Source organism: Narcine bancroftii, chromosome 12 (genome assembly GCF_036971445.1).
Source record: "Narcine bancroftii isolate sNarBan1 chromosome 12, sNarBan1.hap1, whole genome shotgun sequence".
Taxonomy (NCBI): Eukaryota; Metazoa; Chordata; class Chondrichthyes; order Torpediniformes; family Narcinidae; genus Narcine; species Narcine bancroftii.
The window spans coordinates 50995346-51067434 of record NC_091480.1 but is presented as its reverse complement, the minus strand read 5'-3'; positions in this window follow the sequence as shown (position 1 = coordinate 51067434).

The following is a 72089-nucleotide window of genomic DNA, read 5'->3' as shown; positions in this document are numbered from 1 at the left end:
TGTAGGTAATTCCCACTGACCCACTCACTCTCACTGCTGTATGTCACTCCCACAGACCCAATCACACCCAGTGCTGTAGGTCAGTCCCACTGTCCCATTCACAGTCAATGCTGTAGGTCACTCCCTCTGACACAATCACAGTCACTGCTGTAGGTCACTGCCACTCACCCAATGTCAGTCACTACTGTAGGTCACTCCCACTGACCCATTCACTCTTACTGCTGTAGGTCACTCCAACTGACCCAAGCAAGGACAATGCTGTAGGTCATTCGCAGTAACCCAATCATGGTCAAAGCTGTAGGTCATTCCCACTGACCCAATCACATTCACTGTTGTAGGTCATTCCCACTGATCCACTCACTTTCACTGCTGTCGGTCACCCCCACTGACCCACTCACTGTCACTGCTGTAGGTCATTCCCACTAACCCAATCATGGTAACTGATGGAGGTCACTGCCACTCACCCAATCAGGGTTACTGCTATACGTCACTCCACTGACCCAATAACGGTCACTGCTGTATGTCATTCCCAGTGTCCCACTCACAGTCACTGCTGCATGTCACACCCACTCACTCACTAACTGTCACTGCTGTAGGTAACTACCACTGACCCAATCACGGTTACTGCTGTAAGTCACTCCCACTGCCACAATCACGGTCACAGCTGAATATTATTCCCACTGACCAAATCACGGTCACTGCTGGAGGTCACTTCCACTGCCCCAATCACAGTCACTGGTGTAGGTCATTCCTGCATACCCAATCTCAGTCACTGCTGTAGGTCTATCGCACTGACCCAATCACGGTTATTGCTGTATATCATTCCCACTGAACCAATCTCGGTCACTGCTGTACGTCATTCCCACTGACCCAATCACGGACACTGCTGGAGGTCATTCCTACATACCCAATCTAAGTCACTGCTGTAGGTCAATCGCACAGACCCAATCACGGTTAATGCTGTAAGTCACTCACACTGACCCACTCACTCTCACAGCTGTAGGTCACTCACACAGACCCAATCACAATCACTGCTGTAGGTCACTCTCACTGTCCCAATCATGGACTCTATTGCAGGCCATTCACAATAGACCCACTCACTGTCACTGCTCTAGATCACTCAATCACGGTCACGGCTTTAGTTCACTTCCACTGACCCAATAACAGTCACTGCTGTTGCTCATTCCCACTGACCCAATCACAGTCACTACTGTAGGTCACTCCCTCTGGTCAAATCACAGTAACTGCTGTAGGTCACTCCCACTGACCAAATCACAGTCACTACTGTAGTTCACTCCCACTGACCAACTCACAGTCACTGTTGTTGGTCACTCCAACTGACGCAAATACGATCACTGCTGTAGGTCATTCCCACTGTCCCACTCACAGTCACTTCTGTAGGTCATTCGCACTGACCCGATTACGATCACTGCTGTAGGTCATTCGCACTGACTTAATCACGGTCACTGCTGGCGGTCATTCCCTCTGAACCAATTTCAGTCACTGCTGTAGGTCTTTCCCACTGACACAATCACGGTTACTGCTGTAGTTTACTCCCACTGACCCACTCACTGTCAATGCTGTCGGTCACTCCCACTGACCCATTCACTGTCAATGCTGTAGGTCACTCCCACTGACCCAATTACAGTCACTGCTGTAGGTCATTCCGACTGATCCAATCACGGTCACTGCTGTAGGTCATTCCCACTGAACCAATTTCAGTGACTGCTGTAGGTCTTTCCCACTGACACAATCACGGTCACTGCTTTAGGGTACTCCCACTGACCCATTCACTGTCACTGCTTTAGGTCATTCCGACTGACCCAATCACGGTCACTGCTGTAGGTCATTCGCACTGAACCAATTTCAGTGACTGCTGTAGGTCTTTCCCACTGACACAATCACGGTTACTGCTGTAGGTCACTCCCACTGACCCACTCACTGTCACTGCTGACGGTCACTCCCACTGACCCACTCATTGTCACTGCTGTAGGTCCCTCTCACTGTCTCAATCATTGTCACTGTTGCAGGTCATTCCCACAGACCCACTCATTGTCACTGTTGTAGAGCACTCCCACTGACACAATCACGGTCACTGCTTTAGGTCACTCCCACTGAGCCAATCACAGACACTGCTGTAGGTCACTGCCACTCACACACTATCAGTCACTACTGTAGGTCACTCCCACTGACCCACTCACTCTAACTGCTGTAGGTCACTCGAACTGACCCAAGCAAGGTCACTGCTGTATTTCATTCCCACTGACCCAATTATGGTTACTGCTGTAGGTCACTCCCACTCACCTAATCATGGTTACTGCTATATGTCACCCCCACTGACTCAATCACGGTCACGGCTTTAGGTCACTCCCACTGAACCAATGGCAGTCACTGCTGTAGGTCATTCCCTCTGACCCAAATACAGTCACTGCTGTAGGTCACTCCCACTGCCCCAATCTCAGTCACTGCTGTAGGTCACTCACACTAACCCAATTACAGTCACGGCTCTAGGTCACTCCCACTGACCCAATCACAGTCACTGATGTAGTTCACTCCCACTGCCCCAATCACGGTCACTGCTGTATATCATTCCCAACTGAACCAATCTCAGTCACTGCTGTAGGCCATTCCCACTGACCCAATTACGGTCACTGCTTTTGGTTATTCCTACAGACCCAATCTCAATAACTGCTATAGGTCTATCGCACTGACCCAATCACGGTTACTGCTGTAAGTCACTCCCACTGACCCACTCACTGTCACTGCTTTAGGTCACTCCCACTGACCCACTCACTGTCACTGCTTTAGGTCACTCCCACTGACCCAATCACAGCCACTGCTGTAGGTCACTCCCGCCGAGCCAATCACACTCACTGCTGTAGGTGTCTCCCTCTGACACAAACACAGTAACTTCTGTAGTTCCTTCCCACTGACTCAATTACGGTCACTGCTGTAGGTCATTCGCACTCACCCACTCACTCTCACTGCTGTAGGTCATTCCCACTGACCCAATCACAGGCACTGCTGTAGGTCACGCCCGCTGAGCCAATCACAGTCACTGCTGTAGGTGACTCCCTCTGACACAATCACAGTAACTGCTGTAGGTCACTCTCACTGTTCCAATCATGGACAATGTTGCAGGCCATTCCCAATAGACCCACTCACTGTCACTGCTCTAGGTCACCCCCACTGACTCAATCACTGTCACGGCTTGAGGTCACTTCCACTGACGCAATCACAGTCATTGCTGTAGCTCATTCCCACTGACCCAATCACAGTAACTGCTGCAGGTCACTCTCACTGTCCCAATCATGGTCACTGTTGCAGGTCATTACCTCAGAACCACTCACTGTCACTGCTGTAGAGACCTCCCACTGACACAATCACGGCCACTGCTTTAGGTCACTCCCACTGACCCAATCACAGCCACTACTGTAGGTCGCTCCCGCTGAGCCAATCACAGTCACTGCTGTAGGTGACTCCCTCTGACACAATCACAGTAACTGCTGTAGGTCACTGTCACTGTCCCAATCATGGTCACTGTTGCAGGTCATTCCCACAGACCCACTCACTGTCACTGCTGTAGATCACTCCCACTGACTCAATCAACGTAACGGCTTGAGCTCACTCCCACTGACCCAATCACAGTCACTGTCGTTGGACACTCCCACTGACCCAATTACGGTCACTGCTGCAAGTCATTCCCACTGTCCCACTCACAGTCACTTCTGTTGGTCATTCCCACTGACTCAATTACGGTCACTGCTGTAGGTCATTCGCACTCATACACTCACTCTCACTGCTGTAGGCCACTCCCACTGACCTAATCACAGTCACTGATGTAGTTCACTCCCACTGCCCCAATCACGGTCACTGCTGTATATCATTCCCACTGAACCAATCTCAGTCACTGCTGTAGGTCATTTGCACTGACCCAGTCATGGTCAATGCTGTAGGTCATTCCCACTGACCAAATCACGGTCACTGCTGTAAGTCTTTCCCTCTGACATAATCACAGTGACTGCTGTAGGTCACTCCCACTGACACAATTACTGTAACTGCTGTAGAGCACTCCCACTGACACAATCACGGTCACTGCTTTAGGTTACTCCCACTGATACAATAACTGTCACTGCTGACGGTCACTCCCACTGACCCACTCACTGTCACTGCTGTCGGTCACTCCCACTGACCCAATAACAGTCACTGCTGCTGGTCACTCTCACTGTCCCAATCATTGTCACTGTTGCAGGTCATTCCCACAGACCCACTCATTGTTACTGTTGTAGAGCACTCCCACTGACACAATCACGGTCACTGCTTTAGGTCACTCCCACTGACCCAATCACAGACACTGCTGTACGTCACTCCCGCTGAGCCAATCACAGTCTCTGCTGTAGGTAATTCCCACTGACCCACTCACTCTCACTGCTGTATGTCACTCCCACAGACCCAATCACACCCAGTGCTGTAGGTCAGTCCCACTGTCCCATTCACAGTCAATGCTGTAGGTCACTCCCTCTGACACAATCACAGTCACTGCTGTAGGTCACTGCAACTCACCCAATGTCAGTCACTACTGTAGGTCACTCCCACTGACCCATTCACTCTTACTGCTGTAGGTCACTCCAACTGACCCAAGCAAGGACAATGCAGTAGGTCATTCGCAGTAACCCAATCATGGTCAAAGCTGTAGGTCATTCCCACTGACCCAATCACATTCACTGTTGTAGGTCATTCCCACTGATCCACTCACTTTCACTGCTGTCGGTCACCCCCACTGACCCACTCACTGTCACTGCTGTAGGTCATTCCCACTAACCCAATCATGGTAACTGATGGAGGTCACTGCCACTCACCCAATCAGGGTTACTGCTATACGTCACTCCACTGACCCAATAACGGTCACTGCTGTATGTCATTCCCAGTGTCCCACTCACAGTCACTGCTGCATGTCACACCCACTCACTCACTAACTGTCACTGCTGTAGGTAACTACCACTGACCCAATCACGGTTACTGCTGTAAGTCACTCCCACTGCCACAATCACGGTCACAGCTGAATATTATTCCCACTGACCAAATCACGGTCACTGCTGGAGGTCACTTCCACTGCCCCAATCACAGTCACTGGTGTAGGTCATTCCTGCATACCCAATCTCAGTCACTGCTGTAGGTCTATCGCACTGACCCAATCACGGTTACTGCTGTATATCATTCCCACTGAACCAATCTCGGTCACTGCTGTACGTCATTCCCACTGACCCAATCACGGACACTGCTGGAGGTCATTCCTACATACCCAATCTAAGTCACTGCTGTAGGTCAATCGCACAGACCCAATCACGGTTAATGCTGTAAGTCACTCACACTGACCCACTCACTCTCACAGCTGTAGGTCACTCACACAGACCCAATCACAATCACTGCTGTAGGTCACTCTCACTGTCCCAATCATGGACTCTATTGCAGGCCATTCACAATAGACCCACTCACTGTCACTGCTCTAGATCACTCAATCACGGTCACGGCTTTAGTTCACTTCCACTGACCCAATAACAGTCACTGCTGTTGCTCATTCCCACTGACCCAATCACAGTCACTACTGTAGGTCACTCCCTCTGGTCAAATCACAGTAACTGCTGTAGGTCACTCCCACTGACCAAATCACAGTCACTACTGTAGTTCACTCCCACTGACCAACTCACAGTCACTGTTGTTGGTCACTCCAACTGACGCAAATACGATCACTGCTGTAGGTCATTCCCACTGTCCCACTCACAGTCACTTCTGTAGGTCATTCGCACTGACCCGATTACGATCACTGCTGTAGGTCATTCGCACTGACTTAATCACGGTCACTGCTGGCGGTCATTCCCTCTGAACCAATTTCAGTCACTGCTGTAGGTCTTTCCCACTGACACAATCACGGTTACTGCTGTAGTTTACTCCCACTGACCCACTCACTGTCAATGCTGTCGGTCACTCCCACTGACCCATTCACTGTCAATGCTGTAGGTCACTCCCACTGACCCAATTACAGTCACTGCTGTAGGTCATTCCGACTGATCCAATCACGGTCACTGCTGTAGGTCATTCCCACTGAACCAATTTCAGTGACTGCTGTAGGTCTTTCCCACTGACACAATCACGGTTACTGCTGTAGGTCACTCCCACTGACCCACTCACTGTCACTGCTGACGGTTACTCCCACTGACCCATTCACTGTCACTGCTGTAGGTCACTCCCACTGACACAATCACTGTTACTGCTGTAGTTTACTCCCACTGACCCACTCACTGTCAATGCTGTCGGTTATTCCCACTGACCCATTCACTGTCACTGTTGTAGGTCACTCCCACTGACCAAATCACAGTCACTGCTGCAGGTCACTCTCACTGTCCCAATCATGGTCACTGTTGCAGGTCATTCCCTAAGAACAACTCACTGTCACTGCTGCAGAGCACTCCAACTGACACAATGACGGTCACTGCTTCAGGTCACTCCCACTGACCCAATCACGGTCACTGCTGTTGGTCACTCCCACTGCCCTAATGACGGTCACTGCTGTATATCATTCCCACTGAACCAATTTCAGTCACTGCTGTAGGTCATTCCCACTGACAGAATCACGGTTCCTGCTGTAGGTTACTCGCACTGACCCATTCACTGTCAATGCTGTCGGTCACTCCCACTGACCCACTCACTGTCACTGCTGTAGGTCACTCCCACTGACCCAATGACAGTCACTGCTGCAGGTCACTCTCACTGTCCCAATCAATGTCACTGTTGCAGGTCATTCCCTTAGAACCACTCACTGCCACTGCTGTAGAGCACTCCCACTGACACAATCACGGTCACTGCTTTAGGGTACTCCCACTGACCCATTCACTGTCACTGCTTTAGGTCATTCCGACTGACCCAATCACGGTCACTGCTGAAGGTCATTCGCACTGAACCAATTTCAGTGACTGCTGTAGGTCTTTCCCACTGACACAATCACGGTTACTGCTGTAGGTCACTCCCACTGACCCACTCACTGTCACTGCTGACGGTCACTCCCACTGACCCACTCATTGTCACTGCTGTAGGTCACTCTCACTGTCTCAATCATTGTCACTGTTGCAGGTCATTCCCACAGACCCACTACTTGTCACTGTTGTAGAGCACTCCGACTGACACAATCACGGTCACTGCTTTAGGTCACTCCCACTGAGCCAATCACAGACACTGCTGTAGGTCACTGCCACTCACACACTATCAGTCACTACTGTAGGTCACTCCCACTGACCCACTCACTCTCACTGCTGTAGGTCACTCGAACTGACCCAAGCAAGGTCACTGCTGTATTTCATTCCCACTGACCCAATTATGGTTACTGCTGTAGGTCACTCCCACTCACCTAATCATGGTTACTGCTATATGTCACCCCCACTGACTCAATCACGGTCACGGCTTTAGGTCACTCCCACTGACCCAATGACAGTCACTGCTGTAGGTCATTCCCTCTGACACAAATACAGTCACTGCTGTAGGTCACTCCCACTGCCCCAATCTCAGTCACTGCTGTAGGTCACTCACACTAACCCAATTACAGTCACGGCTCTAGGTCACTCCCACTGACCCAATCACAGTCACTGATGTAGTTCACTCCCACTGCCCCAATCACGGTCACTGCTGTATATCATTCCCACTGAACCAATCTCAGTCACTGCTGTACGCCATTCCCACTGACCCAATCACGGTCACTGCTTTTGGTTATTCCTACAGACCCAATCTCAATAACTGCTATAGGTCTATCGCACTGACCCAATCACGGTTACTGCAGTAAGTCACTCCCACTGACCCACTCACTGTCACTGCTTTAGGTCACTCCCACTGACCCAATCACAGCCACTGCTGTAGGTCACTCCCGCCGAGCCAATCACAGTCACTGCTGTAGGTGTCTCCCTCTGACACAAACACAGTAACTTCTGTAGTTCCTTCCCACTGACTCAATTACGGTCACTGCTGTAGGTCATTAGCACTCACCCACTCACTCTCACTGCTGTAGGTCATTCCCACTGACCCAATCACAGGCACTGCTGTAGGTCACGCCCGCTGAGCCAATCACAGTCACTGCTGTAGGTCACTCTCACTGTTCCAATCATGGACAATGTTGCAGGCCATTCCCAATAGACCCACTCACTGTCACTGCTCTAGGTCACCCCCACTGACTCAATCACTGTCACGGCTTGAGGTCACTTCCACTGACCCAATCACAGTCATTGCTGTAGCTCATTCCCACTGACCCAATCACAGTAACTGCTGTAGGTCACTCCCTCTGGCCCAATCACTGTCACTGCTGTAGGTCACTCCCACTGACCAAATCACAGTCACTACTGTAGATACCTCCCACTGACCAACTCACAGTCACTGTTGATGGTCACTCCAACTGACGCAATTACGGTCACTGCTGTATGTCTTTCCCTCTGACACAATCACAGTGACTGCTGTAGGTCACTCCCACTGACACAATCACTGTAACTGCTGTAGAGCACTCCCACTGACACAATCACGGTCACTGCTCTAGGTTACTCCCACTGACCCAATAACTGTCACTGCTGACGGTCACTCCCACTGACCCATTCACTGTCACTTCTCTCGGTCACTCCCACTGACCCAATCACAGTCACTGCTGCTGGTCACTCTCACTGTCCCAATCATGGACACTGTTGCAGGCCATTGCCAATATACCCACTCACTGTCACTGCTCTAGATCACCCCCACTGACTCAATCACGGTCACGGCTTTAGGTCACTACCACTGATCCAATCACAGTCAGTGCTGTAGGACATTCTCACTGACCCAATCACAGTCACTGCTGTAGGTCACTCCCTCTGACCCAATCACAGTCACTGCTGTAGGTCACTCCCAGTGAACAAATCACAGTCACTACTGTAGTTCACTCCCACTGACCAACTCACAGTCACTGTTGTTGGTCACTGCAACTGGGGCAAATACTGTCACTGCTGTAGGTCATTCCCACTGTCCCACTCACAGTCACTTCTCTAGTTCATTCGCACTGACCCGATTACGATCACTGCTGTAGGTCATTCGCACTCACCCACTCTCTCTCTCACTGCTGTAGGTCACTCCCACTGAAGCAATCACGGTCACTGCTGTATGTCATTCACTCTGACCCAATCACGGTCACTGCTGTAGGTCATTCACACTGACCTAATCACGGACACTGCTGGCGGTCATTCCCTCTAAACCAATTTCAGTGACTGCTGTAGAGACCTCCCACTGACACAATCACGGCCACTGCTTTAGGTCACTCCCACTGACCCAATCACAGCCACTACTGTAGGTCACTCCCGCTGAGCCAATCACAGTCACTGCTGTAGGTGACTCCCTCTGACACAATCACAGTAACTGCTGTAGGTCACTGCCAGTGACCCACTCACTGTCACTGCTGTCGGTCACTCCCACTGACCCACTCACTGTCACTGCTGTAGGTCACTGTCACTGTCCCAATCATGGTCACTGTTGCAGGTCATTCCCACAGACCCACTCACTGTCACTGCTGTAGATCACTCCCACTGACTCAATCAACGTAACGGCTTGAGCTCACTCCCACTGACCCAATCACAGTCACTGTCGTTGGACACTCCCACTGACCCAATTACGGTCACTGCTGCAAGTCATTCCCACTGTCCCACTCACAGTCACTTCTGTTGGTCATTCCCACTGACTCAATTACGGTCACTGCTGTAGGTCATTCGCACTCATACACTCACTCTCACTGCTGTAGGCCACTCCCACTGACCTAATCACAGTCACTGATGTAGTTCACTCCCACTGCCCCAATCACGGTCACTGCTGTATATCATTCCCACTGAACCAATCTCAGTCACTGCTGTAGGTCATTTGCACTGACCCAGTCATGGTCAATGCTGTAGGTCATTCCCACTGACCAAATCACGCTCACTGCTGTATGTCTTTCCCTCTGACACAATCACAGTGACTGCTGTAGGTCACTCCCACTGACACAATACTGTAACTGCTGTAGAGCACTCCCACTGACACAATCACGGTCACTGCTTTAGGTTACTCCCACTGACACAATAACTGTCACTGCTGACGGTCACTCCCACTGACCCACTCACTGTCACTGCTGTCGGTCACTCCCACTGACCCAATAACAGTCACTGCTGCTGGTCACTCTCACTGTCCCAATCATTGTCACTGTTGCAGGTCATTCCCACAGACCCACTCATTGTCACTGTTGTAGAGCACTCCCACTGACACAATCACGGTCACTGCTTTAGGTCACTCCCACTGACCCAATCACAGACACTGCTGTACGTCACTCCCGCTGAGCCAATCACAGTCTCTGCTGTAGGTAATTCCCACTGACCCACTCACTCTCACTGCTGTATGTCACTCCCACAGACCCAATCACACCCAGTGCTGTAGGTCATTCCCACTGACCCATTCACAGTCAATGCTGTAGGTCACTCCCTCTGACACAATCACAGTCACTGCTGTAGGTCACTCCCTCTGACACAATCACAGTCACTGCTGCCACTCACCCAATGTCAGTCACTACTGTAGGTCACTCCCACTGACCCATTCACTCTTACTGCTGTAGGTCACTCCAACTGACCCAAGCAAGGACAATGCTGTAGGTCATTCGCAGTAACCCAATCATGGTCAAAGCTGTAGGTCATTCCCACTGACCCAATCACATTCACTGTTGTAGGTCATTCCCACTGATCCACTCACTTTCACTGCTGTCGGTCACCCCCACTGACCCACTCACTGTCACTGCTGTAGGTCATTCCCACTAACCCAATCATGGTAACTGATGGAGGTCACTGCCACTCACCCAATCAGGGTTACTGCTATACGTCACTCCACTGACCCAATAACGGTCACTGCTGTATGTCATTCCCAGTGTCCCACTCACAGTCACTGCTGCATGTCACTCCCACTCACTCACTAACTGTCACTGCTGTAGGTAACTACCACTGACCCAATCACGGTTACTGCTGTAAGTCACTCCCACTGCCCCAATCACGGTCACAGCTGAATATTATTCCCACTGACCAAATCACGGTCACTGCTGTAGGTCACTTCCACTGCCCCAATCACAGTCACTGGTGTAGGTCATTCCTGCATACCCAATCTCAGTCACTGCTGTAGGTCTATCGCACTGACCCAATCACGGTTACTGCTGTATATCATTCCCACTGAACCAATCTCGGTCACTGATGTACGTCATTCCCACTGACCCAATCACGGACACTGCTGGAGGTCATTCCTACATACCCAATCTAAGTCACTGCTGTAGGTCAATCGCACAGACCCAATCACGGTTAATGCTGTAAGTCACTCACACTGACCCACTCACTCTCACAGCTGTAGGTCACTCACACAGACCCAATCACAATCACTGCTGTAGGTCACTCTCACTGTCCCAATCATGGACTCTATTGAAGGCCATTCACAATAGACCCACTCACTGTCACTGCTCTAGATCACTCAATCACGGTCACGGCTTTAGTTCACTTCCACTGACCCAATAACAGTCACTGCTGTTGCTCATTCCCACTGACCCAATCACAGTCACTACTGTAGGTCACTCCCTCTGGCCAAATCACAGTCACTACTGTAGTTCACTCCCACTGACCAACTCACAGTCACTGTTGTTGGTCACTCCAACTGACGCAAATACGGTCACTGCTGTAGGTCATTCCCACTGTCCCACTCACAGTCACTTCTGTAGGTCATTCGCACTGACCCGATTACGATCACTGCTGTAGGTCATTCGCACTGACTTAATCACGGTCACTGCTGGCGGTCATTCCCTCTGACCCATTCACTGTCAATGCTGTAGGTCACTCCCACTGACCCAATTACAGTCACTGCTGTAGGTCATTCCGACTGACCCAATCACGGTAACTGCTGTAGGTCATTCCCACTGAACCAATTTCAGTGACTGCTGTAGGTCTTTCCCACTGACACAATCACGGTTACTGCTGTAGGTCACTCCCACTGACCCACTCACTGTCACTGTTGACGGTCACTCCCACTGACCCATTCACTGTCACTGCTGTAGGTCACTCCCACTGACACAATCACTGTTACTGCTGTAGTTTACTCCCACTGACCCACTCACTGTCAATGCTGTCGGTTATTCCCACTGACCCATTCACTGTCACTGCTGTAGGTCATTCCCACTGACACAATCACGGTTCCTGCTGTAGGTTACTCGCACTGACCCATTCACTGTCAATGCTGTCGGTCACTCCCACTGACCCACTCACTGTCACTGCTGTAGGTCACTCCCACTGACCCAATGACAGTCACTGCTGCAGGTCACTCTCACTGTCCCAATCAATGTCACTGTTGCAGGTCATTCACTTAGAACCACTCACTGTCACTGCTGTAGAGCACTCCCACTGACACAATCACGGTCACTGCTTTAGGTCACTCCCACTGACCCAATCACGGTCATTGCTGTTGGTCACTCCCACTGCCCCAATCACGGTCTCTGCTGTATATCATTCCCACTGACCCAATCACGGTCACTGCTGTAGGTCATTCCCTCTGACCTAATCACGGTCACTGCTGGCGGTCATTCCCTCTGAACCAATTTCAGTCACTGCTTTGGTCTTTCCCACTGACACAATCACTGTTACCGCTGTAGGTTACTCGCACTGACCCACTCACTGTCAATGCTGTCGGTCACTCCCACTGACCCACTCACTGTCACTGCTGTAGAGCACTCCCACTGACACAATCACGGTCAATGCTGTAGGTCACTCCCGCTGAGCCAATCACAGTCCCTGATGTAGGTCATTCCCTCTGACAAAATTGCAGTAACTGCTGTAGGTCACTGCAGTGACCCACTCACTGTCACTGCTGTCGGTCACTCCAACTGAACCACTCACTGTCACTGCTGTATGTCACTCCAACTGACCCAAGCAAGGTCACTGCTGTATGTCATTCCCACTGACCCAATCACGGTCAATGCTGTAGTTCATTTGCACTGACCCAATCATGGTCAATGCTGTAGGCCATTCCCACTGACCCAATCACGGTCACTGCTGTATGTCTTTCCCTCTGACACAATCACAGTGACTGCTGTAGAGCACTCCCACTGACACAATCACGGTCACTGCTCTAGGTTTCTCCCACTGACCCAATAACTGTCACTGCTGACGGTCACTCCTACTGAAACATTCACTGTCACTGCTCTCGGTCACTCCCACTGACCCAATCACAGTCACTGCTGCTGGTCACTCTCACTGTCCCAATCATGGACACTGTTGCAGGCCATTGCTAATATACCCACTCACTGTCACTGCTCTAGATTACCCCCACTGTCTCAATCACGGTCACGACTTTAGGTCACTACCACTGATCCAATCACAGTCAGTGCTCTAGGACATTCCCACTGACCCAATCACAGTCACTGCTGTAGGTCACTCCCTCTGACCCAATCACAGTCACTGGAGTAGGTCACTCCCAGTGAACAAATCAGTGGTAGTTCACTCCCACTGACCAACACACAGTCACTGTTGTTGGTCACTGCAACTGAGGCAAATACTGTCACTGCTGTAGGTCATTCCCACTGTCCCACTCACAGTCACTTCTGTAGGTCATTCGCACTGACCCGATTACGATCACTGCTGCAGGTCATTCGCACTCACCCACTCTCTCTCTCACTGCTGTCGGTCACTCCCACTGACCCAATCACAGTCACTGTTGGTGGACACTCCCACTGACCCAATTACGGTCACTGCTGCAAGTCATTCCCACTGTCCCACTCACAGTCACTTCTGTTGGTCATTCCCACTGACTCAATTACGGTCACTGCTGTAGGTCATTCGTACTCATACACTCACTCTCACTGCTGTAGGCCACTCCCACTGACCTAATCACAGTCACTGATGTAGTTCACTCCCACTGCCCAAATCACGGTCACTGCTGGATATCATTCCCACTGAACCAATCTCAGTCACTGCTGTAGGTCATTTGCACTGACCCAATCACGGTCAATGCTGTAGGTCATTCACATTGACCCAATCACGGTCACTGCTGTATGTCTTTCCCTCTGACACAATCACAGTGACTGCTGTAGGTCACTCCAACTGACACAATTACTGTAACTGCTGTAGAGCACTCCCACTGACACAATCACGGTCACTGCTTTAGGTTACTCCCACTGACACAATAACTGTCACTGCTGACGGTCACTTCCACTGACCCAATCACAGTCACTGCTGCTGGACACTCTCACTGTCCCAATCATTGTCACTGTTGCAGGTCATTCCCACAGACCCACTCATTGTCACTGTTGTAGATCACTCCCACTGACACAATCACGGTCACTGCTTTAGGTCACTCCCACTGACCCAATCACAGACACTGCTGTACGTCACTCCCGCTGAGCCAATCACAGTCTCTGCTGTAGGTAATTCCCACTGACCCACTCACTCTCACTGCTGTATGTCACTCCCACAGACCCAATCACACCTAGTGCTGTAGGTCAGTCCCACTGACCCATTCACAGTCAATGCTGTAGGTCACTCCCTCTGACACAATCACAGTTACTGCTGTAGGTCACTGCCACTCACCCAATGTCAGTCACTACTGTAGGTCACTCCCACTGACCCATTCACTCTTACTGCTGTAGGTCACTCCAACTGACCCAAGCAAGGATAATGCTGTAGGTCATTCGCAGTAACCCAATCATGGTCAAAGCTGTAGGTCATTCCCCCTGACCCAATCACATTCACTGTTGTAGGTCATTCCCACTGACCCAATCACGGTCACTGCTGTATGTCTTTCCCTCTGACACAATCACAGTGACTGCTGTAGGTCACTCCCACTGACACAATTACTGTAACTGCTGTAGAGCACTCCCACTGACACAATCACGGTCACTGCTTTAGGTTACTCCCACTGACACAATAACTGTCACTGCTGACAGGTCACTTCCACTGACCCAATCACAGTCACTGCAGCTGGACACTCTCACTGTCCCAATCATTGTCACTGTTGCAGGTCATTCCCACAGACCCACTCATTGTCACTGTTGTAGGTCACTCCCACTGACACAATCACGGTCACTGCTTTAGGTCACTCCCACTGACCCAATCACAGACACTGCTGTACGTCACTCCCGCTGAGCCAATCACAGTGACTGCTGTAGGTCACTCCCTCTGACACAATCACAGTTACTGCTGTAGGTCACTGCCACTCACCCAATGTCAGTCACTACTGTAGGTCACTCCCACTGACCCATTCACTCTTTCTGCTGTAGGTCACTCCAACTGACCCAAGCAAGCATAATGCTGTAGGTCATTCGCAGTAACCCAATCATGGTCAAAGCTGTAGGTCATCCCCCCTGACCCAATCACATTCACTGTTGTAGGTCATTCCCACTGATCCACTCACTGTCACTGCTGTGGGTCATTCCCACTAAACCAATCATGGTAACTGATGGAGGTCACTGCCACTCACCCAATCAAGGTTACTGCTATACGTCACTCCAATGACCCAATAACGGTCACTGCTGTATGTCATTTCCAGTGTCCCACTCACAGTCACTGCTGCATGTCACTCCCACTCACTCACTGACTGTCACTGCTGTAGGTAACTACCACTGACCCAATCACGGTTACTGCTGTAGGTCACTCCCACTGCCCCAATCACGGTCACAGCTGAATATCATTCCCACTGACCAAATCACGGTCACTGCTGTAGGTCACTTCCACTGCCCCAATCACAGTCACTGGTGTAGGTCATTCCTACATACCCAATCTCAGTCACTGCTGAAGGTCTATCGCACTGACCCAATCACGGTTACTGCTGTATATCATTCCCACTGAACCAATCTCGGTCACTGCTGTACGTCAATCCCACTGACCCAATCACGGACACTGCTGGAGGTCATTCATACATATCCAATCTAAGTCACTGCTGTAGGTCAATCGCACAGACCCAATCACGGTTACTGCTGTAAGTCACTCCCACTGACCCACTCACTGTCACACCTGTAGGTCACTCACACTGACCCAATCACAATCACTGCTGTAGGTCACTCTCACTGTCCCAATCATGGACACTATTGCAGGCCATTCACAATAGACCCACTGACTGTCACTGCTCTAGATCACTCAATCACGGTCACGGCTTTAGGCCACTTCCACTGACCCAATCACAGTCACTGCTGTTGCTCATTCCCACTGACCCAAATCACATTCACTGCTGTAGGTCACTCCCTCTGGCCCAATCACAGTAACTGCTGTAGGTCACTCCCACTGACCAAATCACAGTCACTACTGAAGTTCACACCCACTGACCAACTCAGAGTCACTGTTGTTGGTCACTCCAACTGACGCAAATACCGTCACTGCTGTAGGTCATTCCCACTGTCCCACACACAGTCACTTCTGTAGGTCATTCGCACTGTCCCGATTACGATCACTGCTGTAGGTCATTCGCACTGACTTAATCACGGTCACTGCTGGAAGTCATTCCCTCTGAACCAATTTCAGTCACTGCTGTAGGTCTTTCCCACTGACACAATCACGGTTACTGCTGTAGGTTACTCCCACTGACCCACTCACTGTCAATGCTGTCGGTCACTCCCACTGACCCATTCACTGTCACTGCTGTAGGTCACTCCCACTGACCCAATCACAGTCACTGCTGCAGGTCACTCTCACTGTCCCAATCATGGTCACTGTTGCAGGTCATTCCCTCAGAACCACTCACTGTCACTGCTGCAGAGCACTCCCACTGACACAATCACGGTCACTGCTTTAGGTCACTCCCACTGACCCAATCATGGTCACTGCTGTTGGTCACTCCCACTGACCCAAACCCGGTCACTGCTGTATATCATTCCCACTGGCCCAATCACGGTCACTGCTGTAGGTCATTCGCACTGACCTAATCACGGTCACTGCTGGCGGTCATTCCCTCTGAACCAATTTCAGTCACTGCTGAAGGTCTTTCCCACTGACACAATCACGGTTCCTGCTGAAGGTTACTCGCACTGACCCATTCACTGTCACTACTGTCGGTCATTCCCACTGACCCACTCACTGTCACTACTTTAGGTCACTCCCACTGACCCAATGACAGTCACTGCTGCAGGTCACTCTCACTGTCCCAATCATGGTGCTTGTTGCAGGTCATTCCCTTAGAACCACTCACAGTCACTGCTGTAGAGCACTCCCACTGACACAATCACGGTCACTGCTGTAGGTCACTCCCGCTGAGTCAATCACAGTCACTGTTGTAGATCACTCCCACTGACACAATCACGGTCACTGCTTTAGGTCACTCCCACTGACCCAATCACAGACACTGCTGTACGTCACTCCCGCTGAGCCAATCACAGTCTCTGCTGTAGGTAATTCCCACTGACCCACTCACTCCCACAGACCCAATCACACCCAGTGCTGTAGGTCAGTCCCACTGACCCATTCACAGTCAATGCTGTAGGTCACTCCCTCTGACACAATCACAGTTACTGCTGTAGGTCACTGCCACTCACCCAATGTCAGTCACTACTGTAGGTCACTCCCACTGACCCATTCACTCTTACTGCTGTAGGTCACTCCAACTGACCCAAGCAAGGATAATGCTGTAGGTCATTCGCAGTAACCCAATCATGGTCAAAGCTGTAGGTCATTCCCCCTGACCCAATCACATTCAATGTTGTAGGTCATTCCCACTGTCCCACTCACAGTCACTTCTGTAGGTCATTCGCACTGACCCGATTACGATCACTGCTGCAGGTCATTCGCACTCACCCACTCTCTCTCTCACTGCTGTCAGTCACTCCCAATGACCCAATCACAGTCACTGTTGGTGGACACTCCCACTGACCCAATTACGGTCACTGCTGCAAGTCATTCCCACTGTCCCACTCACAGTCACTTCTGTTGGTCATTCCCACTGACTGAATTACGGTCACTGCTGTAGGTCATTCGTACTCATACACTCACTCTCACTGCTGTAGGCCACTCCCACTGACCTAATCACAGTCACTGATGTAGTTCACTCCCACTGCCCCAATCACGGTCACTGCTGTATATCATTCCCACTGAACCAATCTCAGTCACTGCTGTAGGTCATTTGCACTGACCCAATCATGGTCAATGCTGTAGGTCATTCCCACTGACCCAATCACGGTCACTGCTGTATGTCTTTCCCTCTGACACAATCACAGTGACTGCTGTAGGTCACTCCCACTGACCAAATCACAGTCACTACTGTAGTTCACTCCCACTGACCAACTCACAGTCACTGTTGTTGGTTAATCCAACTGATGCAAATACGGTCACTGCTATAGGTCATTCCCACTGTCCCACTCAGAGTCACATCTGTAGGTCATTCGCACTGACCCGATTACGAACACTGCTGTAGGTCATTCGCACTCACCCACTCTCTCTCACTGCTGCAGATCACTCCCACTGACCCAATCACGGTTACTGCTGTATATCATTCCCACTGACCCATTCACTGTCACTGCTGTAGGTCACTCCCACTAACCCAATCACAGTCACTGCTGCAGGTCACTCTCACTGTCCCAATCATGGTCACTGTTTCAGGTCATTCCCTCAGAACCACTCACTGTCACTGCTGTAGAGCACTCCTACTGACACAATCACGGTCACAGCTTTAGTTTACTCCCACTGACCCAATCACAGCCACTGCTGTCGGTCATTCCCGCTGAGCCAATCACAGTCACCGCTGTAGGTGACTCCCTCTGACACAATCACAGTAACTGCTGTAGGTCACTGCCAGTGACCCACTCACAGTCACTGTTGTTGGTCACTCCAACTGACGCAAATACGGTCACTGCTGTAGGTCATTCCCACTGTCCCACTCACAGTCACTTCTGTAGGTCATTCACACTGACCCGATTACGATCACTGCTGTAGGTCATTCGCACTGACTTAATCACGGTCACTGCTGGCGGTCATTCCCTCTGAACCAATTTCAGTCACTGCTGTAGGTCGTTCCCACTGACACAATCACGGTTACTGCTGTAGTTTACTCCCACTGACCCACTCACTGTCAATGCTGTCGGTCACTCCCACTGACCCATTCACTGTCACTGCTGTAGGTCACTCCCACTTACCCAATCACATTCACTGCTGTAGGTCATTCCGACTGACCCAATCACGGTCACTGCTGTAGGTCATTCCCACTGAACCAATTTCAGTGACTGCTGTAGGTCTTTCCCACTGACACAATCACGGTTACTGCTGGAGGTTACTCCCACTGACCCACTCACTGTCACTGCTGACGGTCACTCCCACTGACCTATTCACAGTCACTGCTGTAGGTCACTCCCACTGACACAATCACTGTTACTGCAGTAGTTTACTCCCAATGACCCACTCACTGTCAATGCTGTCGGTTAGTCCCACTGACCCATTCACTCTCACTGCTGTAGGTCACTCCCACTGACTCAATCACAGTCACTGCTGCAGGTCTCTCTCACTGTCCCAATCATGGTCACTGTTGCAGGTCATTCCCTAAGAACAACTCACTGTCACTGCTGCAGAGAACTCCCACTGACACAATGACGGTCACTGCTTCAGGTCACTCCCACTGACCCAATCACGGTCACTGCTGTTGCTCACTCCCACTGCCCTAATCACGGTCACTGCTGTATATCATTCCCACTGACCCAATCACGGTCACTGCTGTAGGTAATTCGCAGTGACCTAATCACGGTCTCTGCAGGCGGTCATTCCCTCTGAACCAATTTCAGTCACTGCTGTAGGTCACTCCCGCTGATCCAATCACAGTCTCTGCTGTAGGTCATTCCCACTGACACACTCACTCTCACTGCTGTATGTCACTCCCACAGACCCAATCACACACAGTGTAGGTCAGTCCCACTGACCCATTCACAGTCAATGCTGTAGGTCACTCCCACCGACACAATCACGGTCACTGCTTTAGGTCACTCCCACTGACCCAATCACAGACACTGCTGTAGGTCACTCCCGCTGAGCCAATGTCAGTCACTACTGTAGGTCACTCCCACTGACCCATTCACTCTCACTGCTGTAGGTCACTTCAACTGACCCAAGCAAGGACAAAGCTGTAGGTCATTATCAGTAACCCAATCATGGTCAAATCTGTAGGTCATTCCCACTGACCCAATCACAGTCACTGTTGTAGGTCATTCCCAATGATCCACTCACTTTCACTGCTGTCGGTCACCCACACTGACCCACTCACTGTCTCTGCTGTAGGTCATTCCCACTAACCCAATCATGGTAACTGATGGAGGTCACTGCCACTCACCCAATCAAGGTTACTGCTATACGTCACTCCACTAACCCAATAACGGTCACTGCTGTATGTCATTCCCAGTGTCCCACTCACTGTCACTGCTGTCGGTCACTCCCACTGACCCAATAACAGTCACTGCTGCTGGTCACTCTCACTGTCCCAATCATTGTCACTGTTGAAGGTCATTCCCACAGACCCACTCATTGTCACTGTTGTAGAGCACTCCCACTGACACAATCACGGTCACTGCTTTAGGTCACTCCCACTGACCCAATCACAGACACTGCTGTACGTCACTCCCGCTCAGCCAATCACAGTCTCTGCTGTAGGTAATTCCCACTGACCCACTCACTCTCACTGCTGTATGTCACTCCCACAGACCCAATCAGACCCAGTGCTGTAGGTCATTCCCACTGACCCATTCACAGTCAATGCTGTAGGTCACTCCCTCTGACACAATCACAGTCACTGCTGTAGGTCACTCCCTCTGACACAATCACAGTCACTGCTGCCACTCACCCAATGTCAGTCACTACTGTAGGTCACTCCCACTGACCCATTCACTCTTACTGCTGTAGGTCACTGCCACTCACCCAATCAAGGTTACTGCTATACGTCACTCCACTAACCCAATAACGGTCACTGCTGTATGTCATTCCCAGTGTCCCACTCACAGTCACTGCTGCATGTCACTCCCACTCACTCACTAACTGTCACTGCTGTAGGTAACTACCACTGACCCAATCACGGTTACTGCTGTAAGTCACTCCCACTGCCCCAATCACGGTCACAGCTGAATATTATTCCCACTGACCAAATCACGGTCACTGCTGTAGGTCACTTCCACTGCCCCAATCACAGTCACTGGTGTAGGTCATTCCTGCATACCCAATCTCAGTCACTGCTGTAGGTCTATCGCACTGACCCAATCACGGTTACTGCTGTATATCATTCCCACTGAACCAATCTCGGTCACTGCTGTACGTCATTCCCACTGACCCAATCACGGACACTGCTGGAGGTCATTCCTACATACCCAATCTAAGTCACTGCTGTAGGTCAATCGCACAGACCCAATCACGGTTAATGCTGTAAGTCACTCACACTGACCCACTCACTCTCACAGCTGTAGGTCACTCACACAGACCCAATCACAATCACTGCTGTAGGTCACTCTCACTGTCCCAATCATGGACTCTATTGCAGGCCATTCACAATAGACCCACTCACTGTCACTGCTCTAGATCACTCAATCACGGTCACGGCTTTAGTTCACTTCCACTGACCCAATAACAGTCACTGCTGTTGCTCATTCCCACTGACCCAATCACAGTCACTACTGTAGGTCACTCCCTCTGGCCAAATCACAGTAACTGCTGTAGGTCACTCCCACTGACCAAATCACAGTCACTACTGTAGTTCACTCCCACTGACCAACTCACAGTCACTGTTGTTGGTCACTCCAACTGACGCAAATACGGTCACTGCTGTAGGTCATTCCCACTGTCCCACTCACAGTCACTTCTGTAGGTCATTCGCACTGACCCGATTACGATCACTGCTGTAGGTCATTCGCACTGACTTAATCACGGTCACTGCTGGCGGTCATTCCCTCTGACCCATTCACTGTCAATGCTGTAGGTCACTCCCACTGACCCAATTACAGTCACTGCTGTAGGTCATTCCGACTGACCCAATCACGGTAACTGCTGTAGGTCATTCCCACTGAACCAATTTCAGTGACTGCTGTAGGTCTTTCCCACTGACACAATCACGGTTACTGCTGTAGGTCACTCCCACTGACCCACTCACTGTCACTGTTGACGGTCACTCCCACTGACCCATTCACTGTCACTGCTGTAGGTCACTCCCACTGACACAATCACTGTTACTGCTGTAGTTTACTCCCACTGACCCACTCACTGTCAATGCTGTCGGTTATTCCCACTGACCCATTCACTGTCACTGCTGTAGGTCATTCCCACTGACACAATCACGGTTCCTGCTGTAGGTTACTCGCACTGACCCATTCACTGTCAATGCTGTCGGTCACTCCCACTGACCCACTCACTGTCACTGCTGTAGGTCACTCCCACTGACCCAATGACAGTCACTGCTGCAGGTCACTCTCACTGTCCCAATCAATGTCACTGTTGCAGGTCATTCACTTAGAACCACTCACTGTCACTGCTGTAGAGCACTCCCACTGACACAATCACGGTCACTGCTTTAGGTCACTCCCACTGACCCAATCACGGTCATTGCTGTTGGTCACTCCCACTGCCCCAATCACGGTCTCTGCTGTATATCATTCCCACTGACCCAATCACGGTCACTGCTGTAGGTCATTCCCTCTGACCTAATCACGGTCACTGCTGGCGGTCATTCCCTCTGAACCAATTTCAGTCACTGCTTTGGTCTTTCCCACTGACACAATCACTGTTACCGCTGTAGGTTACTCGCACTGACCCACTCACTGTCAATGCTGTCGGTCACTCCCACTGACCCACTCACTGTCACTGCTGTAGAGCACTCCCACTGACACAATCACGGTCAATGCTGTAGGTCACTCCCGCTGAGCCAATCACAGTCCCTGATGTAGGTCATTCCCTCTGACAAAATTGCAGTAACTGCTGTAGGTCACTGCAGTGACCCACTCACTGTCACTGCTGTCGGTCACTCCAACTGAACCACTCACTGTCACTGCTGTAGGTCACTCCAACTGACCCAAGCAAGGTCACTGCTGTATGTCATTCCCACTGACCCAATCACGGTCAATGCTGTAGTTCATTTGCACTGACCCAATCATGGTCAATGCTGTAGGCCATTCCCACTGACCCAATCACGGTCACTGCTGTATGTCTTTCCCTCTGACACAATCACAGTGACTGCTGTAGAGCACTCCCACTGACACAATCACGGTCACTGCTCTAGGTTTCTCCCACTGACCCAATAACTGTCACTGCTGACGGTCACTCCTACTGAAACATTCACTGTCACTGCTCTCGGTCACTCCCACTGACCCAATCACAGTCACTGCTGCTGGTCACTCTCACTGTCCCAATCATGGACACTGTTGCAGGCCATTGCTAATATACCCACTCACTGTCACTGCTCTAGATTACCCCCACTGTCTCAATCACGGTCACGACTTTAGTTCACTACCACTGATCCAATCACAATCAGTGCTCTAGGACATTCCCACTGACCCAATCACAGTCACTGCTGTAGGTCACTCCCTCTGACGCAATCACAGTCACTGGAGTAGGTCACTCCCAGTGAACAAATCAGTGGTAGTTCACTCCCACTGACCAACACACAGTCACTGTTGTTGGTCACTGCAACTGAGGCAAATACTGTCACTGCTGTAGGTCATTCCCACTGTCCCACTCACAGTCACTTCTGTAGGTCATTCGCACTGACCCGATTACGATCACTGCTGTAGGTCATTCGCACTCACCCACTCTCTCTCTCACTGCTGTCGGTCACTCCCACTGACCCAATCACAGTCACTGTTGGTGGACACTCCCACTGACCCAATTACGGTCACTGCTGCAAGTCATTCCCACTGTCCCACTCACAGTCACTTCTGTTGGTCATTCCCACTGACTGAATTACGGTCACTGCTGTAGGTCATTCGTACTCATACACTCACTCTCACTGCTGTAGGCCACTCCCACTGACCTAATCACAGTCACTGATGTAGTTCACTCCCACTGCCCAAATCACGGTCACTGCTGGATATCATTCCCACTGAACCAATCTCAGTCACTGCTGTAGGTCATTTGCACTGACCCAATCATGGTCAATGCTGTAGGTCATTCCCATTGACCCAATCACGGTCACTGCTGTATGTCTTTCCCTCTGACACAATCACAGTGACTGCTGTAGGTCACTCCAACTGACACAATTACTGTAACTGCTGTAGAGCACTCCCACTGACACAATCACGGTCACTGCTTTAGGTTACTCCCACTGACACAATAACTGTCACTGCTGACGGTCACTTCCACTGACCCAATCACAGTCACTGCTGCTGGACACTCTCACTGTCCCAATCATTGTCACTGTTGCAGGTCATTCCCACAGACCCACTCATTGTCACTGTTGTAGATCACTCCCACTGACACAATCACGGTCACTGCTTTAGGTCACTCCCACTGACCCAATCACAGACACTGCTGTACGTCACTCCCGCTGAGCCAATCACAGTCTCTGCTGTAGGTAATTCCCACTGACCCACTCACTCTCACTGCTGTATGTCACTCCCACAGACCCAATCACACCTAGTGCTGTAGGTCAGTCCCACTGACCCATTCACAGTCAATGCTGTAGGTCACTCCCTCTGACACAATCACAGTTACTGCTGTAGGTCACTGCCACTCACCCAATGTCAGTCACTACTGTAGGTCACTCCCACTGACCCATTCACTCTTACTGCTGTAGGTCACTCCAACTGACCCAAGCAAGGATAATGCTGTAGGTCATTCGCAGTAACCCAATCATGGTCAAAGCTGTAGGTCATTCCCCCTGACCCAATCACATTCACTGTTGTAGGTCATTCCCACTGTCCCACTCACAGTCACTTCTGTAGGTCATTCGCACTGACCCGATTACGATCACTGTTGTAGGTCATTCGCACTCACCCACTCTCTCTCTCACTGCTGTCGGTCACTCCCACTGACCCAATCACAGTCACTGTTGGTGGACACTCCCACTGACCCAATTACGGTCACTGCTGCAAGTCATTCCCACTGTCCCACTCACAGTCACTTCTGTTGGTCATTCCCACTGACTCAATTACGGTCACTGCTGTAGGTCATTCGCACTCATACACTCACTCTCACTGCTGTAGGCCACTCCCACTGACCTAATCACAGTCACTGATGTAGTTCACTCCCACTGCCCCAATCACGGTCACTGCTGTATATCATTCCCACTGAACCAATCTCAGTCACTGCTGTAGGTCATTTGCACTGACCCAATCATGGTCAATGCTGTAGGTCATTCCCACTGACCCAATCACGGTCACTGCTGTATGTCTTTCCCTCTGACACAATCACAGTGACTGCTGTAGGTCACTCCCACTGACACAATTACTGTAACTGCTGTAGAGCACTCCCACTGACACAATCACGGTCACTGCTTTAGGTTACTCCCACTGACACAATAACTGTCACTGCTGACGGTCACTTCCACTGACCCAATCACAGTCACTGCTGCTGGACACTCTCACTGTCCCAATCATTGTCACTGTTGCAGGTCATTCCCACAGACCCACTCATTGTCACTGTTGTAGATCACTCCCACTGACACAATCACGGTCACTGCTTTAGGTCACTCCCACTGACCCAATCACGGTCACTGCTGTATGTCTTTCCCTCTGACACAATCACAGTGACTGCTGTAGGTCACTCCCACTGACACAATTACTGTAACTGCTGTAGAGCACTCCCACTGACACAATCACGGTCACTGCTTTAGGTTACTCCCACTGACACAATAACTGTCACTGCTGACGGTCACTTCCACTGACCCAATCACAGTCACTGCAGCTGGACACTCTCACTGTCCCAATCATTGTCACTGTTGCAGGTCATTCCCACAGACCCACTCATTGTCACTGTTGTAGGTCACTCCCACTGACACAATCACGGTCACTGCTTTAGGTCACTCCCACTGACCCAATCACAGACACTGCTGTACGTCACTCCCGCTGAGCCAATCACAGTGACTGCTGTAGGTCACTCCCTCTGACACAATCACAGTTACTGCTGTAGGTCACTGCCACTCACCCAATGTCAGTCACTACTGTAGGTCACTCCCACTGACCCATTCACTCTTACTGCTGTAGGTCACTCCAACTGACCCAAGCAAGCATAATGCTGTAGGTCATTCGCAGTAACCCAATCATGGTCAAAGCTGTAGGTCATCCCCCCTGACCCAATCACATTCACTGTTGTAGGTCATTCCCACTGATCCACTCACTGTCACTGCTGTGGGTCATTCCCACTAAACCAATCATGGTAACTGATGGAGGTCACTGCCACTCACCCAATCAAGGTTACTGCGATACGTCACTCCAATGACCCAATAACGGTCACTGCTGTATGTCATTCCCAGTGTCCCACACACAGTCACTGCTGCATGTCACTCCCACTCACTCACTGACTGTCACTGCTGTAGGTAACTACCACTGACCCAATCACGGTTACTGCTGTAGGTCACTCCCACTGCCCCAATCACGGTCACAGCTGAATATCATTCCCACTGACCAAATCACGGTCACTGCTGTAGGTCACTTCCACTGCCCCAATCACAGTCACTGGTGTAGGTCATTCCTACATACCCAATCTCAGTCACTGCTGAAGGTCTATCGCACTGACCCAATCACGGTTACTGCTGTATATCATTCCCACTGAACCAATCTCGGTCACTGCTGTACGTCAATCCCACTGACCCAATCACGGACACTGCTGGAGGTCATTCATACATATCCAATCTAAGTCACTGCTGTAGGTCAATCGCACAGACCCAATCACGGTTACTGCTGTAAGTCACTCCCACTGACCCACTCACTGTCACACCTGTAGGTCACTCACACTGACCCAATCACAATCACTGCCGTAGGTCACTCTCACTGTCCCAATCATGGACACTATTGCAGGCCATTCACAATAGACCCACTGACTGTCACTGCTCTAGATCACTCAATCACGGTCACGGCTTTAGGCCACTTCCACTGACCCAATCACAGTCACTGCTGTTGCTCATTCCCACTGACCCAAATCACATTCACTGCTGTAGGTCACTCCCTCTGGCCCAATCACAGTAACTGCTGTAGGTCACTCCCACTGACCAAATCACAGTCACTACTGAAGTTCACACCCACTGACCAACTCAGAGTCACTGTTGTTGGTCACTCCAACTGACGCAAATACCGTCACTGCTGTAGGTCATTCCCACTGTCCCACACACAGTCACTTCTGTAGGTCATTCGCACTGTCGCGATTACGATCACTGCTGTAGGTCATTCGCACTGACTTAATCACGGTCACTGCTGTCGGTCATTCCCTCTGAACCAATTTCAGTCACTGCTGTAGGTCTTTCCCACTGACACAATCACGGTTACTGCTGTAGGTTACTCCCACTGACCCACTCACTGTCAATGCTGTCGGTCACTCCCACTGACCCATTCACTGTCACTGCTGTAGGTCACTCCCACTGACCCAATCACAGTCACTGCTGCAGGTCACTCTCACTGTCCCAATCATGGTCACTGTTGCAGGTCATTCCCTCAGAACCACTCACTGTCACTGCTGCAGAGCACTCCCACTGACACAATCACGGTCACTGCTTTAGGTCACTCCCACTGACCCAATCATGGTCACTGCTGTTGGTCACTCCCACTGACCCAAACCCGGTCACTGCTGTATATCATTCCCACTGGCCCAATCACGGTCACTGCTGTAGGTCATTCGCACTGACCTAATCACGGTCACTGCTGGCGGTCATTCCCTCTGAACCAATTTCAGTCACTGCTGAAGGTCTTTCCCACTGACACAATCACGGTTCCTGCTGAAGGTTACTCGCACTGACCCATTCACTGTCACTACTGTCGGTCATTCCCACTGACCCACTCACTGTCACTACTTTAGGTCACTCCCACTGACCCAATGACAGTCACTGCTGCAGGTCACTCTCACTGTCCCAATCATGGTGCTTGTTGCAGGTCATTCCCTTAGAACCACTCACAGTCACTGCTGTAGAGCACTCCCACTGACACAATCACGGTCACTGCTGTAGGTCACTCCCGCTGAGTCAATCACAGTCACTGTTGTAGATCACTCCCACTGACACAATCACGGTCACTGCTTTAGGTCACTCCCACTGACCCAATCACAGACACTGCTGTACGTCACTCCCGCTGAGCCAATCACAGTCTCTGCTGTAGGTAATTCCCACTGACCCACTCACTCTCACTGCTGTATGTCACTCCCACAGACCCAATCACACCCAGTGCTGTAGGTCAGTCCCACTGACACATTCACAGTCAATGCTGTAGGTCACTCCCTCTGACACAATCACAGTTACTGCTGTAGGTCACTGCCACTCACCCAATGTCAGTCACTACTGTAGGTCACTCCCACTGACCCATTCACTCTTACTGCTGTAGGTCACTCCAACTGACCCAAGCAAGGATAATGCTGTAGGTCATTCGCAGTAACCCAATCATGGTCAAAGCTGTAGGTCATTCCCCCTGACCCAATCACATTCAATGTTGTAGGTCATTCCCACTGTCCCACTCACAGTTACTTCTGTAGGTCATTCGCACTGACCCGATTACGATCACTGCTGCAGGTCATTCGCACTCACCCACTCTCTCTCTCACTGCTGTCAGTCACTCCCACTGACCCAATCACAGTCACTGTTGGTGGACACTCCCACTGACCCAATTACGGTCACTGCTGCAAGTCATTCCCACTGTCCCACTCACAGTCACTTCTGTTGGTCATTCCCACTGACTGAATTACGGTCACTGCTGTAGGTCATTCGTACTCATACACTCACTCTCACTGCTGTAGGCCACTCCCACTGACCTAATCACAGTCACTGATGTAGTTCACTCCCACTGCCCCAATCACGGTCACTGCTGTATATCATTCCCACTGAACCAATCTCAGTCACTGCTGTAGGTCATTTGCACTGACCCAATCATGGTCAATGCTGTAGGTCATTCCCACTGACCCAATCACGGTCACTGCTGTATGTCTTTCCCTCTGACACAATCACAGTGACTGCTGTAGGTCACTCCCACTGACCAAATCACAGTCACTACTGTAGTTCACTCCCACTGACCAACTCACAGTCACTGTTGTTGGTTAATCCAACTGATGCAAATACGGTCACTGCTGTAGGTCATTCCCACTGTCCCACTCAGAGTCACATCTGTAGGTCATTCGCACTGACCCGATTACGAACACTGCTGTAGGTCATTCGCACTCACCCACTCTCTCTCACTGCTGCAGATCACTCCCACTGACCCAATCACGGTTACTGCTGTATATCATTCCCACTGACCCATTCACTGTCACTGCTGTAGGTCACTCCCACTAACCCAATCACAGTCACTGCTGCAGGTCACTCTCACTGTCCCAATCATGGTCACTGTTTCAGGTCATTCCCTCAGAACCACTCACTGTCACTGCTGTAGAGCACTCCTACTGACACAATCACGGTCACAGCTTTAGTTTACTCCCACTGACCCAATCACAGCCACTGCTGTCGGTCATTCCCGCTGAGCCAATCACAGTCACCGCTGTAGGTGACTCCCTCTGACACAATCACAGTAACTGCTGTAGGTCACTGCCAGTGACCCACTCACAGTCACTGTTGTTGGTCACTCCAACTGACGCAAATACGGTCACTGCTGTAGGTCATTCCCACTGTCCCACTCACAGTCACTTCTGTAGGTCATTCGCACTGACCCGATTACGATCACTGCTGTAGGTCATTCGCACTGACTTAATCACGGTCACTGCTGGCGGTCATTCCCTCTGAACCAATTTCAGTCACTGCTGTAGGTCGTTCCCACTGACACAATCACGGTTACTGCTGTAGTTTACTCCCACTGACCCACTCACTGTCAATGCTGTCGGTCACTCCCACTGACCCATTCACTGTCACTGCTGTAGGTCACTCCCACTTACCCAATCACATTCACTGCTGTAGGTCATTCCGACTGACCCAATCACGGTCACTGCTGTAGGTCATTCCCACTGAACCAATTTCAGTGACTGCTGTAGGTCTTTCCCACTGACACAATCACGGTTACTGCTGGAGGTTACTCCCACTGACCCACTCACTGTCACTGCTGACGGTCACTCCCACTGACCTATTCACAGTCACTGCTGTAGGTCACTCCCACTGACACAATCACTGTTACTGCAGTAGTTTACTCCCAATGACCCACTCACTGTCAATGCTGTCGGTTAGTCCCACTGACCCATTCACTCTCACTGCTGTAGGTCACTCCCACTGACTCAATCACAGTCACTGCTGCAGGTCTCTCTCACTGTCCCAATCATGGTCACTGTTGCAGGTCATTCCCTAAGAACAACTCACTGTCACTGCTGCAGAGAACTCCCACTGACACAATGACGGTCACTGCTTCAGGTCACTCCCACTGACCCAATCACGGTCACTGCTGTTGCTCACTCCCACTGCCCTAATCACGGTCACTGCTGTATATCATTCCCACTGACCCAATCACGGTCACTGCTGTAGGTAATTCGCAGTGACCTAATCACGGTCTCTGCAGGCGGTCATTCCCTCTGAACCAATTTCAGTCACTGCTGTAGGTCACTCCCGCTGATCCAATCACAGTCTCTGCTGTAGGTCATTCCCACTGACACACTCACTCTCACTGCTGTATGTCACTCCCACAGACCCAATCACACACAGTGTAGGTCAGTCCCACTGACCCATTCACAGTCAATGCTGTAGGTCACTCCCACCGACACAATCACGGTCACTGCTTTAGGTCACTCCCACTGACCCAATCACAGACACTGCTGTAGGTCACTCCCGCTGAGCCAATGTCAGTCACTACTGTAGGTCACTCCCACTGACCCATTCACTCTCACTGCTGTAGGTCACTTCAACTGACCCAAGCAAGGACAAAGCTGTAGGTCATTATCAGTAACCCAATCATGGTCAAATCTGTAGGTCATTCCCACTGACCCAATCACAGTCACTGTTGTAGGTCATTCCCAATGATCCACTCACTTTCACTGCTGTCGGTCACCCACACTGACCCACTCACTGTCTCTGCTGTAGGTCATTCCCACTAACCCAATCATGGTAACTGATGGAGGTCACTGCCACTCACCCAATCAAGGTTACTGCTATACGTCACTCCACTAACCCAATAACGGTCACTGCTGTATGTCATTCCCAGTGTCCCACTCACTGTCACTGCTGTCGGTCACTCCCACTGACTCACTCACTGTCACTGCTGTAGGGAACTACCACTGACACAATCACGGTTACTGCTGTAGGTCACTCCCACTGCACCAATCACGGTCACAGCTGAATATTATTCCCACTGACCAAATCACGGTCACTGCTGTAGGTCACTTCCACTGCCCAAATCACAGTCACTGGTGTAGGTCATTCCTACGTACCCAATCTATGTCACTGCTGTAGGTCAATCGCACAGACCCAATCAAGGTTAATGCTGTAAGTCACTCCCACTGACCCCCTCACTCTCACAGCTGTAGGTCACTCACACTGACCCAATCACAATCACTGCTGTAGGTCACTCTCACTGTCCCAATCATGGACACTATTGCAGGCCATTCACAATAGACCCACTCACTGTCACTGCTCTAGATCACTCAATCACGGTCACGGCGTTAGGTCACTTCCACTGACCCAATCACAGTCACTGCTGTTGCTCATTCCCACTGACCCAATCACATTCACTGCTGTAGGTCACTCCCTCTGGCCCAATCACAGTAACTGCTGTAGGTCACTCCCACTGACCAAATCACAGTCACTACTGTAGTTCACTCCCACTGACCAACTCACAGTCACTGTTGTTGGTCACTCCAACTGACGCAAATATGGTCACTGCTGTAGGTCATTCCCACTGTCCCACTCACAGTCACTTCTGTAGGTCATTCGCACTGATCCGATTACAATCACTGCTGTAGGTCATTCGCACTGACTTAATCACGGTCACTGCTGGCGGTCATTCCCTCTGAACCAATTTCAGTGACTGCTGTAGGTCTTTCCCACTGACACAATCACGGTTACTGCTGTAGGTTACTCCCACTGACCCACTCACTGTCACTGCTGACGGTCACTCCCACTGACCCATTCACAGTCACTGCTGTAGGTCACTCCCACTGACACAATCACTGTTACTGCAGTAGTTTACTCCCAATGACCCACTCACTGTCAATGCTGTCGGTTAGTCCCACTGACCCATTCACTCTCACTGCTGTAGGTCACTCCCACTGACTCAATCACAGTCACTGCTGCAGGTCTCTCTCACTGTCCCAATCATGGTCACTGTTGCAGGTCATTCCCTAAGAACAACTCACTGTCACTGCTGCAGAGAACTCCCACTGACACAATGACGGTCACTGCTTCAGGTCACTCCCACTGACCCAATCACGGTCACTGCTGTTGCTCACTCCCACTGCCCTAATCACGGTCACTGCTGTATATCATTCCCACTGACCCAATCACGGTCACTGCTGTAGGTAATTCGCACTGACCTAATCACGGTCTCTGCAGGCGGTCATTCCCTCTGAACCAATTTCAGTCACTGCTGTAGGTCACTCCCGCTGATCCAATCACAGTCTCTGCTGTAGGTCATTCCCACTGACACACTCACTCTCACTGCTGTATGTCACTCCCACAGACCCAATCACACACAGTGTAGGTCAGTCCCACTGACCCATTCACAGTCAATGCTGTAGGTCACTCCCACCGACACAATCACGGTCACTGCTTTAGGTCACTCCCACTGACCCAATCACAGACACTGCTGTAGGTCACTCCCGCTGAGCCAATGTCAGTCACTACTGTAGGTCACTCCCACTGACCCATTCACTCTCACTGCTGTAGGTCACTTCAACTGACCCAAGCAAGGACAAAGCTGTAGGTCATTATCAGTAACCCAATCATGGTCAAATCTGTAGGTCATTCCCACTGACCCAATCACAGTCACTGTTGTAGGTCATTCCCAATGATCCACTCACTTTCACTGCTGTCGGTCACCCACACTGACCCACTCACTGTCTCTGCTGTAGGTCATTCCCACTAACCCAATCATGGTAACTGATGGAGGTCACTGCCACTCACCCAATCAAGGTTACTGCTATACGTCACTCCACTAACCCAATAACGGTCACTGCTGTATGTCATTCCCAGTGTCCCACTCACAGTCACTGCTGCATGTCACTCCCACTCACTCACTCACTGTCACTGCTGTAGGGAACTACCACTTACACAATCACGGTTACTGCTGTAGGTCACTCCCACTGCACCAATCACGGTCACAGCTGAATATTATTCCCACTGACCAAATCACGGTCACTGCTGTAGGTCACTTCCACTGCCCCAATCACAGTCACTGGTGTAGGTCATTCCTACGTACCCAATCTATGTCACTGCTGTAGGTCAATCGCACAGACCCAATCACGGTTAATGCTGTAAGTCACTCCCACTGACCCCCTCACTCTCACAGCTGTAGGTAACTCACACTGACCCAATCACAATCACTGCTGTAGGTCACTCTCACTGTCCCAATCATGGACACTATTGCAGGCCATTCACAATAGACCCACTCACTGTCACTGCTCTAGATCACTCAATCACGGTCACGGCGTTAGGTCACTTCCACTGACCCAATCACAGTCACTGCTGTTGCTCATTCCCACTGACCCAATCACATTCACTGCTGTAGGTCACTCCCTCTGGCCCAATCACAGTAACTGCTGTAGGTCACTCCCACTGACCAAATCACAGTCACTACTGTAGTTCACTCCCACTGACCAACTCACAGTCACTGTTGTTGGTCACTCCAACTGACGCAAATATGGTCACTGCTGTAGGTCATTCCCACTGTCCCACTCACAGTCACTTCTGTAGGTCATTCGCACTGACCCGATAACAATCACTGCTGTAGGTCATTCGCACTGACTTAATCACGGTCACTGCTGGCGGTCATTCCCTCTGAACCAATTTCAGTCATTGCTGTAGGTCTTTCCCACTGACACAATGACGGTCACTGCTTCAGGTCACTCCCACTGACCCAATCACAGTCACTGCTGTTGGTCACTTCCACTGACCCAATCACGGTCACTGCTGTAGGTCATTCGCACTGATCTAATCACGGTCACTGCAGGCGGTCATTCCCTCTGAACCAATTTCAGTCACTGCTGTAGGTCTTTCCCACTGACACAATCACGGTTCCTGCTGTTGGTTACTCGCACTGACCCATTCACTGTCAATGCTGTCGGTCACTCCCACTGACCCACTCACTGTCACTGCTGTCGGTCACTCCCACTGACCCAATAACAGTCACTGCTGCTGGTCACTCTCACTGTCCCAATCATTGTCACTGTTGCAGGTCATTCCCACAGACCCACTCATTGTTACTGTTGTAGAGCACTCCCACTGACACAATCACGGTCACTGCTTTAGGTCACTCCCACTGACCCAATCACAGACACTGCTGTACGTCACTCCCGCTGAGCCAATCACAGTCTCTGCTGTAGGTAATTCCCACTGACCCACTCACTCTCACTGCTGTATGTCACTCCCACAGACCCAATCACACCCAGTGCTGTAGGTCACTCCCTCTGACACAATCACAGTCACTGCTGTAGGTCACTGCCACTCACCCAATGTCAGTCACTACTGTAGGTCACTCCCACTGACCCATTCACTCTTACTGCTGTAGGTCACTCCAACTGACCCAAGCAAGGACAATGCTGTAGGTCATTCGCAGTAACCCAATCATGGTCAAAGCTGTAGGTCATTCCCACTGACCCAATCACATTCACTGTTGTAGGTCATTCCCACTGATCCACTCACTTTCACTGCTGTCGGTCACCCCCACTGACCCACTCACTGTCACTGCTGTAGGTCATTCCCACTAACCCAATCATGGTAACTGATGGAGGTCACTGCCACTCACCCAATCAGGGTTACTGCTATACGTCACTCCACTGACCCAATAACGGTCACTGCTGTATGTCATTCCCAGTGTCCCACTCACAGTCACTGCTGCATGTCACTCCCACTCACTCACTAACTGTCACTGCTGTAGGTAACTACCACTGACCCAATCACGGTTACTGCTGTAAGTCACTCCCACTACCCCAATCACGGTCACAGCTGAATATTATTCCCACTGACCAAATCACGGTCACTGCTGTAGGTCACTTCCACTGCCCCAATCACAGTCACTGGTGTAGGTCATTCCTGCATACCCAATCTCAGTCACTGCTGTAGGTCTATCGCACTGACCCAATCACGGTTACTGCTGTATATCATTCCCACTGAACCAATCTCGGTCACTGCTGTACGTCATTCCCACTGACCCAATCACGGACACTGCTGGAGGTCATTCCTACATACCCAATCTAAGTCACTGCTGTAGGTCAATCGCACAGACCCAATCACGGTTAATGCTGTAAGTCACTCACACTGACCCACTCACTCTCACAGCTGTAGGTCACTCACACAGACCCAATCACAATCACTGCTGTAGGTCACTCTCACTGTCCCAATCATGGACTCTATTGCAGGCCATTCACAATAGACCCACTCACTGTCACTGCTCTAGATCACTCAATCACGGTCATGGCTTTAGTTCACTTCCACTGACCCAATAACAGTCACTGCTGTTGCTCATTCCCACTGAACCAATCACAGTCACTACTGTAGGTCCCTCCCTCTGGTCAAATCACAGTAACGGCTGTAGGTCACTCCCACTGACCAAATCACAGTCACTACTGTAGTTCACTCCCACTGACCAACTCACAGTCACTGTTGTTGGTCACTCCAACTGACGCAAATACAGTCACTGCTGTAGGTCATTCCCACTGTCCCACTCACAGTCACTTCTGTAGGTCATTCGCACTGACCCGATTACGATCACTGCTGTAGGTCATTCGCACTGACTTAATCACGGTCACTGCTGTCGGTCATTCCCTCTGAACCAATTTCAGTCACTGCTGTAGGTAATTCCCACTGACACAATCACGGTTACTGCTGTAGGTCACTCCCACTGACCCACTCACTGTCACTGCTGACGGTCACTCCCACTGACCCATTCACTGTCACTGCTGTAGGTCACTCCCACTGACACAATCACTGTTACTGCTGTAGTTTACTCCCACTGACCCACTCACTGTCAATGCTGTCGGTTATTCCCAGTGACCCATTCACTGTCACTGTTGTAGGTCACTCCCACTGACCAAATCACAGTCACTGCTGCAGGTCACTCTCACTGTCCCAATCATGGTCACTGTTGCAGGTCATTCCCTAAGAACAACTCACAGTCACTGCTGCAGAGCACTCCAACTGACACAATGACGGTCACTGCTTCAGGTCACTCCCACTGACCCAATCACGGTCACTGCTGTTGGTCACTCTCACTGCCCTAATGACGGTCACTGCTGTATATCATTCCCACTGAACCAATTTCAGTCACTGCTGTAGGTCATTCCCACTGACACAATCACGGTTCCTGCTGTAGGTTACTCGCACTGACCCATTCACTGTCAATGCTGTCGGTCACTCCCACTGACCCACTCACTGTCACTGCTGTAGGTCACTCCCACTGACCCAATGACAGTCACTGCTGCAGGTCACTCTCACTGTCCCAATCAATGTCACTGTTGTAGGTCATTCCCTTAGAACCACTCACTGTCACTGCTGTAGAGCACTCCCACTGACACAATCACGGTCACTGCTTTAAGGTACTCCCACTGACCCATTCACTGTCACTGCTTTAGGTCATTCCGACTGACCCAATCACGGTCACTGCTGTAGGTCATTCGCACTGAACCAATTTCAGTGACTGCTGTAGGTCTTTCCCACTGACACAATCACGGTTACTGCTGTAGGTCACTCCCACTGACCCACTCACTGTCACTGCTGACGGTCACTCCCACTGACCCACTCATTGTCACTGCTGTAGGTCACTCTCACTGTCTCAATCATTGTCACTGTTGCAGGTCATTCCCACAGACCCACTCATTGTCACTGTTGTAGAGCACTCCCACTGACACAATCACGGTCACTGCTTTAGGTCACTCCCACTGAGCCAATCACAGACACTGCTGTAGGTCACTGCCACTCACACACTATCAGTCACTACTGTAGGTCACTCCCACTGACCCACTCACTCTAACTGCTGTAGGTCACTCGAACTGACCCAAGCAAGGTCACTGCTGTATTTCATTCCCACTGACCCAATTATGGTTACTGCTGTAGGTCACTCCCACTCACCTAATCATGGTTACTGCTATATGTCACCCCCACTGACTCAATCACGGTCACGGCTTTAGGTCACTCCCACTGAACCAATGGCAGTCACTGCTGTAGGTCATTCCCTCTGACCCAAATACAGTCACTGCTGTAGGTCACTCCCACTGCCCCAATCTCAGTCACTGCTGTTGGTCACTCACACTAACCCAATTACAGTCACGGCTCTAGGTCACTCCCACTGACCCAATCACAGTCACTGATGTAGTTCACTCCCACTGCCCCAATCACGGTCACTGCTGTATATCATTCCCACTGAACCAATCTCAGTCACTGCTGTAGGCCATTCCCACTGACCCAATTACGGTCACTGCTTTTGGTTATTCCTACAGACCCAATCTCAATAACTGCTATAGGTCTATCGCACTGACCCAATCACGGTTACTGCTGTAAGTCACTCCCACTGACCCACTCACTGTCACTGCTTTAGGTCACTCCCACTGACCCAATCACAGCCACTGCTGTAGGTCACTCCCGCCGAGCCAATCACACTCACTGCTGTAGGTGTCTCCCTCTGACACAAACACAGTAACTTCTGTAGTTCCTTCCCACTGACTCAATTACGGTCACTGCTGTAGGTCATTCGCACTCACCCACTCACTCTCACTGCTGTAGGTCATTCCCACTGACCCAATCACAGGCACTGCTGTAGGTCACGCCCGCTGAGCCAATCACAGTCACTGCTGTAGGTGACTCCCTCTGACACAATCACAGTAACTGCTGTAGGTCACTCTCACTGTTCCAATCATGGACAATGTTGCAGGCCATTCCCAATAGACCCACTCACTGTCACTGCTCTAGGTCACCCCCACTGACTCAATCACTGTCACGGCTTGAGGTCACTTCCACTGACGCAATCACAGTCATTGCTGTAGCTCATTCCCACTGACCCAATCACAGTAACTGCTGCAGGTCACTCTCACTGTCCCAATCATGGTCACTGTTGCAGGTCATTACCTCAGAACCACTCACTGTCACTGCTGTAGAGACCTCCCACTGACACAATCACGGCCACTGCTTTAGGTCACTCCCACTGACCCAATCACAGCCACTACTGTAGGTCGCTCCCGCTGAGCCAATCACAGTCACTGCTGTAGGTGACTCCCTCTGACACAATCACAGTAACTGCTGTAGGTCACTGTCACTGTCCCAATCATGGTCACTGTTGCAGGTCATTCCCACAGACCCAATCACGGTCACTGCTGTATATCATTCCCACTGAACCAATCTCAGTCACTGCTGTAGGCCATTCCCACTGAGCCAATCACAGACACTGCTGTAGGTCACTGCCACTCACACACTATCAGTCACTACTGTAGGTCACTCCCACTGACCCACTCACTCTAACTGCTGTAGGTCACTCGAACTGACCCAAGCAAGGTCACTGCTGTATTTCATTCCCACTGACCCAATTATGGTTACTGCTGTAGGTCACTCCCACTCACCTAATCATGGTTACTGCTATATGTCACCCCCACTGACTCAATCACGGTCACGGCTTTAGGTCACTCCCACTGAACCAATGGCAGTCACTGCTGTAGGTCATTCCCTCTGACCCACTGTCACTGCTGTAGATCACTCCCACTGACTCAATCAAGGTAACGGCTTGAGCTCACTCCCACTGACCCAATCACAGTCACTGTTGGTGGACACTCCCACTGACCCAATTACGGTCACTGCTGCAAGTCATTCCCACTGTCCCACTCACAGTCACTTCTGTTGGTCATTCCCACTGACTGAATTACGGTCCCTGCTGTAGGTCATTCGTACTCATACACTCACTCTCACTGCTGTAGGCCACTCCCACTGACCTAATCACAGTCACTGATGTAGTTCACTCCCACTGCCCCAATCACGGTCACTGCTGTATATCATTCCCACTGAACCAATCTCAGTCACTGCTGTAGGTCATTTGCACTGACCCAATCATGGTCAATGCTGTAGGTCATTCCCACTGACCCAATCACGGTCACTGCTGTATGTCTTTCCCTCTGACACAATCACAGTGACTGCTGTAGGTCACTCCCACTGACCAAATCACAGTCACTACTGTAGTTCACTCCCACTGACCAACTCACAGTCACTGTTGTTGGTTAATCCAACTGATGCAAATACGGTCACTGCTGTAGGTCATTCCCACTGTCCCACTCAGAGTCACATCTGTAGGTCATTCGCACTGACCCGATTACGAACACTGCTGTAGGTCATTCGCACTCACCCACTCTCTCTCACTGCTGCAGATCACTCCCACTGACCCAATCACGGTTACTGCTGTATATCATTCCCACTGACCCATTCACTGTCACTGCTGTAGGTCACTCCCACTAACCCAATCACAGTCACTGCTGCAGGTCACTCTCACTGTCCCAATCATGGTCACTGTTTCAGGTCATTCCCTCAGAACCACTCACTGTCACTGCTGTAGAGCACTCCCACCGACACAATCACGGTCACTGCTTTAGGTCACTCCCACTGACCCAATCACAGACACTGCTGTAGGTCACTCCCGCTGAGCCAATGTCAGTCACTACTGTAGGTCACTCCCACTGACCCATTCACTCTCACTGCTGTAGGTCACTTCAACTGACCCAAGCAAGGACAAAGCTGTAGGTCATTATCAGTAACCCAATCATGGTCAAATCTGTAGGTCATTCCCACTGACCCAATCACAGTCACTGTTGTAGGTCATTCCCAATGATCCACTCACTTTCACTGCTGTCGGTCACCCACACTGACCCACTCACTGTCTCTGCTGTAGGTCATTCCCACTAACCCAATCATGGTAACTGATGGAGGTCACTGCCACTCACCCAATCAAGGTTACTGCTATACGTCACTCCACTAACCCAATAACGGTCACTGCTGTATGTCATTCCCAGTGTCCCACTCACAGTCACTGCTGCATGTCACTCCCACTCACTCACTCACTGTCACTGCTGTAGGGAACTACCACTTACACAATCACGGTTACTGCTGTAGGTCACTCCCACTGCACCAATCACGGTCACAGCTGAATATTATTCCCACTGACCAAATCACGGTCACTGCTGTAGGTCACTTCCACTGCCCCAATCACAGTCACTGGTGTAGGTCATTCCTACGTACCCAATCTATGTCACTGCTGTAGGTCAATCGCACAGACCCAATCACGGTTAATGCTGTAAGTCACTCCCACTGACCCCCTCACTCTCACAGCTGTAGGTAACTCACACTGACCCAATCACAATCACTGCTGTAGGTCACTCTCACTGTCCCAATCATGGACACTATTGCAGGCCATTCACAATAGACCCACTCACTGTCACTGCTCTAGATCACTCAATCACGGTCACGGCGTTAGGTCACTTCCACTGACCCAATCACAGTCACTGCTGTTGCTCATTCCCACTGACCCAATCACATTCACTGCTGTAGGTCACTCCCTCTGGCCCAATCACAGTAACTGCTGTAGGTCACTCCCACTGACCAAATCACAGTCACTACTGTAGTTCACTCCCACTGACCAACTCACAGTCACTGTTGTTGGTCACTCCAACTGACGCAAATATGGTCACTGCTGTAGGTCATTCCCACTGTCCCACTCACAGTCACTTCTGTAGGTCATTCGCACTGACCCGATAACAATCACTGCTGTAGGTCATTCGCACTGACTTAATCACGGTCACTGCTGGCGGTCATTCCCTCTGAACCAATTTCAGTCATTGCTGTAGGTCTTTCCCACTGACACAATGACGGTCACTGCTTCAGGTCACTCCCACTGACCCAATCACAGTCACTGCTGTTGGTCACTTCCACTGACCCAATCACGGTCACTGCTGTAGGTCATTCGCACTGATCTAATCACGGTCACTGCAGGCGGTCATTCCCTCTGAACCAATTTCAGTCACTGCTGTAGGTCTTTCCCACTGACACAATCACGGTTCCTGCTGTTGGTTACTCGCACTGACCCATTCACTGTCAATGCTGTCGGTCACTCCCACTGACCCACTCACTGTCACTGCTGTCGGTCACTCCCACTGACCCAATAACAGTCACTGCTGCTGGTCACTCTCACTGTCCCAATCATTGTCACTGTTGCAGGTCATTCCCACAGACCCACTCATTGTTACTGTTGTAGAGCACTCCCACTGACACAATCACGGTCACTGCTTTAGGTCACTCCCACTGACCCAATCACAGACACTGCTGTACGTCACTCCCGCTGAGCCAATCACAGTCTCTGCTGTAGGTAATTCCCACTGACCCACTCACTCTCACTGCTGTATGTCACTCCCACAGACCCAATCACACCCAGTGCTGTAGGTCACTCCCTCTGACACAATCACAGTCACTGCTGTAGGTCACTGCCACTCACCCAATGTCAGTCACTACTGTAGGTCACTCCCACTGACCCATTCACTCTTACTGCTGTAGGTCACTCCAACTGACCCAAGCAAGGACAATGCTGTAGGTCATTCGCAGTAACCCAATCATGGTCAAAGCTGTAGGTCATTCCCACTGACCCAATCACATTCACTGTTGTAGGTCATTCCCACTGATCCACTCACTTTCACTGCTGTCGGTCACCCCCACTGACCCACTCACTGTCACTGCTGTAGGTCATTCCCACTAACCCAATCATGGTAACTGATGGAGGTCACTGCCACTCACCCAATCAGGGTTACTGCTATACGTCACTCCACTGACCCAATAACGGTCACTGCTGTATGTCATTCCCAGTGTCCCACTCACAGTCACTGCTGCATGTCACTCCCACTCACTCACTAACTGTCACTGCTGTAGGTAACTACCACTGACCCAATCACGGTTACTGCTGTAAGTCACTCCCACTACCCCAATCACGGTCACAGCTGAATATTATTCCCACTGACCAAATCACGGTCACTGCTGTAGGTCACTTCCACTGCCCCAATCACAGTCACTGGTGTAGGTCATTCCTGCATACCCAATCTCAGTCACTGCTGTAGGTCTATCGCACTGACCCAATCACGGTTACTGCTGTATATCATTCCCACTGAACCAATCTCGGTCACTGCTGTACGTCATTCCCACTGACCCAATCACGGACACTGCTGGAGGTCATTCCTACATACCCAATCTAAGTCACTGCTGTAGGTCAATCGCACAGACCCAATCACGGTTAATGCTGTAAGTCACTCACACTGACCCACTCACTCTCACAGCTGTAGGTCACTCACACAGACCCAATCACAATCACTGCTGTAGGTCACTCTCACTGTCCCAATCATGGACTCTATTGCAGGCCATTCACAATAGACCCACTCACTGTCACTGCTCTAGATCACTCAATCACGGTCATGGCTTTAGTTCACTTCCACTGACCCAATAACAGTCACTGCTGTTGCTCATTCCCACTGAACCAATCACAGTCACTACTGTAGGTCCCTCCCTCTGGTCAAATCACAGTAACGGCTGTAGGTCACTCCCACTGACCAAATCACAGTCACTACTGTAGTTCACTCCCACTGACCAACTCACAGTCACTGTTGTTGGTCACTCCAACTGACGCAAATACAGTCACTGCTGTAGGTCATTCCCACTGTCCCACTCACAGTCACTTCTGTAGGTCATTCGCACTGACCCGATTACGATCACTGCTGTAGGTCATTCGCACTGACTTAATCACGGTCACTGCTGTCGGTCATTCCCTCTGAACCAATTTCAGTCACTGCTGTAGGTAATTCCCACTGACACAATCACGGTTACTGCTGTAGGTCACTCCCACTGACCCACTCACTGTCACTGCTGACGGTCACTCCCACTGACCCATTCACTGTCACTGCTGTAGGTCACTCCCACTGACACAATCACTGTTACTGCTGTAGTTTACTCCCACTGACCCACTCACTGTCAATGCTGTCGGTTATTCCCAGTGACCCATTCACTGTCACTGTTGTAGGTCACTCCCACTGACCAAATCACAGTCACTGCTGCAGGTCACTCTCACTGTCCCAATCATGGTCACTGTTGCAGGTCATTCCCTAAGAACAACTCACAGTCACTGCTGCAGAGCACTCCAACTGACACAATGACGGTCACTGCTTCAGGTCACTCCCACTGACCCAATCACGGTCACTGCTGTTGGTCACTCTCACTGCCCTAATGACGGTCACTGCTGTATATCATTCCCACTGAACCAATTTCAGTCACTGCTGTAGGTCATTCCCACTGACACAATCACGGTTCCTGCTGTAGGTTACTCGCACTGACCCATTCACTGTCAATGCTGTCGGTCACTCCCACTGACCCACTCACTGTCACTGCTGTAGGTCACTCCCACTGACCCAATGACAGTCACTGCTGCAGGTCACTCTCACTGTCCCAATCAATGTCACTGTTGTAGGTCATTCCCTTAGAACCACTCACTGTCACTGCTGTAGAGCACTCCCACTGACACAATCACGGTCACTGCTTTAAGGTACTCCCACTGACCCATTCACTGTCACTGCTTTAGGTCATTCCGACTGACCCAATCACGGTCACTGCTGTAGGTCATTCGCACTGAACCAATTTCAGTGACTGCTGTAGGTCTTTCCCACTGACACAATCACGGTTACTGCTGTAGGTCACTCCCACTGACCCACTCACTGTCACTGCTGACGGTCACTCCCACTGACCCACTCATTGTCACTGCTGTAGGTCACTCTCACTGTCTCAATCATTGTCACTGTTGCAGGTCATTCCCACAGACCCACTCATTGTCACTGTTGTAGAGCACTCCCACTGACACAATCACGGTCACTGCTTTAGGTCACTCCCACTGAGCCAATCACAGACACTGCTGTAGGTCACTGCCACTCACACACTATCAGTCACTACTGTAGGTCACTCCCACTGACCCACTCACTCTAACTGCTGTAGGTCACTCGAACTGACCCAAGCAAGGTCACTGCTGTATTTCATTCCCACTGACCCAATTATGGTTACTGCTGTAGGTCACTCCCACTCACCTAATCATGGTTACTGCTATATGTCACCCCCACTGACTCAATCACGGTCACGGCTTTAGGTCACTCCCACTGAACCAATGGCAGTCACTGCTGTAGGTCATTCCCTCTGACCCAAATACAGTCACTGCTGTAGGTCACTCCCACTGCCCCAATCTCAGTCACTGCTGTTGGTCACTCACACTAACCCAATTACAGTCACGGCTCTAGGTCACTCCCACTGACCCAATCACAGTCACTGATGTAGTTCACTCCCACTGCCCCAATCACGGTCACTGCTGTATATCATTCCCACTGAACCAATCTCAGTCACTGCTGTAGGCCATTCCCACTGACCCAATTACGGTCACTGCTTTTGGTTATTCCTACAGACCCAATCTCAATAACTGCTATAGGTCTATCGCACTGACCCAATCACGGTTACTGCTGTAAGTCACTCCCACTGACCCACTCACTGTCACTGCTTTAGGTCACTCCCACTGACCCAATCACAGCCACTGCTGTAGGTCACTCCCGCCGAGCCAATCACACTCACTGCTGTAGGTGTCTCCCTCTGACACAAACACAGTAACTTCTGTAGTTCCTTCCCACTGACTCAATTACGGTCACTGCTGTAGGTCATTCGCACTCACCCACTCACTCTCACTGCTGTAGGTCATTCCCACTGACCCAATCACAGGCACTGCTGTAGGTCACGCCCGCTGAGCCAATCACAGTCACTGCTGTAGGTGACTCCCTCTGACACAATCACAGTAACTGCTGTAGGTCACTCTCACTGTTCCAATCATGGACAATGTTGCAGGCCATTCCCAATAGACCCACTCACTGTCACTGCTCTAGGTCACCCCCACTGACTCAATCACTGTCACGGCTTGAGGTCACTTCCACTGACGCAATCACAGTCATTGCTGTAGCTCATTCCCACTGACCCAATCACAGTAACTGCTGCAGGTCACTCTCACTGTCCCAATCATGGTCACTGTTGCAGGTCATTACCTCAGAACCACTCACTGTCACTGCTGTAGAGACCTCCCACTGACACAATCACGGCCACTGCTTTAGGTCACTCCCACTGACCCAATCACAGCCACTACTGTAGGTCGCTCCCGCTGAGCCAATCACAGTCACTGCTGTAGGTGACTCCCTCTGACACAATCACAGTAACTGCTGTAGGTCACTGTCACTGTCCCAATCATGGTCACTGTTGCAGGTCATTCCCACAGACCCACTCACTGTCACTGCTGTAGATCACTCCCACTGACTCAATCAAGGTAACGGCTTGAGCTCACTCCCACTGACCCAATCACAGTCACTGTTGGTGGACACTCCCACTGACCCAATTACGGTCACTGCTGCAAGTCATTCCCACTGTCCCACTCACAGTCACTTCTGTTGGTCATTCCCACTGACTGAATTACGGTCCCTGCTGTAGGTCATTCGTACTCATACACTCACTCTCACTGCTGTAGGCCACTCCCACTGACCTAATCACAGTCACTGATGTAGTTCACTCCCACTGCCCCAATCACGGTCACTGCTGTATATCATTCCCACTGAACCAATCTCAGTCACTGCTGTAGGTCATTTGCACTGACCCAATCATGGTCAATGCTGTAGGTCATTCCCACTGACCCAATCACGGTCACTGCTGTATGTCTTTCCCTCTGACACAATCACAGTGACTGCTGTAGGTCACTCCCACTGACCAAATCACAGTCACTACTGTAGTTCACTCCCACTGACCAACTCACAGTCACTGTTGTTGGTTAATCCAACTGATGCAAATACGGTCACTGCTGTAGGTCATTCCCACTGTCCCACTCAGAGTCACATCTGTAGGTCATTCGCACTGACCCGATTACGAACACTGCTGTAGGTCATTCGCACTCACCCACTCTCTCTCACTGCTGCAGATCACTCCCACTGACCCAATCACGGTTACTGCTGTATATCATTCCCACTGACCCATTCACTGTCACTGCTGTAGGTCACTCCCACTAACCCAATCACAGTCACTGCTGCAGGTCACTCTCACTGTCCCAATCATGGTCACTGTTTCAGGTCATTCCCTCAGAACCACTCACTGTCACTGCTGTAGAGCACTCCTACTGACACAATCACGGTCACAGCTTTAGTTTACTCCCACTGACCCAATCACAGCCACTGCTGTCGGTCATTCCCGCTGAGCCAATCACAGTCACCGCTGTAGGTGACTCCCTCTGACACAATCACAGTAACTGCTGTAGGTCACTGCCAGTGACCCACTCACAGTCACTGTTGTTGGTCACTCCAACTGACGCAAATACGGTCACTGCTGTAGGTCATTCCCACTGTCCCACTCACAGTCACTTCTGTAGGTCATTCGCACTGACCCGATTACGATCACTGCTGTAGGTCATTCGCACTGACTTAATCACGGTCACTGCTGGCGGTCATTCCCTCTGAACCAATTTCAGTCACTGCTGTAGGTCGTTCCCACTGACACAATCACGGTTACTGCTGTAGTTTACTCCCACTGACCCACTCACTGTCAATGCTGTCGGTCACTCCCACTGACCCATTCACTGTCACTGCTGTAGGTCACTCCCACTTACCCAATCACATTCACTGCTGTAGGTCATTCCGACTGACCCAATCACGGTCACTGCTGTAGGTCATTCCCACTGAACCAATTTCAGTGACTGCTGTAGGTCTTTCCCACTGACACAATCACGGTTACTGCTGGAGGTTACTCCCACTGACCCACTCACTGTCACTGCTGACGGTCACTCCCACTGACCTATTCACAGTCACTGCTGTAGGTCACTCCCACTGACACAATCACTGTTACTGCAGTAGTTTACTCCCAATGACCCACTCACTGTCAATGCTGTCGGTTAGTCCCACTGACCCATTCACTCTCACTGCTGTAGGTCACTCCCACTGACTCAATCACAGTCACTGCTGCAGGTCTCTCTCACTGTCCCAATCATGGTCACTGTTGCAGGTCATTCCCTAAGAACAACTCACTGTCACTGCTGCAGAGAACTCCCACTGACACAATGACGGTCACTGCTTCAGGTCACTCCCACTGACCCAATCACGGTCACTGCTGTTGCTCACTCCCACTGCCCTAATCACGGTCACTGCTGTATATCATTCCCACTGACCCAATCACGGTCACTGCTGTAGGTAATTCGCAGTGACCTAATCACGGTCTCTGCAGGCGGTCATTCCCTCTGAACCAATTTCAGTCACTGCTGTAGGTCACTCCCGCTGATCCAATCACAGTCTCTGCTGTAGGTCATTCCCACTGACACACTCACTCTCACTGCTGTATGTCACTCCCACAGACCCAATCACACACAGTGTAGGTCAGTCCCACTGACCCATTCACAGTCAATGCTGTAGGTCACTCCCACCGACACAATCACGGTCACTGCTTTAGGTCACTCCCACTGACCCAATCACAGACACTGCTGTAGGTCACTCCCGCTGAGCCAATGTCAGTCACTACTGTAGGTCACTCCCACTGACCCATTCACTCTCACTGCTGTAGGTCACTTCAACTGACCCAAGCAAGGACAAAGCTGTAGGTCATTATCAGTAACCCAATCATGGTCAAATCTGTAGGTCATTCCCACTGACCCAATCACAGTCACTGTTGTAGGTCATTCCCAATGATCCACTCACTTTCACTGCTGTCGGTCACCCACACTGACCCACTCACTGTCTCTGCTGTAGGTCATTCCCACTAACCCAATCATGGTAACTGATGGAGGTCACTGCCACTCACCCAATCAAGGTTACTGCTATACGTCACTCCACTAACCCAATAACGGTCACTGCTGTATGTCATTCCCAGTGTCCCACTCACTGTCACTGCTGTCGGTCACTCCCACTGACTCACTCACTGTCACTGCTGTAGGGAACTACCACTGACACAATCACGGTTACTGCTGTAGGTCACTCCCACTGCACCAATCACGGTCACAGCTGAATATTATTCCCACTGACCAAATCACGGTCACTGCTGTAGGTCACTTCCACTGCCCAAATCACAGTCACTGGTGTAGGTCATTCCTACGTACCCAATCTATGTCACTGCTGTAGGTCAATCGCACAGACCCAATCAAGGTTAATGCTGTAAGTCACTCCCACTGACCCCCTCACTCTCACAGCTGTAGGTCACTCACACTGACCCAATCACAATCACTGCTGTAGGTCACTCTCACTGTCCCAATCATGGACACTATTGCAGGCCATTCACAATAGACCCACTCACTGTCACTGCTCTAGATCACTCAATCACGGTCACGGCGTTAGGTCACTTCCACTGACCCAATCACAGTCACTGCTGTTGCTCATTCCCACTGACCCAATCACATTCACTGCTGTAGGTCACTCCCTCTGGCCCAATCACAGTAACTGCTGTAGGTCACTCCCACTGACCAAATCACAGTCACTACTGTAGTTCACTCCCACTGACCAACTCACAGTCACTGTTGTTGGTCACTCCAACTGACGCAAATATGGTCACTGCTGTAGGTCATTCCCACTGTCCCACTCACAGTCACTTCTGTAGGTCATTCGCACTGATCCGATTACAATCACTGCTGTAGGTCATTCGCACTGACTTAATCACGGTCACTGCTGGCGGTCATTCCCTCTGAACCAATTTCAGTCACTGCTGTAGGTCTTTCCCACTGACACAATCACGGTTACTGCTGTAGGTTACTCCCACTGACCCACTCACTGTCACTGCTGACGGTCACTCCCACTGACCCATTCACAGTCACTGCTGTAGGTCACTCCCACTGACACAATCACTGTTACTGCAGTAGTTTACTCCCAATGACCCACTCACTGTCAATGCTGTCGGTTAGTCCCACTGACCCATTCACTCTCACTGCTGTAGGTCACTCCCACTGACTCAATCACAGTCACTGCTGCAGGTCTCTCTCACTGTCCCAATCATGGTCACTGTTGCAGGTCATTCCCTAAGAACAACTCACTGTCACTGCTGCAGAGAACTCCCACTGACACAATGACGGTCACTGCTTCAGGTCACTCCCACTGACCCAATCACGGTCACTGCTGTTGCTCACTCCCACTGCCCTAATCACGGTCACTGCTGTATATCATTCCCACTGACCCAATCACGGTCACTGCTGTAGGTAATTCGCACTGACCTAATCACGGTCTCTGCAGGCGGTCATTCCCTCTGAACCAATTTCAGTCACTGCTGTAGGTCACTCCCGCTGATCCAATCACAGTCTCTGCTGTAGGTCATTCCCACTGACACACTCACTCTCACTGCAGTATGTCACTCCCACAGACCCAATCACACTCAGTGTAGGTCAGTCCCACTGACCCATTCACAGTCAATGCTGTAGGTCACTCCCACCGACACAATCACGGTCACTGCTTTAGGTCACTCCCACTGACCCAATCACAGACACTGCTGTAGGTCACTCCCGCTGAGCCAATGTCAGTCACTACTGTAGGTCACTCCCACTGACCCATTCACTCTCACTGCTGTAGGTCACTTCAACTGACCCAAGCAAGGACAAAGCTGTAGGTCATTATCAGTAACCCAATCATGGTCAAATCTGTAGGTCATTCCCACTGACCCAATCACAGTTACTGTTGTAGGTCATTCCCAATGATCCACTCACTTTCACTGCTGTCGGTCACCCACACTGACCCACTCACTGTCTCTGCTGTAGGTCATTCCCACTAACCCAATCATGGTAACTGATGGAGGTCACTGCCACTCACCCAATCAAGGTTACTGCTATACGTCACTCCACTAACCCAATAACGGTCACTGCTGTATGTCATTCCCAGTGTCCCACTCACAATCACTGCTGCATGTCACTCCCACTCACTCACTCACTGTCACTGCTGTAGGGAACTACCACTTACACAATCACGGTTACTGCTGTAGGTCACTCCCACTGCACCAATCACGGTCACAGCAGAATATTATTCCCACTGACCAAATCACGGTCACTGCTGTAGGTCACTTCCACTGCCCCAATCACAGTCACTGGTGTAGGTCATTCCTACGTACCCAATCTATGTCACTGCTGTAGGTCAATCGCACAGACCCAATCACGGTTAATGCTGTAAGTCACTCCCACTGACCCCCTCACTCTCACAGCTGTAGGTCACTCACACTGACCCAATCACAATCACTGCTGTAGGTCACTCTCACTGTCCCAATCATGGACACTATTGCAGGCCATTCACAATAGACCCACTCACTGTCACTGCTCTAGATCACTCAATCACGGTCACGGCGGTAGGTCACTTCCACTGACCCAATCACAGTCACTGCTGTTGCTCATTCCCACTGACCCAATCACATTCACTGCTGTAGGTCACTCCCTCTGGCCCAATCACAGTAACTGCTGTAGGTCACTCCCACTGACCAAATCACAGTCACTACTGTAGTTCACTCCCACTGACCAACTCACAGTCACTGTTGTTGGTCACTCCAACTGACGCAAATATGGTCACTGCTGTAGGTCATTCCCACTGTCCCACTCACAGTCACTTCTGTAGGTCATTCGCACTGACCCGATAACAATCACTGCTGTAGGTCATTCGCACTGACTTAATCACGGTCACTGCTGGCGGTCATTCCCTCTGAACCAATTTCAGTCATTGCTGTAGGTCTTTCCCACTGACACAATGACGGTCACTGCTTCAGGTCACTCCCACTGACCCAATCACAGTCACTGCTGTTGGTCACTCCCACTGCCCTAATCACGGTCACTGCTGTATATCATTCCCAGTGACCCAATCACGGTCACTGCTGTAGGTCATTCGCACTGATCTAATCACGGTCACTGCAGGCGGTCATTCCCTCTGAACTAATTTCAGTCACTGCTGTAGGTCTTTCCCACTGACACAATCACGGTTCCTGCTGTTGGTTACTCGCACTGACCCATTCACTGTCAATGCTGTCGGTCACTCCCACTGACCCACTCACTGTCACTGCTGTCGGTCACTCCCACTGACCCAATAACAGTCACTGCTGCTGGTCACTCTCACTGTCCCAATCATTGTCACTGTTGCAGGTCATTCCCACAGACCCACTCATTGTTACTGTTGTAGAGCACTCCCACTGACACAATCACGGTCACTGCTTTAGGTCACTCCCACTGACCCAATCACAGACACTGCTGTACGTCACTCCCGCTGAGCCAATCACAGTCTCTGCTGTAGGTAATTCCCACTGACCCACTCACTCTCACTGCTGTATGTCACTCCCACAGACCCAATCACACCCAGTGCTGTAGGTCACTCCCTCTGACACAATCACAGTCACTGCTGTAGGTCACTGCCACTCACCCAATGTCAGTCACTACTGTAGGTCACTCCCACTGACCCATTCACTCTTACTGCTGTAGGTCACTCCAACTGACCCAAGCAAGGACAATGCTGTAGGTCATTCGCAGTAACCCAATCATGGTCAAAGCTGTAGGTCATTCCCACTGACCAAATCACATTCACTGTTGTAGGTCATTCCCACTGATCCACTCACTTTCACTGCTGTCGGTCACCCCCACTGACCCACTCACTCTCACTGCTGTAGGTCATTCCCACTAACCCAATCATGGTAACTGATGGAGGTCACTGCCACTCACCCAATCAGGGTTACTGCTATACGTCACTCCACTGACCCAATAACGGTCACTGCTGTATGTCATTCCCAGTGTCCCACTCACAGTCACTGCTGCATGTCACTCCCACTCACTCACTAACTGTCACTGCTGTAGGTAACTACCACTGACCCAATCACGGTTACTGCTGTAAGTCACTCCCACTGCCCCAATCACGGTCACAGCTGAATATTATTCCCACTGACCAAATCACGGTCACTGCTGTAGGTCACTTCCACTGCCCCAATCACAGTCACTGGTGTAGGTCATTCCTGCATACCCAATCTCAGTCACTGCTGTAGGTCTATCGCACTGACCCAATCACGGTTACTGCTGTATATCATTCCCACTGAACCAATCTCGGTCACTGCTGTACGTCATTCCCACTGACCCAATCACGGACACTGCTGGAGGTCATTCCTACATACCCAATCTAAGTCACTGCTGTAGGTCAATCGCACAGACCCAATCACGGTTAATGCTGTAAGTCACTCACACTGACCCACTCACTCTCACAGCTGTAGGTCACTCACACAGACCCAATCACAATCACTGCTGTAGGTCACTCTCACTGTCCCAATCATGGACTCTATTGCAGGCCATTCACAATAGACCCACTCACTGTCACTGCTCTAGATCACTCAATCACGGTCATGGCTTTAGTTCACTTCCACTGACCCAATAACAGTCACTGCTGTTGCTCATTCCCACTGAACCAATCACAGTCACTACTGTAGGTCCCTCCCTCTGGTCAAATCACAGTAACGGCTGTAGGTCACTCCCACTGACCAAATCACAGTCACTACTGTAGTTCACTCCCACTGACCAACTCACAGTCACTGTTGTTGGTCACTCCAACTGACGCAAATACGGTCACTGCTGTAGGTCATTCCCACTGTCCCACTCACAGTCACTTCTGTAGGTCATTCGCACTGACCCGATTACGATCACTGCTGTAGGTCATTCGCACTGACTTAATCACGGTCACTGCTGTCGGTCATTCCCTCTGAACCAATTTCAGTCACTGCTGTAGGTAATTCCCACTGACACAATCACGGTTACTGCTGTAGTTTACTCCCACTGACCCACTCACTGTCAATGCTGTCGGTCACTCCCACTGACCCATTCACTGTCAATGCTCTAGGTCACTCCCACTGACCCAATTACAGTCACTGCTGTAGGTCATTCCGACTGATCCAATCACGGTCACTGCTGTAGGTCATTCCCACTGAACCAATTTCAGTGACTGCTGTAGGTCTTTCCCACTGACACAATCACGGTTACTGCTGTAGGTCACTCCCACTGACCCACTCACTGTCACTGCTGACGGTCACTCCCACTGACCCATTCACTGTCACTGCTGTAGGTCACTCCCACTGACACAATCACTGTTACTGCTGTAGTTTACTCCCACTGACCCACTCACTGTCAATGCTGTCGGTTATTCCCAGTGACCCATTCACTGTCACTGTTGTAGGTCACTCCCACTGACCAAATCACAGTCACTGCTGCAGGTCACTCTCACTGTCCCAATCATGGTCACTGTTGCAGGTCATTCCCTAAGAACAACTCACAGTCACTGCTGCAGAGCACTCCAACTGACACAATGACGGTCACTGCTTCAGGTCACTCCCACTGACCCAATCACGGTCACTGCTGTTGGTCACTCTCACTACCCTAATGACGGTCACTGCTGTATATCATTCCCACTGAACCAATTTCAGTCACTGCTGTAGGTCATTCCCACTGACACAATCACGGTTCCTGCTGTAGGTTACTCGCACTGACCCATTCACTGTCAATGCTGTCGGTCACTCCCACTGACCCACTCACTGTCACTGCTGTAGGTCACTCCCACTGACCCAATGACAGTCACTGCTGCAGGTCACTCTCACTGTCCCAATCAATGTCACTGTTGTCGGTCATTCCCTTAGAACCACTCACTGTCACTGCTGTAGAGCACTCCCACTGACACAATCACGGTCACTGCTTTAAGGTACTCCCACTGACCCATTCACTGTCACTGCTTTAGGTCATTCCGACTGACCCAATCACGGTCACTGCTGTAGGTCATTCGCACTGAACCAATTTCAGTGACTGCTGTAGGTCTTTCCCACTGACACAATCACGGTTACTGCTGTAGGTCACTCCCACTGACCCACTCACTGTCACTGCTGACGGTCACTCCCACTGACCCACTCATTGTCACTGCTGTAGGTCACTCTCACTGTCTCAATCATTGTCACTGTTGCAGGTCATTCCCACAGACCCACTCATTGTCACTGTTGTAGAGCACTCCCACTGACACAATCACGGTCACTGCTTTAGGTCACTCCCACTGAGCCAATCACAGACACTGCTGTAGGTCACTGCCACTCACACACTATCAGTCACTACTGTAGGTCACTCCCACTGACCCACTCACTCTAACTGCTGTAGGTCACTCGAACTGACCCAAGCAAGGTCACTGCTGTATTTCATTCCCACTGACCCAATTATGGTTACTGCTGTAGGTCACTCCCACTCACCTAATCATGGTTACTGCTATATGTCACCCCCACTGACTCAATCACGGTCACGGCTTTAGGTCACTCCCACTGAACCAATGGCAGTCACTGCTGTAGGTCATTCCCTCTGACCCAAATACAGTCACTGCTGTAGGTCACTCCCACTGCCCCAATCTCAGTCACTGCTGTAGGTCACTCACACTAACCCAATTACAGTCACGGCTCTAGGTCACTCCCACTGACCCAATCACAGTCACTGATGTAGTTCACTCCCACTGCCCCAATCACGGTCACTGCTGTATATCATTCCCACTGAACCAATCTCAGTCACTGCTGTAGGCCATTCCCACTGACCCAATTACGGTCACTGCTTTTGGTTATTCCTACAGACCCAATCTCAATAACTGCTATAGGTCTATCTCACTGACCCAATCACGGTTACTGCTGTAAGTCACTCCCACTGACCCACTCACTGTCACTGCTTTAGGTCACTCCCACTGACCCAATCACAGCCACTGCTGTAGGTCACTCCCGCCGAGCCAATCACACTCACTGCTGTAGGTGTCTCCCTCTGACACAAACACAGTAACTTCTGTAGTTCCTTCCCACTGACTCAATTACGGTCACTGCTGTAGGTCATTCGCACTCACCCACTCACTCTCACTGCTGTAGGTCATTCCCACTGACCCAATCACAGGCACTGCTGTAGGTCACGCCCGCTGAGCCAATCACAGTCACTGCTGTAGGTGACTCCCTCTGACACAATCACAGTAACTGCTGCAGGTCACTCTCACTGTTCCAATCATGGACAATGTTGCAGGCCATTCCCAATAGACCCACTCACTGTCACTGCTCTAGGTCACCCCCACTGACTCAATCACTGTCACGGCTTGAGGTCACTTCCACTGACGCAATCACAGTCATTGCTGTAGCTCATTCCCACTGACCCAATCACAGTAACTGCTGCAGGTCACTCTCACTGTCCCAATCATGGTCACTGTTGCAGGTCATTACCTCAGAACCACTCACTGTCACTGCTGTAGAGACCTCCCACTGACACAATCACGGCCACTGCTTTAGGTCACTCCCACTGACCCAATCACAGCCACTACTGTAGGTCGCTCCCGCTGAGCCAATCACAGTCACTGCTGTAGGTGACTCCCTCTGACACAATCACAGTAACTGCTGTAGGTCACTGTCACTGTCCCAATCATGGTCACTGTTGCAGGTCATTCCCACAGACCCACTCACTGTCACTGCTGTAGATCACTCCCACTGACTCAATCAAGGTAACGGCTTGAGCTCACTCCCACTGACCCAATCACAGTCACTGTTGGTGGACACTCCCACTGACCCAATTACGGTCACTGCTGCAAGTCATTCCCACTGTCCCACTCACAGTCACTTCTGTTGGTCATTCCCACTGACTGAATTACGGTCACTGCTGTAGGTCATTCGTACTCATACACTCACTCTCACTGCTGTAGGCCACTCCCACTGACCTAATCACAGTCACTGATGTAGTTCACTCCCACTGCCCCAATCACGGTCACTGCTGTATATCATTCCCACTGAACCAATCTCAGTCACTGCTGTAGGTCATTTGCACTGACCCAATCATGGTCAATGCTGTAGGTCATTCCCACTGACCCAATCACGGTCACTGCTGTATGTCTTTCCCTCTGACACAATCACAGTGACTGCTGTAGGTCACTCCCACTGACCAAATCACAGTCACTACTGTAGTTCACTCCCACTGACCAACTCACAGTCACTGTTGTTGGTTAATCCAACTGATGCAAATACGGTCACTGCTGTAGGTCATTCCCACTGTCCCACTCAGAGTCACATCTGTAGGTCATTCGCACTGACCCGATTACGAACACTGCTGTAGGTCATTCGCACTCACCCACTCTCTCTCACTGCTGCAGATCACTCCCACTGACCCAATCACGGTTACTGCTGTATATCATTCCCACTGACCCATTCACTGTCACTGCTGTAGGTCACTCCCACTAACCCAATCACAGTCACTGCTGCAGGTCACTCTCACTGTCCCAATCATGGTCACTGTTTCAGGTCATTCCCTCAGAACCACTCACTGTCACTGCTGTAGAGCACTCCTACTGACACAATCACGGTCACAGCTTTAGTTTACTCCCACTGACCCAATCACAGCCACTGCTGTCGGTCATTCCCGCTGAGCCAATCACAGTCACCGCTGTAGGTGACTCCCTCTGACACAATCACAGTAACTGCTGTAGGTCACTGCCAGTGACCCACTCACAGTCACTGTTGTTGGTCACTCCAACTGACGCAAATACGGTCACTGCTGTAGGTCATTCCCACTGTCCCACTCACAGTCACTTCTGTAGGTCATTCGCACTGACCCGATTACGATCACTGCTGTAGGTCATTCGCACTGACTTAATCACGGTCACTGCTGGCGGTCATTCCCTCTGAACCAATTTCAGTCACTGCTGTAGGTCGTTCCCACTGACACAATCACGGTTACTGCTGTAGTTTACTCCCACTGACCCACTCACTGTCAATGCTGTCGGTCACTCCCACTGACCCATTCACTGTCACTGCTGTAGGTCACTCCCACTTACCCAATCACATTCACTGCTGTAGGTCATTCCGACTGACCCAATCACGGTCACTGCTGTAGGTCATTCCCACTGAACCAATTTCAGTGACTGCTGTAGGTCTTTCCCACTGACACAATCACGGTTACTGCTGGAGGTTACTCCCACTGACCCACTCACTGTCACTGCTGACGGTCACTCCCACTGACCTATTCACAGTCACTGCTGTAGGTCACTCCCACTGACACAATCACTGTTACTGCAGTAGTTTACTCCCACTGACCCACTCACTGTCACTGCTGACGGTCACTCCCACTGACCCATTCACAGTCACTGCTGTAGGTCACTCCCACTGACACAATCACTGTTACTGCAGTAGTTTACTCCCAATGACCCACTCACTGTCAATGCTGTCGGTTAGTCCCACTGACCCATTCACTCTCACTGCTGTAGGTCACTCCCACTGACTCAATCACAGTCACTGCTGCAGGTCTCTCTCACTGTCCCAATCATGGTCACTGTTGCAGGTCATTCCCTAAGAACAACTCACTGTCACTGCTGCAGAGAACTCCCACTGACACAATGACGGTCACTGCTTCAGGTCACTCCCACTGACCCAATCACGGTCACTGCTGTTGCTCACTCCCACTGCCCTAATCACGGTCACTGCTGTATATCATTCCCACTGACCCAATCACGGTCACTGCTGTAGGTAATTCGCAGTGACCTAATCACGGTCTCTGCAGGCGGTCATTCCCTCTGAACCAATTTCAGTCACTGCTGTAGGTCACTCCCGCTGATCCAATCACAGTCTCTGCTGTAGGTCATTCCCACTGACACACTCACTCTCACTGCTGTATGTCACTCCCACAGACCCAATCACACACAGTGTAGGTCAGTCCCACTGACCCATTCACAGTCAATGCTGTAGGTCACTCCCACCGACACAATCACGGTCACTGCTTTAGGTCACTCCCACTGACCCAATCACAGACACTGCTGTAGGTCACTCCCGCTGAGCCAATGTCAGTCACTACTGTAGGTCACTCCCACTGACCCATTCACTCTCACTGCTGTAGGTCACTTCAACTGACCCAAGCAAGGACAAAGCTGTAGGTCATTATCAGTAACCCAATCATGGTCAAATCTGTAGGTCATTCCCACTGACCCAATCACAGTCACTGTTGTAGGTCATTCCCAATGATCCACTCACTTTCACTGCTGTCGGTCACCCACACTGACCCACTCACTGTCTCTGCTGTAGGTCATTCCCACTAACCCAATCATGGTAACTGATGGAGGTCACTGCCACTCACCCAATCAAGGTTACTGCTATACGTCACTCCACTAACCCAATAACGGTCACTGCTGTATGTCATTCCCAGTGTCCCACTCACTGTCACTGCTGTCGGTCACTCCCACTGACTCACTCACTGTCACTGCTGTAGGGAACTACCACTGACACAATCACGGTTACTGCTGTAGGTCACTCCCACTGCACCAATCACGGTCACAGCTGAATATTATTCCCACTGACCAAATCACGGTCACTGCTGTAGGTCACTTCCACTGCCCAAATCACAGTCACTGGTGTAGGTCATTCCTACGTACCCAATCTATGTCACTGCTGTAGGTCAATTGCACAGACCCAATCAAGGTTAATGCTGTAAGTCACTCCCACTGACCCCCTCACTCTCACAGCTGTAGGTCACTCACACTGACCCAATCACAATCACTGCTGTAGGTCACTCTCACTGTCCCAATCATGGACAATATTGCAGGCCATTCACAATAGACCCACTCACTGTCACTGCTCTAGATCACTCAATCACGGTCACGGCGTTAGGTCACTTCCACTGACCCAATCACAGTCACTGCTGTTGCTCATTCCCACTGACCCAATCACATTCACTGCTGTAGGTCACTCCCTCTGGCCCAATCACAGTAACTGCTGTAGGTCACTCCCACTGACCAAATCACAGTCACTACTGTAGTTCACTCCCACTGACCAACTCACAGTCACTGTTGTTGGTCACTCCAACTGACGCAAATATGGTCACTGCTGTAGGTCATTCCCACTGTCCCACTCACAGTCACTTCTGTAGGTCATTCGCACTGATCCGATTACAATCACTGCTGTAGGTCATTCGCACTGACTTAATCACGGTCACTGCTGGCGGTCATTCCCTCTGAACCAATTTCAGTCACTGCTGTAGGTCTTTCCCACTGACACAATCACGGTTACTGCTGTAGGTTACTCCCACTGACCCACTCACTGTCACTGCTGACGGTCACTCCCACTGACCCATTCACAGTCACTGCTGTAGGTCACTCCCACTGACACAATCACTGTTACTGCAGTAGTTTACTCCCAATGACCCACTCACTGTCAATGCTGTCGGTTAGTCCCACTGACCCATTCACTCTCACTGCTGTAGGTCACTCCCACTGACTCAATCACAGTCACTGCTGCAGGTCTCTCTCACTGTCCCAATCATGGTCACTGTTGCAGGTCATTCCCTAAGAACAACTCACTGTCACTGCTGCAGAGAACTCCCACTGACACAATGACGGTCACTGCTTCAGGTCACTCCCACTGACCCAATCACGGTCACTGCTGTTGCTCACTCCCACTGCCCTAATCACGGTCACTGCTGTATATCATTCCCACTGACCCAATCACGGTCACTGCTGTAGGTAATTCGCAGTGACCTAATCACGGTCTCTGCAGGCGGTCATTCCCTCTGAACCAATTTCAGTCACTGCTGTAGGTCACTCCCGCTGATCCAATCACAGTCTCTGCTGTAGGTCATTCCCACTGACACACTCACTCTCACTGCTGTATGTCACTCCCACAGACCCAATCACACTCAGTGTAGGTCAGTCCCACTGACCCATTCACAGTCAATGCTGTAGGTCACTCCCACCGACACAATCACGGTCACTGCTTTAGGTCACTCCCACTGACCCAATCACAGACACTGCTGTAGGTCACTCCCGCTGAGCCAATGTCAGTCACTACTGTAGGTCACTCCCACTGACCCATTCACTCTCACTGCTGTAGGTCACTTCAACTGACCCAAGCAAGGACAAAGCTGTAGGTCATTATCAGTAACCCAATCATGGTCAAATCTGTAGGTCATTCCCACTGACCCAATCACAGTCACTGTTGTAGGTCATTCCCAATGATCCACTCACTTTCACTGCTGTCGGTCACCCACACTGACCCACTCACTGTCTCTGCTGTAGGTCATTCCCACTAACCCAATCATGGTAACTGATGGAGGTCACTGCCACTCACCCAATCAAGGTTACTGCTATACGTCACTCCACTAACCCAATAACGGTCACTGCTGTATGTCATTCCCAGTGTCCCACTCACAGTCACTGCTGCATGTCACTCCCACTCACTCACTCACTGTCACTGCTGTAGGGAACTACCACTTACACAATCACGGTTACTGCTGTAGGTCACTCCCACTGCACCAATCACGGTCACAGCTGAATATTATTCCCACTGACCAAATCACGGTCACTGCTGTAGGTCACTTCCACTGCCCCAATCACAGTCACTGGTGTAGGTCATTCCTACGTACCCAATCTATGTCACTGCTGTAGGTCAATCGCACAGACCCAATCACGGTTAATGCTGTAAGTCACTCCCACTGACCCCCTCACTCTCACAGCTGTAGGTCACTCACACTGACCCAATCACAATCACTGCTGTAGGTCACTCTCACTGTCCCAATCATGGACACTATTGCAGGCCATTCACAATAGACCCACTCACTGTCACTGCTCTAGATCACTCAATCACGGTCACGGCGTTAGGTCACTTCCACTGACCCAATCACAGTCACTGCTGTTGCTCATTCCCACTGACCCAATCACATTCACTGCTGTAGGTCACTCCCTCTGGCCCAATCACAGTAACTGCTGTAGGTCACTCCCACTGACCAAATCACAGTCACTACTGTAGTTCACTCCCACTGACCAACTCACAGTCACTGTTGTTGGTCACTCCAACTGACGCAAATATGGTCACTGCTGTAGGTCATTCCCACTGTCCCACTCACAGTCACTTCTGTAGGTCATTCGCACTGACCCGATAACAATCACTGCTGTAGGTCATTCGCACTGACTTAATCACGGTCACTGCTGGCGGTCATTCCCTCTGAACCAATTTCAGTCATTGCTGTAGGTCTTTCCCACTGACACAATGACGGTCACTGCTTCAGGTCACTCCCACTGACCCAATCACAGTCACTGCTGTTGGTCACTCCCACTGCCCTAATCACGGTCACTGCTGTATATCATTCCCAGTGACCCAATCACGGTCACTGCTGTAGGTCATTCGCACTGATCTAATCACGGTCACTGCAGGCGGTCATTCCCTCTGAACCAATTTCAGTCACTGCTGTAGGTCTTTCCCACTGACACAATCACGGTTCCTGCTGTTGGTTACTCGCACTGACCCATTCACTGTCAATGCTGTCGGTCACTCCCACTGACCCACTCACTGTCACTGCTGTCGGTCACTCCCACTGACCCAATAACAGTCACTGCTGCTGGTCACTCTCACTGTCCCAATCATTGTCACTGTTGCAGGTCATTCCCACAGACCCACTCATTGTTACTGTTGTAGAGCACTCCCACTGACACAATCACGGTCACTGCTTTAGGTCACTCCCACTGACCCAATCACAGACACTGCTGTACGTCACTCCCGCTGAGCCAATCACAGTCTCTGCTGTAGGTAATTCCCACTGACCCACTCACTCTCACTGCTGTATGTCACTCCCACAGACCCAATCACACCCAGTGCTGTAGGTCACTCCCTCTGACACAATCACAGTCACTGCTGTAGGTCACTGCCACTCACCCAATGTCAGTCACTACTGTAGGTCACTCCCACTGACCCATTCACTCTTACTGCTGTAGGTCACTCCAACTGACCCAAGCAAGGACAATGCTGTAGGTCATTCGCAGTAACCCAAACATGGTCAAAGCTGTAGGTCATTCCCACTGACCCAATCACATTCACTGTTGTAGGTCATTCCCACTGATCCACTCACTTTCACTGCTGTCGGTCACCCCCACTGACCCACTCACTGTCACTGCTGTAGGTCATTCCCACTAACCCAATCATGGTAACTGATGGAGGTCACTGCCACTCACCCAATCAGGGTTACTGCTATACGTCACTCCACTGACCCAATAACGGTCACTGCTGTATGTCATTCCCAGTGTCCCACTCACAGTCACTGCTGCATGTCACTCCCACTCACTCACTAACTGTCACTGCTGTAGGTAACTACCACTGACCCAATCACGGTTACTGCTGTAAGTCACTCCCACTGCCCCAATCACGGTCACAGCTGAATATTATTCCCACTGACCAAATCACGGTCACTGCTGTAGGTCACTTCCACTGCCCCAATCACAGTCACTGGTGTAGGTCATTCCTGCATACCCAATCTCAGTCACTGCTGTAGGTCTATCGCACTGACCCAATCACGGTTACTGCTGTATATCATTCCCACTGAACCAATCTCGGTCACTGCTGTACGTCATTCCCACTGACCCAATCACGGACACTGCTGGAGGTCATTCCTACATACCCAATCTAAGTCACTGCTGTAGGTCAATCGCACAGACCCAATCACGGTTAATGCTGTAAGTCACTCACACTGACCCACTCACTCTCACAGCTGTAGGTCACTCACACAGACCCAATCACAATCACTGCTGTAGGTCACTCTCACTGTCCCAATCATGGACTCTATTGCAGGCCATTCACAATAGACCCACTCACTGTCACTGCTCTAGATCACTCAATCACGGTCATGGCTTTAGTTCACTTCCACTGACCCAATAACAGTCACTGCTGTTGCTCATTCCCACTGAACCAATCACAGTCACTACTGTAGGTCCCTCCCTCTGGTCAAATCACAGTAACGGCTGTAGGTAACTCCCACTGACCAAATCACAGTCACTACTGTAGTTCACTCCCACTGACCAACTCACAGTCACTGTTGTTGGTCACTCCAACTGACGCAAATACGGTCACTGCTGTAGGTCATTCCCACTGTCCCACTCACAGTCACTTCTGTAGGTCATTCGCACTGACCCGATTACGATCACTGCTGTAGGTCATTCGCACTGACTTAATCACGGTCACTGCTGTCGGTCATTCCCTCTGAACCAATTTCAGTCACTGCTGTAGGTAATTCCCACTGACACAATCACGGTTACTGCTGTAGTTTACTCCCACTGACCCACTCACTGTCAATGCTGTCGGTCACTCCCACTGACCCATTCACTGTCAATGCTCTAGGTCACTCCCACTGACCCAATTACAGTCACTGCTGTAGGTCATTCCGACTGATCCAATCACGGTCACTGCTGTAGGTCATTCCCACTGAACCAATTTCAGTGACTGCTGTAGGTCTTTCCCACTGACACAATCACGGTTACTGCTGTAGGTCACTCCCACTGACCCACTCACTGTCACTGCTGACGGTCACTCCCACTGACCCATTCACTGTCACTGCTGTAGGTCACTCCCACTGACACAATCACTGTTACTGCTGTAGTTTACTCCCACTGACCCACTCACTGTCAATGCTGTCGGTTATTCCCAGTGACCCATTCACTGTCACTGTTGTAGGTCACTCCCACTGACCAAATCACAGTCACTGCTGCAGGTCACTCTCACTGTCCCAATCATGGTCACTGTTGCAGGTCATTCCCTAAGAACAACTCACAGTCACTGCTGCAGAGCACTCCAACTGACACAATGACGGTCACTGCTTCAGGTCACTCCCACTGACCCAATCACGGTCACTGCTGTTGGTCACTCTCACTGCCCTAATGACGGTCACTGCTGTATATCATTCCCACTGAACCAATTTCAGTCACTGCTGTAGGTCATTCCCACTGACACAATCACGGTTCCTGCTGTAGGTTACTCGCACTGACCCATTCACTGTCAATGCTGTCGGTCACTCCCACTGACCCACTCACTGTCACTGCTGTAGGTCACTCCCACTGACCCAATGACAGTCACTGCTGCAGGTCACTCTCACTGTCCCAATCAATGTCACTGTTGTAGGTCATTCCCTTAGAACCACTCACTGTCACTGCTGTAGAGCACTCCCACTGACACAATCACGGTCACTGCTTTAAGGTACTCCCACTGACCCATTCACTGTCACTGCTTTAGGTCATTCCGACTGACCCAATCACGGTCACTGCTGTAGGTCATTCGCACTGAACCAATTTCAGTGACTGCTGTAGGTCTTTCCCACTGACACAATCACGGTTACTGCTGTAGGTCACTCCCACTGACCCACTCACTGTCACTGCTGACGGTCACTCCCACTGACCCACTCATTGTCACTGCTGTAGGTCACTCTCACTGTCTCAATCATTGTCACTGTTGCAGGTCATTCCCACAGACCCACTCATTGTCACTGTTGTAGAGCACTCCCACTGACACAATCACGGTCACTGCTTTAGGTCACTCCCACTGAGCCAATCACAGACACTGCTGTAGGTCACTGCCACTCACACACTATCAGTCACTACTGTAGGTCACTCCCACTGACCCACTCACTCTAACTGCTGTAGGTCACTCGAACTGACCCAAGCAAGGTCACTGCTGTATTTCATTCCCACTGACCCAATTATGGTTACTGCTGTAGGTCACTCCCACTCACCTAATCATGGTTACTGCTATATGTCACCCCCACTGACTCAATCACGATCACGGCTTTAGGTCACTCCCACTGAACCAATGGCAGTCACTGCTGTAGGTCATTCCCTCTGACCCAAATACAGTCACTGCTGTTGGTCACTCCCACTGCCCCAATCTCAGTCACTGCTGTAGGTCACTCACACTAACCCAACTACAGTCACGGCTCTAGGTCACTCCCACTGACCCAATCACAGTCACTGATGTAGTTCACTCCCACTGCCCCAATCACGGTCACTGCTGTATATCATTCCCACTGAACCAATCTCAGTCACTGCTGTAGGCCATTCCCACTGACTCAATTACGGTCACTGCTTTTGGTTATTCCTACAGACCCAATCTCAATAACTGCTATAGGTCTATCGCACTGACCCAATCACGGTTACTGCTGTAAGTCACTCCCACTGACCCACTCACTGTCACTGCTTTAGGTCACTCCCACTGACCCAATCACAGCCACTGCTGTAGGTCACTCCCGCCGAGCCAATCACACTCACTGCTGTAGGTGTCTCCCTCTGACACAAACACAGTAACTTCTGTAGTTCCTTCCCACTGACTCAATTACGGTCACTGCTGTAGGTCATTCGCACTCACCCACTCACTCTCACTGCTGTAGGTCATTCCCACTGACCCAATCACAGGCACTGCTGTAGGTCACGCCCGCTGAGCCAATCACAGTCACTGCTGTAGGTGACTCCCTCTGACACAATCACAGTAACTGCTGTAGGTCACTCTCACTGTTCCAATCATGGACAATGTTGCAGGCCATTCCCAATAGACCCACTCACTGTCACTGCTCTAGGTCACCCCCACTGACTCAATCACTGTCACGGCTTGAGGTCACTTCCACTGACGCAATCACAGTCATTGCTGTAGCTCATTCCCACTGACCCAATCACAGTAACTGCTGCAGGTCACTCTCACTGTCCCAATCATGGTCACTGTTGCAGGTCATTACCTCAGAACCACTCACTGTCACTGCTGTAGAGACCTCCCACTGACACAATCACGGCCACTGCTTTAGGTCACTCCCACTGACCCAATCACAGCCACTACTGTAGGTCGCTCCCGCTGAGCCAATCACAGTCACTGCTGTAGGTGACTCCCCCTGACACAATCACAGTAACTGCTGTAGGTCACTGTCACTGTCCCAATCATGGTCACTGTTGCAGGTCATTCCCACAGACCCACTCACTGTCACTGCTGTAGGTCACTCCCACTGACCCAATGACAGTCACTGCTGCAGGTCACTCTCACTGTCCCAATCAATGTCACTGTTGTAGGTCATTCCCTTAGAACCACTCACTGTCACTGCTGTAGAGCACTCCCACTGACACAATCACGGTCACTGCTTTAAGGTACTCCCACTGACCCATTCACTGTCACTGCTTTAGGTCATTCCGACTGACCCAATCACGGTCACTGCTGTAGGTCATTCGCACTGAACCAATTTCAGTGACTGCTGTAGGTCTTTCCCACTGACACAATCACGGTTACTGCTGTAGGTCACTCCCACTGACCCACTCACTGTCACTGCTGACGGTCACTCCCACTGACCCACTCATTGTCACTGCTGTAGGTCACTCTCACTGTCTCAATCATTGTCACTGTTGCAGGTCATTCCCACAGACCCACTCATTGTCACTGTTGTAGAGCACTCCCACTGACACAATCACGGTCACTGCTTTAGGTCACTCCCACTGAGCCAATCACAGACACTGCTGTAGGTCACTGCCACTCACACACTATCAGTCACTACTGTAGGTCACTCCCACTGACCCACTCACTCTAACTGCTGTAGGTCACTCGAACTGACCCAAGCAAGGTCACAGCTGTAGGTCATTCCCTCTGACCCAAATACAGTCACTGCTGTAGGTCACTCCCACTGCCCCAATCTCAGTCACTGCTGTAGGTCACTCACACTAACCCAATTACAGTCACGGCTCTAGGTCACTCCCACTGACCCAATCACAGTCACTGATGTAGTTCACTCCCACTGCCCCAATCACGGTCACTGCTGTATATCATTCCCACTGAACCAATCTCAGTCACTGCTGTAGGCCATTCCCACTGACCCAATTACGGTCACTGCTTTTGGTTATTCCTACAGACCCAATCTCAATAACTGCTATAGGTCTATCGCACTGACCCAATCACGGTTACTGCTGTAAGTCACTCCCACTGACCCACTCACTGTCACTGCTTTAGGTCACTCCCACTGACCCAATCACAGCCACTGCTGTAGGTCACTCCCGCCGAGCCAATCACACTCACTGCTGTAGGTGTCTCCCTCTGACACAAACACAGTAACTTCTGTAGTTCCTTCCCACTGACTCAATTACGGTCACTGCTGTAGGTCATTCGCACTCACCCACTCACTCTCACTGCTGTAGGTCATTCCCACTGACCCAATCACAGGCACTGCTGTAGGTCACGCCCGCTGAGCCAATCACAGTCACTGCTGTAGGTGACTCCCTCTGACACAATCACAGTAACTGCTGTAGGTCACTCTCACTGTTCCAATCATGGACAATGTTGCAGGCCATTCCCAATAGACCCACTCACTGTCACTGCTCTAGGTCACCCCCACTGACTCAATCACTGTCACGGCTTGAGGTCACTTCCACTGACGCAATCACAGTCATTGCTGTAGCTCATTCCCACTGACCCAATCACAGTAACTGCTGCAGGTCACTCTCACTGTCCCAATCATGGTCACTGTTGCAGGTCATTACCTCAGAACCACTCACTGTCACTGCTGTAGAGACCTCCCACTGACACAATCACGGCCACTGCTTTAGGTCACTCCCACTGACCCAATCACAGCCACTACTGTAGGTCGCTCCCGCTGAGCCAATCACAGTCACTGCTGTAGGTGACTCCCTCCGACACAATCACAGTAACTGCTGTAGGTCACTGTCACTGTCCCAATCATGGTCACTGTTGCAGGTCATTCCCACAGACCCACTCACTGTCACTGCTGTAGATCACTCCCACTGACTCAATCAAGGTAACGGCTTGAGCTCACTCCCACTGACCCAATCACAGTCACTGTCGTTGGACACTCCCACTGACCCAATTACGGTCACTGCTGCAAGTCATTCCCACTGTCCCACTCACAGTCACTTCTGTTGGTCATTCCCACTGACTCAATTACGGTCACTGCTGTAGGTCATTCGCACTCATACACTCACTCTCACTGCTGTAGGCCACTCCCACTGACCTAATCACAGTCACTTATGTAGTTCACTCCCACTGCCCCAATCACGGTCACTGCTGTATATCATTCCCACTGAACCAATCTCAGTCACTGCTGTAGGTCATTTGCACTGACCCAGTCATGGTCAATGCTGTAGGTCATTTCCACTGACCAAATCACGGTCACTGCTGTAAGTCTTTCCCTCTGACATAATCATAGTGACTGCTGTAGGTCACTCCCACTGACACAATTACTGTAACTGCTGTAGAGCACTCCCACTGACACAATCACGGTCACTGCTTCAGGTTACTCCCACTGATACAATAACTGTCACTGCTGACGGTCACTCCCACTGACCCACTCACTGTCACTGCTGTCGGTCACTCCCACTGACCCAATAACAGTCACTGCTGCTGGTCACTCTCACTGTCCCAATCATTGTCACTGTTGCAGGTCATTCCCACAGACCCACTCATTGTTACTGTTGTAGAGCACTCCCACTGACACAATCACGGTCACTGCTTTAGGTCACTCCCACTGACCCAATCACAGACACTGCTGTACGTCACTCCCGCTGAGCCAATCACAGTCTCTGCTGTAGGTAATTCCCACTGACCCACTCACTCTCACTGCTGTATGTCACTCCCACAGACCCAATCACACCCAGTGCTGTAGGTCAGTCCCACTGTCCCATTCACAGTCAATGCTGTAGGTCACTCCCTCTGACACAATCACAGTCACTGCTGTAGGTCACTGCCACTCACCCAATGTCAGTCACTACTGTAGGTCACTCCCACTGACCCATTCACTCTTACTGCTGTAGGTCACTCCAACTGACCCAAGCAAGGACAATGCTGTAGGTCATTCGCAGTAACCCAATCATGGTCAAAGCTGTAGGTCATTCCCACTGACCCAATCACATTCACTGTTGTAGGTCATTCCCACTGATCCACTCACTTTCACTGCTGTCGGTCACCCCCACTGACCCACTCACTGTCACTGCTGTAGGTCATTCCCACTAACCCAATCATGGTAACTGATGGAGGTCACTGCCACTCACCCAATCAGGGTTACTGCTATACGTCACTCCACTGACCCAATAACGGTCACTGCTGTATGTCATTCCCAGTGTCCCACTCACAGTCACTGCTGCATGTCACACCCACTCACTCACTAACTGTCACTGCTGTAGGTAACTACCACTGACCCAATCACGGTTACTGCTGTAAGTCACTCCCACTGCCACAATCACGGTCACAGCTGAATATTATTCCCACTGACCAAATCACGGTCACTGCTGGAGGTCACTTCCACTGCCCCAATCACAGTCACTGGTGTAGGTCATTCCTGCATACCCAATCTCAGTCACTGCTGTAGGTCTATCGCACTGACCCAATCACGGTTACTGCTGTATATCATTCCCACTGAAACAATCTCGGTCACTGCTGTACGTCATTCCCACTGACCCAATCACGGACACTGCTGGAGGTCATTCCTACATACCCAATCTAAGTCACTGCTGTAGGTCAATCGCACAGACCCAATCACGGTTAATGCTGTAAGTCACTCACACTGACCCACTCACTCTCACAGCTGTAGGTCACTCACACAGACCCAATCACAATCACTGCTGTAGGTCACTCTCACTGTCCCAATCATGGACTCTATTGCAGGCCATTCACAATAGACCCACTCACTGTCTCTGCTCTAGATCACTCAATCACGGTCACGGCTTTAGTTCACTTCCACTGACCCAATAACAGTCACTGCTGTTGCTCATTCCCACTGACCCAATCACAGTCACTACTGTAGGTCACTCCCTCTGGTCAAATCACAGTAACTGCTGTAGGTCACTCCCACTGACCAAATCACAGTCACTACTGTAGTTCACTCCCACTGACCAACTCACAGTCACTGTTGTTGGTCACTCCAACTGACGCAAATACGATCACTGCTGTAGGTCATTCCCACTGTCCCACTCACAGTCACTTCTGTAGGTCATTCGCACTGACCCGATTACGATCACTGCTGTAGGTCATTCGCACTGACTTAATCACGGTCACTGCTGGCGGTCATTCCCTCTGAACCAATTTCAGTCACTGCTGTAGGTCTTTCCCACTGACACAATCACGGTTACTGCTGTAGTTTACTCCCACTGACCCACTCACTGTCAATGCTGTCGGTCACTCCCACTGACCCATTCACTGTCAATGCTGTAGGTCACTCCCACTGACCCAATTACAGTCACTGCTGTAGGTCATTCCGACTGATCCAATCACGGTCACTGCTGTAGGTCATTCCCACTGAACCAATTTCAGTGACTATTTAAAGATTTCTCAAAAAAGCATTTTATTTTATGTTTGTAATTTCATTTTAAGCATTTATATTATCTTTTAAATATTGAAATGTTAACGTGAATTTACTGATCTACAATTTGTTTTCTTGAAGAAAAGTACATTTACAACCTCTGACAAACGTTTAACATGTGCTGTTAAACTATAAACAACGTAGTTCTTAGATGAGAAAGCTATGTTTAATCTTTCCCAAAAGTGCGTTAATTTCAATGTTTCCAGCTTTATATTTGCATTTATTTATACTTTTTCAAACTGAAAATTAAATGCGATTTCCTTATTTAATTATTAATATTTAAACATGAAAGTTCATAGATGTGAAAAAATTTCTCAAATAAGCAATTTTGTAATTTAAAGCATTTATATTATTCTTTTAAATTTTGAAATATAATGCGATTTTATTGATCTATTTTCTTGAAGAAAAAGTATTTTTTCAAGCTCTGACACATGTTTTACATGTGCTGTTAAACTATAAATAACGTAGTTCTTAGCTGAGAAAGCTATGTTTAATCTTTTCCTAAAATGCAGCTTCATATTAGCATTATATTTTACTTTGTGAAATTAAAATTTAAATGCGAATTTCTTTGCCTACACTTCCTTTTCTGGTTGCATAGTATATTTTTAAACTGCTTTAAACGTTTAACAAAGGCTATGAATATTAAACATGAAAGTTCATAGATGTGAAGAAATGCTTAAACATTTCTCAAAAAAGCATTTTATTTTATGTTTGTAATTATAAATAACGTAGATCTTAGCTGAGAAAGCTATGTTTAATCTTTTCCTAAAATGCAGCTTCATATTAGCATTATATTTTACTTTGTGAAATTAAAATTTAAATGCGAATTTCTTTGCCTACACTTCCTTTTCTGGTTGCATAGTATATTTTTAAACTGCTTTAAACGCTTTACAAAGGCTCTGAATATTTAAACATGAGAGTTCATAGATGTGAAGAAATGCTTAAACACTTCTCAAAAAAGCATTTTATTTTATGTTTGTAATTTCATTTTAAGCATTTATATTATCTTTTAAATATTGAAATGTAAATGTGAATTTACTGATCTACATTTGGTTTCTTGAAGAAAAGTACTTTTACAACTTCTAACAAACTTTTACATGTTCTGTTCAACTATAAACAACGTAGTTCATAGATGAGAGAGCAATGTTTAATCTTTCATAAAATGCATTCAATTCAATGTTCGCACCTTCATATTAGCATTTATTTATACTTTTTGAAATTGAAATTTAAATGCGAATTTCTTTGCCTACACTTCCTTTTCTGGTTGCATACTATATTTTTAAACTGCTTTATACGCTTTACAAAGGCTATGAATATTTAAACATGAGAGTTCATAGATGTGAAAAAATGCTTAAACATTTCTCAAAAAAGCATTTTTTTTTGTTTGTCATTTCATATTGAGCATTCTGATCATTCTTTTTAAAATTGTGAATTTTAAATGTGAATTTACTGATCTACATTTGGTTTCTTGAAGAAAAGTACTTTTACAACCTCTGACAAACTTTTACATGTTCTCTTCAACTATAAACAACGTAGTTCATAGATGAGAAAGCAATGTTTAATCTTTAATAAAATGCATTCAATTCAATGTTCGTACCTTCATATTAGCATTTATTTATACTTTTTGAAATTGAAATTTAAATGCGAATTTCTT